The sequence below is a fragment of the Sylvia atricapilla genome, chromosome 1 (assembly GCF_009819655.1).
Source record: "Sylvia atricapilla isolate bSylAtr1 chromosome 1, bSylAtr1.pri, whole genome shotgun sequence".
In the NCBI taxonomy this organism is placed as follows: Eukaryota; Metazoa; Chordata; class Aves; order Passeriformes; family Sylviidae; genus Sylvia; species Sylvia atricapilla.
The window spans coordinates 146,595,672-146,667,760 of record NC_089140.1 but is presented as its reverse complement, the minus strand read 5'-3'; positions in this window follow the sequence as shown (position 1 = coordinate 146,667,760).

The window sequence follows — 72,089 nt, the reverse complement described above, 5'->3', positions numbered from 1 at the left end:
AAAGCTTAAAAAAAAGTCTTACTCATGGCTTGCTTTCCAAGCTTACCCAGAAGTAGACTAGTGAATAGTTAGAAATAAAGTATGTTAAGGATAGGCGTGATGAAGAGGTGAGCAAAAGCTTCTTAAAATAAGGATTTCCAAAAAGAATAAGAATCAATTATGAAATATCACAGAGATTTCTGATTATGTTTTAAAATTAGCTTATCCATGTATTAAACATTGAGTAGACAAGAAATGTCAGTCTTCCTCAGATGAGTTTTATACACACCAGGCTTTACAGTTTGACCTGTAAGTCCTTGAAAATTTACCCAAATCTGGCCTTGCTATGGCCCAGGTTGTAGAAGATGCTCAAAAGGAATGCAAGTCTCAGTTTATCTTAGAGAATCACTCTGGAAATTGCTGGCAGAGGTCAGGTATCCATGAATCACTGAACAGAGCAGAGTTCTTGGTACATATTCCAAATAATGCATCACAATCTTCAGTAAAGGTCTAACAAAGCCCAGTAAGTCTGAAATATTATACTTTCATTGAGCTGTCTGGGCTACTCTCCTGTGTTTTCTCTTGAATGTTCTTCTGTGGCAGGACAAATAGATAAAACCATGAAAGTTAAAATTTTGCTGTATCAGCAGAACTTTCACGGAGAGGGTATAAATCCAAAGCTAACAGCATATTTAATTTTTCAGCCTCCTTAATTTAACATTCATCATATTATTAACCATTTAGTTCACAAGTCATTCCCTATCTGCACAAGATTTGCTTTCCCAGAGACAAATCTTTTATTTCTAAAAGTTAAGATCTTGTTTGTGGTTAAAAAAAACTAGTAACTGTCTAAAAAAGAAAAAAAAATCTGGTTTATAATGAATCACCTATGATACTATGAAAACAAAAGGAGGAAGAAAAAAACCCAAGTATAAGCTTTCACATATCATTTTTATGAAGAAGAAAAAAAAATCAAAATTCACACCACAGAGTTAAAAGGCTGCCAGCTCATTTAAACCTGCAATATCTTAGATCAGCTCTGCACTGGAATCACAGTAGAGTTGCAGGCTGCTATTTGCTCCATCTTTAAATGTTATTTAAAGCTGCCTATGACTGGAGCTCCAACTCTCAGAGATTTAAAAGAAGGAGCATGAAACAGCTGTTCATTCTTCCATTTCCAAGAAACACATTTCAGATGATCCATGCTTTCATTTAAAGTTGAAAGGCCCAGAATAAATATGCCTTGTAGGCTAACCAAAAGTTAATTTGCTATCAGTTGCCAAGGCAGCCACTTGCCAATGCTCCTAGTTTTAGCAAAATGCTGGGCAGAAACTGTAGCAAAAGTAAGGGGGAAGTAGGATTCATGAATAGAATTACCTCAGAGAAAAGCATCTTTTCTAAACAGACTTTGCTTCTAATCCATCAATAAGGAACTGAGTTCTAAAAACACCTTGGAATTACATTTATATGCAATTGTGTGGAACAAATCTAATTATATTCACAATTATAACATTTATTTATAGCAGAGACAAACTGCTAAAATGCATAATGTAAACCATAGCAAAAAGAGTGAGAAATAAATTCAAAGACTACAGGAAAAACAGGAAAGAACATTTTATCTGAAGTTAAGATGCAAGGAAGGAAGAAAACAGAATCTCAAAATATTGTTTAGAAGGAGGTTCTTTTTGGGAGTTGGCTTTTTTTTTTTTTTTTTTTTTTTTTTTTTTTTTTTTTTTTTTCTTTTTTCCCCCCAAGGTTTGTGAATTATTTTGTTTAGTGAAAACAAAACTTTTCTAGATATTTGTATGGAAGAATTATACCACAAAGCTGGATAAACAGGCCACTAGAAATCCAGCAAGATCTGTCCAGTCTCTGTTCAGGAGCACATGGCCAGGAGGCATCACAGAAAGGAGCCAACACAGGCTTTGCCATGCTGGAAGGACAAATGCTGCTTCATCTCAGAATTTCAACCTAAGGGCTGATCTAAACTAGTGCTGCTGACTTCGTACTTAAGAGATGGAAAGAATTAGCTCCAAAGGCACCTTGCTTACTTCAGGCATCTGTTACAGGAGACAATTTTATTTTTAAAATATTTCTGTAATCTCATTAAGGAATTTGCCCACAGAATTTGCTCACACTGAAAGCTTACATTGTAAGCATCTGTGATAAATCAATTAAAATCTTATCCTTTGTATGCAGAGAGGAGCAAATCTATTGAGAAATGAAGTTTCAGAACATGAGGCAGTATACCTGGCTGATCTCAACTTAAGGTCATTTGGTGGAGTCCTTCCAGAGACATGTTTAACAATTTCTATTTTCCTAAATTTATTTACCACTAGTATCTTTTACAGCAATATATCTGTAGTATTTTGGAAGATTCTTAGGCTGGTCACAGGGGAGAAACAATTAATTTATTCTATAACATGGAAAATCTTGTTTTATGAGTAGCCCCTATAACCTGTCTAACCCTCCTAAACACTTGTGCACTGAGGGGCATGAGGGGAATTCTTGCTTGCCACAGCAAATAATCTTTTCATATAATGAAGGCCAATATATGCCTCAATGAAAATCCCAAAACACAGGGAATTATCTCTGACAAAAGCTCCTAATCCAGGAGTTCTTTCATCTATTGCAGAAAGCCACTTAAACCTGACAGGGTGCCTGCAGCACACCAGCTAAACGTGGTTTACAATTAGGTGTTGATTTCCACAGCGGTTTCCTGGGCACTGAGTCCATAAACTCATCATCTTAAGTGCTACCTAAGACAACCTCGAAGTCCCAAAGTAACCCCACATGCTGTGGCTGCTGGCAGTCCCTGAATGGGAGGAGAAATCCACGTGTGTGCTGAACTCCAGATCACTTCCAAAGCACAACTTAGGAGCAGATGTTCCCCATTAGCAACATTATGAAATCCTCAGCAGCCAAATGAGTGGCACCTTTGCCTAAACTTGCTGAGATAACAAATCCACACTGAGTAAGCAAAGCCTCTTGTTCTGCAAAGCTTGCTAAATTACCATAACACCTGAAGTGATGTCACCTCTCCAAAACCAAGTTTATCCAACAGTATAGATCAGGACCAGAGACACCTGCACTAGTGTAGTGTGATATATTGGGGTAGTGTAATATTGTGTAGTTTAGATATTTTAATTTTTGCCTACACTGGCTATTCACTACTTGCAAAACTTTCCTATTTCCCCCATCCTCGGGGTCACACAGAACATTTCATTTCTGACAAAGCACAGAAAAGGCATCCAGAGTGTACTTTACAGTTTTTCTTTTGTGATGTACGTTTTCAGGAATAAATATGCACTTTGCAATGGTGCTGAGAAAACACTTGAACCACTGAGAGAAATAAGGTAGACCTAGGTGATTATTCAGTGTAAATAAAGGTAGAACATCCTGAATCTTTAAAAGTCTTTTTCAGACTAATAAACTATTTGCAGTAGAATAGTTAGTAAAGAAAAAGAGATGGGATATTGTATGGGTGACTGAACTGTGGCTCATGAGCATTTGGTGTGTAGCTGGACCAGGATGAGATGTCATGACCTGATGGCAACAAAAGCATGAAGTTCTCTAGGTAAAAAGGAGGAGCCCAGAAATGCTGTTGAAGGCAAAAACCCTGGCAGGTGATGGTATATTCAGCTTCACAGGAACACAGCTAGATTAACTTCTTCCTCCAAGACAGTGTCATTCTCCCTTTAGTGGAATGAAGTGTGTCATGGATTTTACAGAGATCATAGTATGTGACTGATTCTGGCAGTATGGCCACCAATAACACAAAACACTGACTCCCAATGTGTGCTTGAAGTGAACCTGAAATAAGAATATATCTCGTACAGTTCTCCAGATGGTTTAAGTCCATGAAGTTGAATTTATAAAATAAAACTGAATAGAAAGCACCAAAATAGTAATTTGGAAGCAAACCCAAGATGGATATTGAGCATATTTTACACAGATTCTACTTCATTTCAAATGTTACAGCTTCTAAATACCTATAATTGGTCAATTACGAAAGAGAGAAAAAATGATAGTTTATGTGTAAGCATTACAGAACAATGATAGACCATTAATTGAAGTGCTAATTACCTTTCATAAGTGTTTTATGAGCAGATAGCTTCAAATATACTGCTATGAGCAACACTCAGGGCATTATTTCCATCAAAGCTTTTAGGCTGAATTGCACCATTGTTTTTAGCTGCTCTATTTCCCTTCAAACAGCATGCACATTTAGACGCTTGTTTCCATGGAGCAATCTTTCATTTTTATCTTGCATTTACTTCTTCACTATGCAGAAACTCGTTCTTGCCTCTGCTACTCATATTTTTTGGAAGTTTACTCTGTAGTGTAAAGTGAAGTTTAGATGTAGAACTTTAGCTGGATGAAAAGAAGATACCCTGGCTGAGAATTTCACAAAAACATAAAAAACCCGGAAAGAGTGAATTTACCCTCAGAAGTGTTTGCCAGGATTTCAATGAGATTCCAGGATTCATCCAATGAAGGCACCTGGGAAGGTAATTACAATTCTTCATGAGAATTAAGATAGGAGACTCAAGACTCTGAAATAAATGTCTTCCTTGAAAATGAAAGAACGTATGAATATTATTAATACTATTTACAAAACAAGTTAATAATAAAAAGAGAATTTATTTGAAATCTTAGAGATTAATTTTTTACTCCGTATACTTCTTTATTTATAGAAATGAACGCTACATGTTTATTGCAAATGAATTTACACTTTCCACTGGTCCATTATCTCTTCCCTTGTCTCTGTTGCCACACATTGCACTCTTTGAAACTGGGAGTTATGGCAAGTGGTGATTTTCACCTCCTATCACTTTTTTTGGTGGTCTTTGTCCCAAGGCCTTTGGTTTGAATGCAGTTTTGGCTCATATGAAATCAGCTTCTTGGAAATATAAAGATGGACAGATCCTTTGGACCCCTTATTTTGCATATGAGGTTTTCTGTGCGTATACATGCAAATGAGTGTGTTTATGTGCATATGTTTGGTAGTGTGACTCTATTATGAAGTTCTATCATTGTCTGGATTTGCATTTTAATTATTCTCAACAATTACTCTGTATTTGGAGCAATCATATAAAATTAATGTTTATGTCTTAATGTGCTGACATCAGACAGTACAAATTTGGTGACTTGGGAAGCTTTGTGTCTTAAGGACTGTTCCAAGAAATTTAGCAATTTTACAGAGGAATAGTTGTCATAAGTTGGTTGTTGATAAATATCCAAGGACACACACATGACAAAGACTTATTTTGATGGATAGAAAGTGGTAGAAGAACTAGAAGGGGTAACATCTGACTGAGGAAATAGCTGGGGAATTGATTCCTTCTCATCACAGTGTTTATTCAAGTGGAAGTTGCACGCACATCTCCTAGTAAAAGAGCATCATTCTTGTTGGAGGTAATAAGTGGCTTATTTTAAGAATGCTCATCAGAAAGAAAATCCTGGGGAAGGCCCTGATATGGCCTGTCATGGCACCAGGAACAGCAGTGCTGTGGTGTTTACCCAAAAACATCTGGAAGAGAACAGTGAGAGAAAGATACTGTCATTATTTGCTTAGAAAGGTGAGTTCTCAGTGCAGGTAAGAGACACACACCATACACACCCCATAAGTTATAAATGTGTTTTATAGGCCAAGTGTTGAAGATCCCAGCACCCACCAATAAAATAAGTTACCAAGAAAGGACCTGAGGTTGGCCTAGCAACCAACAGGTTTCATCTGCTTTGAACCTAATGTATTGATAAAGCAAGACAGACTGAGAGAGTTGTAAAGATTTGCAACAGAACAATTTACAACAGAAGTGCAAAAGAAATTAATTGAAAAGAAAACTGAAATTAGTATTGAAAATTACAAAATCCAAGGGATGATAGGGTCTCTTACCTAAATTGCAGATTTGACTATAGAAATAAGAAGAAATCCGAGCAGAGGTTTTCCTCTTTTAGTTGGAATTATGAGAAATAAAATCCCAATATGTTGGTTGTTTTTCCAGACTGGTATCCCCTGCCTTTTTTTTGTTTTTTTGGTTTTTTTTCCTCAACACTGTAGCATTTTTCTGATAGAAATTATTCTGTATTTATGATGTAGGCTCTCACTTCCTGGCCAGGGAATTTAAGGTAAATCTAGGAATGGATCAAATAAATTCTGGTATATTGAATGATTTCCTAATAGGAGTGGGGGAAAGGAAGGGAGAATCAAGCAGCAAAATCAGATTTTTATCTTTGAAAAATGAATTATCCATTTAGAACATTTCGAATGATCAACCAGTCCCACAAGATGTTGTATACACAGAGGTTATGCTTGGGTGCTACTTAAGTGCAGCACAGATAACTGTGCATGTTCCAGTGGGTTTAACATTTATTCCCTTGGCCTTTATTAAGCTGCCTAAAGAAGCAGAAAATCCTTTCATTGACATCAGTGAGCTCTGACAATACCCCAAGGCTGTCTGTGCTGTAAACTGGTTTGCACAGGTTGATTCCTGAGTCTGTCTAAGGTTGCCAGTAAGCAAGGAGTGTATTTTGTGTAGTCAGACTGCAGAAGAAAGGATCCCTGCAGTCAAAAAGACATCTGGACAGACTCATGAAGGTCAGTTATCCAGAAACTGTTGAATAAAATACAACTGAAGTGCTAAACAATCTTCTGCCACCATGAGCCTGGAGTTCACAGATATCCCCGGAAGAGTAATATTTGTATAGGGTCAGATTCCAGATTATAGCTCCACTCTCCCCAAGGGAAAAAAATAATGGCCAAAGGCTCTGATGAGCTGGTGCTCACACAGCAGGAGGGGAAAGAAAAAGAGAGAAAAAAAAGCACAATGAGTCAAGTACCTCATTGGTATCAAGAGGCAGACAGAGCCAGCATGTAACATATCACAGTTCTGTTTTCACATATTGTTTTGCTAATTATTAATCAAATTAAAATAACAGATTCTATGAGTTTTAATATAGTGCCCCTCCCTCATTCCTCCTCTCATGGTGCAGTTTTGCTTGTGTCTCTCCAGTCTCCTATTGAAATAATTGGGAAAAGCTGATCCTGCTCTATGAAATTAAAACACAGGAAAATGTTAGAGAAAAGTATTACAGCCAAATAATTCTGTGCTGTGTCAGGTTCCACAGGAGAGAGAAATATGCAAAAGTGGGAGAGAAAAGAATTCAAGACTAAGGCAGAAGACAATTATAGATTCAGAGGCTAAAAAGCCTTACAGTAATCATCCAGTCTGACCCATGTAATACAGGTGATAAAATTTTACCCTATGGTTAACTCCCAAAGCAAACTCAAGGGCTTGGAGTTGACCTTCCAAAGATAGCTGGACTACCTTTTAGAGGTATAATCTGTCCTGAAAAGATTGGATGGAGGGAGAACTGCCCTCACCTCTGTGGTGGTGTATGGAGGGGCTTGACAGCTGACCTGTAAGCCAAACTGAGTTAGCAGAAGAAACAGCAATAGATGAATTCTGAGTGTATCCATAGCAAGGAAGAAGACAAGACCGTTAGTGTGAAAACTGATTTTAAAAGAATACATGAAGGACTTCTGTAGTTAACTATGTGCATAAGTAAATGTGTATACCCGTACACATGCCTTATTACCATTTTACAAAACTTTTGGCAAATATATAGACGCTAATTGCTTTGCACCAATGAATATAATAAGATATTGTGATGTAGTCAATGAGTGACTTAAGATCACACTTTGTTAAGAGTATATAAACTGGAGAACAAGCAGAGTAAAGGAAGGATGTTTTCTGTTATTTTTTTATTCTGTTCGTGTGTGTGTGTGTGTGACAGCCAACCCCACGGTGACAGTGGTGTGTGCTCCTGCCACCAGCTTTGTCCATAACCATGAGTGGGGACTGTGGTGGCTGCGTCCACTTTACTCTGGGTTTTGGGGGACAGATAGTTCCATGGTAGCCAAGATCTGTCTGGAATGATGACACAAACAATTTGCTGGTGTGCAAATACTTTATGACAATCACTTTACAGTGGACAGCCCAGGACCCACTGACTCTCCTGCAGGGCACTGAGCTGCACACCAGGACCTCCTCGTAAGAGGTGACACCTCTATGGATTTCTCCTCAAGGCTGAGAGATTCCTTGCTACACCTGGACGCCTCTCAAGGAAAGACGTCAGAAAGCAAGGAGGGTCCTTTTGGATCTCAGTGGGACGGTCTCCCTGACAACATCATCAGATCCATCTTGTATGCAATAAAGTACCTTGATGTCAAACCTTGTTAAACCAATGTGGCATTTACCATTGAATTTGTTAACTCACTGGTTTGTATCAGTAAAGTGAATTGTTGCTTCTCTCTTATGAGTGAAGGGCATGATACCCTCTTTGACAACCTCATAATTAAAGAAAGGGAAGGCACAAAAACAGAACAAGGAATAGAAATAGCCCTGCAGTGCAGGAGCACTGAGGAATCTGCACCCGAACTGGATTAGTATGATCTGAAAAAAGTGCTTTGAAACCCAGTTCCTCTCAGTGAAAGGATAACAGGCGATGGGAAAATTGAAATACAGTAAGTTACATAAGAAAACATATTTTTACTGTGAGGATGGTGGAACACTAGAGCTGTTCAGCCAACAGAGGTTGTGGAACCTTACATTCTTTTTATATTCAAAGCCAGACTGTATATTGTCACAAACAACCTGTTTTAATTGTCACTGCTTTGAACAGGGGATTAGACCGGAGAATATCCTGAAGTCCCTTCTCATTTTAAAAAATTTATGATTCTTTGAATTAAAGTAATGGTCTATAAATGTATCTGATTATTGTTTATTTAACATAAAAGCAAAGAGATGGAGAAAAATAATGAATCACACCTAGACACACTAACTTACCCAGTCATGAGACACCAGGATCTCAGATCACAGGTTGAAACAATTTACTGGCTGGTTTTTTGGGGTTTTTTTGACAAAGTTTTGATAGTACATGTGTGACTTTTGTGAGAAGACAAGAGGAACTGCCCCCAACATAAGAGAGAATCAGTTTCAATCAGCTCTGACAGACCTGCTGCAGACCATCACCAGCTGAATTAATCTTTCCTGAATCTGTTTTGACCATGACAGTATTTTGTATGACCATGACAGATGGGTGATTTCTCTGTCCTTATATTAACCCATATGAGTTTTGGTCTTGTTTTTTCACCCTGTCCTGATGAGGAGTGGGAGTGAGGGAACAATTCGGTGGATGCCTGGCAGCCAGCTGAGGTTAACTCCATGACATGGATTATTGAGGGGAACCTCCCAAGCAACAAGAGGGTTCAACCAGAGGCCCGTGGGTCTTAATGCCCACAAGATTTGTGTTCCCTTAGCAACAAGAATGTACCTCTTAATTTGGAACAACTTCCTGAACATGTTGGTTTGATGGATTTCCTGGTTGTCTTGTTTGAGCTGTAGTTTATGCACTGCAGTCAAGCACAACAATGGAAGGAGTATTGAACAAATGCAGCAAAATGGTTTTTCGGAGCTCTTCAAAATATTTGCAAGTAAAGAAGGTGTAAGATCTAATTAACCTGTTTTGGGGGTGCTCACCAGGGCACAATGTATTTTTTTCTAATCTATATTGGTATCAACACATAGGTAGCCCAATGAAGAGCTACGAAGATATATTATAACTAGCTCTGGAACATGGAAACTAGGTTTTCTTGTCCAAAACTCTAATCAATCACATGGATTCTAGGCTGACTCAGTTCAGTGAAAGAGGCTGCAACACCTTCTTGTGGGATTTCTTGGTAAGAGGTCTGTTCTTGTTGCCTCAGTGACTGTTTGCAATCACCCACACAGGCATCATATTGCCACATGCCTAGTCTGTACACATACTACCCACCTTCATCTTTAATGTTTTTTAAGGAGGAAACCACATAAATATGTTGTATTCTCCCACTCAAGATCACTTGCTTTTTCTGGGGCTTGAAGAACAACGCAGCCAGCAACCGCTTCTGTCCCTGTAGTGCAAAGAGAACAGCAGAGATTTAGTATTGTGTGTTCCTCCTGCATTAATTTTATTAATTTCTTTTCCTTTCTTGATGGACAGCTGGTACTGAAAGACATTTCTTTATGTAGGGTTTTTTTTTTTTTTTTCTTTGAAGGGTGAGTGACCTTGTTTCTTTGCTTCAGGAAAATTGCATTTCATTGTGTATGGTTCTTCAGAACAAAGGTTTTGTTATTCATCAAAACAGAAGACTAGTCTCCTACTAAAGTCTAAGCCATTAAGTTCTTCTGGTTTTGACCTTCAGGTTGAATCTCCCTTTTTTCATCATTCACTTTATAAATCTTATGCTTTTACCTACACTAGGAGAAGGTTATTTCAAGGCTAGCATTTCTTACCCTGGTGGTCAGAGTTGGACTCAATAGATTGTTTATAATTCTGTTCTACTTTCTAAAGAAGTGGTTCAGTCACTATGCTGTGAAAAAATCCACACAGGGAATTTTTTTATTATTATTCTGCTTATTCTCTGGATCTAGCTCTGTAGTTTTCAAATTTTGATTTGTGAAATTCCATGCTTGAGAGCCTTATAACCTGTAAGAGGTTGCAACCACATTTAACAGCTCATTCATCAGCTGTAAAAATAATTTTTCCTCTGCCAAAATATATTTTTCTGGGACACATACCCACTGTCTAGACATTGTGTTGTTCTTCAACTTGGGCCCTGAAAATGACATTTTAAATAAGAGAGAGGATATTGGACTGATTAAAAGCTATGCAACATCAGACTTTGATGCCTCACCTAAAGAGCTGCAGCTTTTAAAAACTTCAGTTGCAGCTCTAGAACAACCTCACCCTTTGTGAGTCTGATTTCCTCTGCTTTCCAAGATGGTCTCAGAACTGAACTGGCATGATTGCCTTCTTTGCTTACATCTCAGGGAGAGCCTGTAAAATGAAAGTGATTTCACAAGATAAGATTACATCCTGTGCCTTTCAAATTGGATGAACAGTCTTAATTTGGTAATTTTACCAGAAAATAATTTCATTTCTAAGAAGAAGGAAAAAAAAGCTTTTAAGACAAATCAGAGGCCAAAAGAAAAAATTACTTTTCTTCACACAGAAAAAAAAAAAAAGTTCTTTATACTTGAGTTCATATTTTTTGAAATAAGACAGAGAGAAAGGAGGATTCACTTTTACATGACGTCATGTTGGCTGTGTTTTACATCAGAGCATCTTCAGGGACAGCTTCACTTACTAATGAGGATTAAATAGCATAAGGGATGTCTGTGCAAAGCATTTATTTTACTCTACCCATGTATAGGCATGAAAAATTACTACTACCCTTCTCTTTCATTATTTGACCTGCTAGGCCTTGCAGAGTTCCCAAACTTAAGTGTTTATTGTTGCTTGTTAGCACCATGTTTGAACACCTAAGAGAGTTAATGGCTTCTGTCTCCAAAGCTGGAATTAATCAGAATAGAGACATTAACTGGGGATGGGGACCAGAGCACAGCAGCTTGTCTCAGCATGGTATTGAGAGTCTGCACAAGAGCAGAGCCGGGAGTCAGACCTTCAGGCAGCTCTGGCAGGTATGTGGAAAGAAATAAGGCTTCTTAATTCGTGACAATATAAGGTGTTCTCAGTTTGGGTTCTCTATGTGTCTGTTGCACATGGACTGTGTCTCAGGTCTAAAAAAGATATTCTGGATTTAAATTACTATCAATTAAGTTGCCAAGTGCATGGTGAAGATTTTATATAGGATTTTTTAAGAGACTTTAATCACTAAATGCATTAGGATATAATGGATTTACAATTCATTCAACGAAGTTGGAGGAGAGGGCATCTTTCCTAAAAAGCCTGAGAATGAAATTAAAGGTTGATTATTCAAGAATAACATCTACAAAGAAAATCATGGGAACTAGATCAATTGTAGTAAAGTATCTCTGAAATGTTCATTAAGCCAACAGAAATTTCACTCTTTTGTTTATTTGTTTCCACTTCTTAATTGACATATTTCCAAGGACAGGCAGGAGCCTTTTAAAGAATATATTCCAAATAAGTTATACCACTTTAGCAACTTTTTTATTCCATTTGCTCAAATCAGTTAAAATTCAACAGTATTCCTCAGAATGTCTAAATGTAGGTATATGAGTGTTTTATAAGATATTATAGAGTACAGTGTATGGACAAAAAAGGAGACATTTGCTGGACTGAATAATGGCTATTCTTTTTTTTCTGAGGTGTTTCTCACAGCCATGAAAGTGTCTGAGGTTTCTTATTGTCTTTTCCATTTTTTTGTTTATCAGGATTTCACCAATTCCAGTTTCAGTTTGATTTTTTTCTCAGAACTCATGTGGTCTCACTCTTGCACTGGTGTGTCCAAAAGAGTTATGATCAATAGGGCTTTTTTGGGTTTGGTTTTTTTGGGGGGGTTGTTTGGTTGTTTTTGTTTTGTTTTGTTTTGTTTTTCATTGGAAAAAAACACATGGACTACTTTTTCATTTAGATGGACTCAAATGGGAATGGAATTCACATTAGTCTAATTTAATTTTAATCAGAAGCAGAACTTCTACTGAATTGGAAATCTTACTACTTCAACTACTTGCCCCTAATAGCTTCAGAATGGGAAAATGCTGGAATTGCTCTTTTAATCAGAAATGACAGCAATATTAATGGACCTACTCAAGGAAATACCAAAGATCTGCAAAGCTGGTGTTTTGTTTTGTTTTCTCATTGACAATAAATGCATATAAAACTACCATTTATTTCTTTTTCCAAAAGATCTAAAACTGGTTAGTGTGACTACAGAATTGGGCCCAGCATTTGTAGTCTCCACTGGATGCCTGAAATTTTACATCCATTTACTTCAAAATATTGATACACAGATGGAATTTTAAATAAGTGGTGTGAAAGATGATAAAATAACACAACTTGTCTTTCCCATGGAAATTTTAGCTATTTTGTGGCTTTGTTTTCATTAATTAGTTTGGCTAAGGGTTTGGAAGGAAAATCTAGAATACCTACAAGTACCTTTTCTTGCTCTGGTTTCTTTATTTGAAACTATTTTATATGAGTTGAAGATTTTGCCCCAGCTTTGTTATTACAAAAACAAGTTTTCAGTGGCAAGTGGCCTGCAAAGGTAATTTTTACTGTAATTGAAGATCATTGTTTGCTTTCAGGAATCAGTGCATATGACTTTGTATTTTTCAAACACTGAATATAATGGGGACGTGATCACAGTAAAGATAATGACATTTAAGTGGTGAAAAGTCTTTTTTCTCAATACAATGAATTTTATTTTCTTAATCAATTAGTAAATTATCTATCTGCCTATCTATATATATAGGTGGTCCAAACATATGTATGTGCGTAAACACTGGAAATTTGTCCAGGTAAAATGTGTTATTTGCAAAAATGAGACAGGAAGTGTTATCCTTGTCAATTAAGGTAAAGTAACTATCTTTCTCATAATGTTACCAAAAAATAGTTTCATCACTTACATTCAAAGTCCATTCCATTTTTGTTTTGGGTTTGGATCCATTTTTTTTCATTAAAAAAAATCCTGAACAAATGAAAACAATTATGCTGCTCAGGGAATAGTTTCTGAACCTCACTATTTTTAGTCTGAACTGAACCTCTCTATATTTGCTCCTGTAATTGTTTGTGTTGCTATTATTGTTATAATTTTCTTTAGCTTTTTTCTCAGGACTGATTTTCTTTCTCTAAAATTCTTTCAGGTTAGATGATCTGGGCATACTTTGATGGAAAGTCAGAATTTTTGATGAAAAGTCAGATGACCAACAAAAACACTATTCCTGAAAAAACCCAAAGTTTCCTTGAAAAAGAAAAGCCCAACCTGATCTCTGCTGAAAAATTCAAAATAGAGCTAATAGGTCTGGAAAAGCTGATCATCTCTTTATCTCTTGGATGACCATAGCAATTAATAGTCATCTACAAGTTCTCAGAGGCCATGTAATTTCTTCCCTGAATATCATGAGACTTGGTTCAGTCCTCTCTGATGCCTGTATTTTCTATATTTATAACCCTGAATATACTGCTGACCCCTAAGGGTGTGAAAGGGTCCTTTTCCCCATCTGCTGTAGTGACTCCTCTACCACTTGTAGCCTAACTGAAATTTCAGACAGAAAACAAATCTGGGGAACCTGAGAATGCACAAATGATGAAAGCAGAGAAAAGCTTTGTATAGATGCTGTGATGACTAAGTTTTGCACAGCTCTTATCTTTGTTTATAAGACACAAGGAACTAGATCTAAGTAACATCCAACCTGGCCTAGGGCAAGATGTCCCTGTACATGGCAGGGAGTGTGAACTAGAGGATTTTCAAGGTCCATTCCAACCCAAGACATTTAATGATCCTCTGAACATCTGGGCACCAATTCAGGTTGAATAAAGCAATGAAAAGTTGATTTAAGATTTCCACAATACCATCAGATCAAACCTGATACCTAGAGCATTTCTGAAGGCACTTTGTTAGATGATTTTATAAATTATCTGACAGCCTTCTCAAAATGAAAATACTATAAATTTGAAAAAGTTCTTTTGTGTTATGGTTGAGATTTTGTTTGTTTGTTTTAATCTTATATGTTCCTCTTCTTCCCAGCAGCACGCTTTTAGACTTCTCAAAATCAGCTTGTTTGGCAGCAATACAATAAAGGGAACACCTGAGCCCATTCCAAGAAAATCAGTGTTAACACAGAAACTAAGAGAAGAACCATTCAGAACAAATAAAACTAGGGGTTTTACTTTCTTTTTTTTTATTATTTTTCTCTTCACTCCAGAGTTACCTGTCTTTTTGGTTCAGACTAATAGCTTGTCTTACACACACACCCCTCTTGCATGGGGTAAAGGCAAGTGATGATATTTGAAGAACGGCAAGGGAAAAAATGAGCATGTAAGAGGTAAATATAAGTCTGACTCAGAGGTAAATATCAGACTCCATTTGCCTTCAAAAGCCCAGACAAAAATCTAATATGAGGGCTTTTCTAATGCTATCTTTTTGTATGCATGAGTTTCTACTTTCACCTCTCAAAAAAATTTATATTGTAGCTGTGCATTTTCCCATAAAGTTCATGAGTGCCATGCATTTCAAACCCACAAGTTGGCTGCTTTGAGAATTTTAGCTTGTATGTCTCCTTTTGATCTGAGCAGGTGTCTGTAGAAACAACCCCCAGCTTTGCAGCTCAATTGCCTTAAATAAAGCTGATAAATCCATAAAGAGGGCAGACTCTTGCTAAGTACTTATTTACCAACCTCTCTGCTGATTGAATTAACAGCAAGCCCAAGATGTCATAAACAACAGTAAGTTAGTCTACATAGCAATACAGTTTTGCAATAAGGAGAGCAGTGACATAATAAAATAGCAAAATAACATTTTACTTGCTCAGAATGCAGAGGAGTGACTTCCATATTTCTCTTAATATGAAATAAAATTTAAGAAAAAAAAAAGAAATACACTTTTAAATATTTCAGGAATGTTCAAAGATATTAGGAAATTAATAAATTCCCCTGAGCATCTGGTTTTATAGAGCTCAATCATCTACAAGTACAACATATGTAAGATGTAAAGCAAGAATTAAGCTTTATGATGTAGCATACCATTTCCCAAATGTTCCTTAAATATAACCATTAAAAATTTTCTCAGACATAACCACCAAACCCCCAGTAATCACATGGTTAGTGTTTCACATGTTCCATGAACCTGCTTTCATTAATGCTGATCTTTCAGGAAGAACCAACATTTTTTTTCTTTTACCCTTCATTATACCTGTTGGACAACATCTCCTTGAGAAAAGACTTTTGTCTTTGAAAAATGTAGCCATTAATTTTAATTTTGGGGGTGGAAGCAGCACCTACATTGAGTTTTACTTAAAAACAAGTGATTATTTGTCTCTAAATTACCTCCTATCTGACTTCTCTGAAATGTGTTAAAGATTTAAATTCCTGCTTTCCCCTATCCTCTTCCTATTTCCTGCCATTACAATGATAAACAAGGAGTGTTTAACCAGTACAGTAGAATAATATTTAGGAATGCATATTCTCCAGGCTTTGCAATAATTATGTGATTAGCTGGCTTATGTACAAACAACAGGATTTGTGTCTGTGCATGTGCTGGTATGTGGGAGGTAACTGCCCCAATCTTTGACTGAATATTATTCTGGTAATTTTGAGAACTCTTATGTATATAAACTGTAAACATTTAACTGAAACAAATTCACCTGGTAAGCTGAGAGAAATGTACTTTAGAAATAGCTTCAAAATGCTTTTTCTACATCAGATTTTTGTCATGTGTATCTCATCCAACCATGGAGAGCAACCATCACCCACTACAAAATAAGTATTGGGTTTTGTTTCTGCATTTAGCTTTCTCCAAGACTTTGGCATTCAGTTTCATGTCTGACATGTTATAGTTCCTGACATGGTCAGTACTTATTTCTGGAGTCAGATGATTACTTTCCATTTCTATGTCTTTATATTAAGATGATGACCAAAAATATCTTCTTGAAATTGTATTAATCTTTGCACTAATGATATAATTTCATTACTATCTTCTCCCCATAGGAGACAGCAATTCTTTAAAGGCAGCTTCAGTTTCCTGAATTAGAATGGCCTGAATTGCTCTTTGGTTATTTAATGTAACCATCCCTAAAGTTTGTAATTATTTGGCAAATGGAATTTTGTTTCTGAAGCTGTAGCTGCTCTGGGAAAGACATCAAGTTGGGAAACAGGAATAACTTCCCCCTTAAATATTTTCCTCCAGATGAGTAGATCTGAGTCACATAATCCCTTTTAAAATTAAATACAGCATCATTTATGTATTCTGGTTCCTCTCATCAATAAAGTGGCTATTTTTGTCCTAAGTAGCTTTACCAGTAGTTTATGATATAAAAGGAAGATTATTATTTTTTTGAAGAGATACAAAAGAAATTTAATAAAAGAAAACAAAAGTGCCTAAGGACATTTTTTTCAATTCCTTCTATTGCAAAGTAGTTTTATATCAGCTGCTGGTTCTGAAACCCAGTTCATATTTTGGGAGGTTAAAAATCAAACTGGTTGGCAATGCTATATATAACTGGAATTAATTTTCTCTCACATAGCCAAAAATAGTACAAATACCAAGATACTTAGCAGTGACCATAAAAATACTTTTTTTTTTTTTCCATAGGTTCATCTTCTTTATTCTCACATGATTCCCTAAGTAGAAATTCTCACTATTAAAAGACCAGGGAGTTATGGATTTTAGGTATTTTATATAGAACTGTTGGTAAGTCTATGATGACTTCTTTTTCCTTCCATAATCTCTTTTTTTTTTTTCCCCATCATAGATGAAAGTTACCCCACATCCTTTGCAAGAGAGTGTGAGTGTGAAGTAAATTGTTTTATATTGCAATACTGTATTTCAGAGAACTGGTTAGAGCCACAGCTGCTGCACAGTCAGTGCAATTGATCCTCAAAAACTTCCAGGAGAGATGCCACACAGGAAACTGAAGAAAAATAAAGTAAGTCATGGTAATAAGTGATGGATTATTTTCTTTTGAGTTATCACTACCTAGAGTGGGGCAGATAAAAAGTGCAGTAGGGAGGAGAGCTGGAGCAGGATATATTGTCCACAGCAGCCTACAGGAGGTGACAGAGATTGGTTCTGCACAACGTCCGGGAACTTAAGAAGAGATGGGAAGGTCTTGTCTTAAAAATGTCAAGGAATAGCACAACACTGGGATCAGCACTCACCTACCAAGTAAACAGCATCAGGACCCAAACTCCTTGGCTGTGACGTGCAAGAACTGCTCAGTCTTGCCCGCTGCAGCTTTGCTTTCTTTGTTGTAGGAGGTGAGTAAATAGAATGTCCTGAAGCTGCTGGTGGTTAATTGAAGCTCTGTATGGGAGTCAGCAAGAGAAACCACCTTCCCACACTGTGGAGATCTCCTTTCCCTTTGGAACCGAGCTGAGTGGGTTTGGATGCACTCCTCTGCTAACAGGCATGATAGGCATGTTCCATTGGGGAGGAGTCCACATTTAGACAGCTCTGGCACCAGGAACTCCTGAAGAGTATGAAATTCCCTTCTGGAAGAAAGAGAAAAGAGGAAAGAGGAAAGAGGAAAGAGGAAAGAGGAAAGAGGAAAGAGGAAAGAGGAAAGAGGAAAGAGGAAAGAGGAAAGAGGAAAGAGGAAAGAGGAGAGAGGAGAGGAGAGGAGAGGAGAGGAGAGGAGAGGAGAGGAGAGGAGAGGAGAGGAGAGGAGAGGAGAGGAGAGGAGAGGAGAGGAGAGGAGAGGAGAGGAGAGGAGAGGAGAGGAGAGGAGAGGGTTGAATATCATGCAGGAAGAGAAGAAGACAGGAAGAAAAGTAAAGTTTTGCACTGGAAGTGATAAAAATTACTTTACAAGAGCAGGGTGATCCCTTACAAATGTGTCTATGAAATCCTTGCAACCTCATAGTCAACTAAAACGAATCAGTGCTATCAGTGTCCCAAATAAAAACAATTAATTTGAAGTCGAAGTTAGTACGATCACAATTAGACTACTTTTTCCTCTGTAATAGCGTGGGTTTTTTTTCTTATTTGGAGAATAAAGAATATAAATAATTTTGTCAATTCAGCTTAGTGTTTGACCATCAAATACTCCATGCATATACCCACAGCTGGCAGGAACCTTAAGAAATGTGCAACATACTCATCCCAGCTAGGTGCCCTTTTGTCTTTTTCAAAGATTCCCAAAGAGAACAAAATATTACTGTAGGTTATCATGGGAAGTTTGAACCTATCTAGTGCAAGTTAATACATGTGCCAGCGCAAACTGTTCCACCACCATCGGCTGATACATTGTGCAACTCTGCAACATAACCTTTTTAAACTGAGAAGCTGTTAGGCTTCTAGCTGTTAGCCTTAGGTTTTGAGCTGCTGGCACAATAAAGAGATGGATTCTCTCATTTCTGATTAATAGACAGGGATTATGTACACATGTGTTAGCCAAAAGGCATATGTAAAGAACATAAAGACTTATGTAGATGTGTCTACTCTTTAATTTAGTTTTGTCATTACACAACAAATTTGTGCAGTAGAGAAGACATCATTGTATCTTGTTCTTGGTTGATGGCCCCTGCCTTTTGTTAATTGTCTCATACTAAATTGTCACCTATTGCCTCAGCATTATTGAATAGAGTTATTCATGTAATGTTAATAAAAAGGCATTTATAGGCCCTGGGATTGGTCTGAAAATGGTACACAAAGAACAAAACAAATGAACAGAAGCCAACATCTTCAGGAAATTAATCACAAAGAATAATTGAGTCAGTTGCTGTCAAATGGATTTAAGTAAAAGCCAGGAGGAAAGGCTAATCTAATGCTTAAGAGAGTGATCTGTGATTTTATTTCTACCTCCGCCAAAGGTGTCCTGTCTGCCCTCCTTTGACCACAAACAATTTAATTTCTCTGTCTTCAGACTGTAAAATGGGGATGATGTTCTGTCTTTTCTGATTTTCAGTTTCCTTGATGTTATATCTTGCTTTAATCTGTTTTTGCTTGAGGTTTTTAGGTGCAATGTAAGCAAGCACACCTGCCCATGTGATGTACATTGGTGAGACAGGTCTGCTGTGTTTGGAGCACAGTTTGGTTGTGTTCTCTGCCCTGCCCATCAGACATGGACTTACAAGGAAGTACTGGACACAGTGGCCAAATTCCAGTGTCATTACAAAAGGAGGAGAGAAACGATCCCATTCTGGCTTGTGCATTACTGAGAAATTTGTACAAAAAGAGAAGTGTTCTTTCAAAATAAGATTTTCAAGGTCTTCTAACTGTGTAACTTCTGTGAATTACAGTATTTTCCCTATAATATTTAAAATATAAATTGAAAATTCTTTTTTTTAATTTATATTTTAAAGAGTAATATTCTTTATTATGTATTTTAAATGTAGGTAAATTAAGGGTCTTTGCAAATCCTATAATATGGTCAAGGAGAATGTTCATCTCCTGAAGACATTTCTCTGCTGTTTTTACTCATTTAATTTTATTAATAAATTTGTGTTCTTTAAATTTATTTCCTTTCAAGATACTTTTAAAAAATCTCCCAAGGGGAAGGGAAGGGGAAGGGGAAGGGGAAGGGGAAGGGGAAGGGGGAGGGGGAGGGGGAGGGGGAGGGGGAGGGGAAGGGAAGGGAAGGGAAGGGAAGGGAAGGGAAGGGAAGGGAAGGGAAGGGAAGGGAAGGGAAGGGAAGGAAGGGAAGGGAAGGGAAGGGAAGGGAAGGGAAGGGAAGGGAAGGGAAGGGAAGGGAAGGGAAGGGAAGGGAAGGGAAGGGAAGGGAAGGGAAGGGAAGGAAGGGAAGGGAAGGGAAGGGAAGGGAAGGGAAGGGAAGGGAAGGGAAGGGAAGGGAAGGGAAGGGAAGGGAAGGGAAGGGAAGGGAAGGGAAGGGAAGGGAAGGGAAGGGAAGGGAAGGGAAGGGAAGGGAAGGGAAGGGAAGGGAAGGGAATTCCTCCAGGCTCATAGTAATTCAGGTACTTGTAGTTTTCAATTGAAATGGAAGACATTTAATGTTTCTACTTTAAAAATGCCTGGTTCAAGCAAGAAAAGTACTCCAAGTGGTTTTATATGTCAGAAGCCATTAAGTTTCAAAGTCAAGACTTCCATGAGACTGCAATTTCTAGCAAGTTTATTTGTTTGGTCAAAACTTGAACCCCATACATTTACATACAGCTTCTATTTCTTTACATTGTGTTTCAGTATATCATATTTAAGATATATAACTATGCATATGAGAGGCATAATATTCTGAGGCATTTCTTTGCTATTATTTTTCTTTTGGTGTTTCTCCTGATGTATGACAAATCCACAGATATATCCCAATTTAACACACAGCTTGATCTTCCTCTGAAATAAAATGGGAGTACGGGAAAGGCCAGTTCTTACTGAGCTCTGTAAAGGCTGCTTTTCATCTACCTTACTTTTCATTTACTGTGGTGGGTTGACCTTGATTGGACACCATGTACCTACCAAGCCACTTTATTACCCTCTTCCTCAGCAAAAACCATCTCATGGGTCAAGACAAAGGCAGTTTAATGAAGCAAAAGCAAACACCATGCATAGAAGGAAATAAAAATAAATTATTTGTTCTCTACTTCCCATTAGCAAGTAAAGTCCAGCCACTTTCTGGGAAGCAGGGCTTCAGTACTCATTGTGATTTCTTCAGAAGACAAACACAGTTGTGAATTCCACCCTCTGCCTCCTTTCTCGTAGGTTTTATTGCTCAGCAGACACCATATGATATGGGATATCCTTTGGGTCAGATGTCCTGGCTGTCTCTCTGCCCAAGATCTTTCCCACCCCCAGCCAAAAGCGTGAAGGGAGAAATTTTGGAGAGACAAAGCTGGTGCTGTGCCAGCTCTGCTCAGCAGGAGCCAAAACACTGGTGTGACATCAACATCTTTGTAGCCACCAATGCCCAGCACAGCAATGTGGGGAAAGTTAACTCCATCTCAGCCAGGCCCAAGATATTTTTCGTAGTTATTCTAAACCAGAGAGTAAACGGGGCTATGAGTCAGATCATGTGCTCTGTTTGAAAACACTGCACTACAAGAAGTTCTGAAAATAAACAAGTTTATTCCCTGGTTGAGATACTCTAACATACATCTTTAATTAAAAGGCAATTAAGATAATTTTTTAGACTGTTTTCTTAAGGAAACCAGACCTGTTCTCTTTTTCCATCAGTTTCTATCAGATTCTGATCTCCTAGTCCAGTTTCTGTCAAATGCAACCAGAGAAAACAGCCTCTAAGGTCCTGTATTCCTATATACCTTGTGAAAATAAACTGGTGTGGAGAGGAGACTCAAGTTCACACTTTTCCTGAGGAAAGACTTAGCATGTACTTCATTCAGCTTTGTTCCACTCTATATGGAACCCATTTGAAAGAAAGAAAGAAAATAAAAATTCCCATTTTGAGAAAAAGCCTATTGAACACAGAGTAAACCCAAAATGAAAAGAAACCAGGTCTTGCAAAACTTCAGAGCTAATTATTAAAACATCTGTCTTTCAGAGGCAACTTTGCCCAAAAAATACAGGGTGACATATTTTATCCAGTGAATGCACCCAGGAGACTCAACATTCATTAGGAATTAGTACAAACCATTAGTGGAACTCACTAACGTCTCCAAAGGACACACGCTACTGAATATTGTAAAATTTCCTTGTACATTATCCTTGCAAATAGCAAAGCTAGAAAATATTGCAGTAAATTTATCTGCTATTCTGGTGCCAAAAGCCTTTCTCATTCAGCAAAAGACAGCTTAAGACAAACATTGTTTTCTGGGCCATCTAGAAACTGAAGAGGACAGTGGAGATCAGAGGTGTTTAAGAGCAATTCTAATTAATTAGGAGACTATTAATCACATCTTCAAACCAAAAGGAAAATCTACTCTTATTTGATCTCCTAATTTCACTTCATCTTTGAATTAGAAATCCTGAGGGACAAAGAGTCCCAAGAGTAATCTGTGGAAAACCTCATGCATGACTACTGTGATCAAGCAGGATTCACTTGGCACCCTGAGGAAACAGAGCAGTTTAAAAAATAGGAGATATTTAGTTACATTCTTTCACCTCTGCACTCACTTGCCATGTGGAAGATCCTGTTGTTCCACACAGATGCATCAGACCTTCAGCTCCTCAGTTCTTGTATTGAACACTGCTTGTGTGGGTACCCACAGGGGTGGCCAAGTGCAATTAGCTGTCCCATGTTGTGACTGGTTTTTACCAACTCCTACTTTCTGTAGTCACCTCTCCTCACATATCCACATGGACCTACACACGTGTTGTCCCAGCTTATGGGAATGCCATCTATGTGGACTGTATAAAAGTGGTCTTTCCAAAAGAATGACTCATGGACCCTCATCACCAAGAAGACCAGGGTGAAGAAGGGCCAGCGGGAATATCACATGAGTCCTTATGGTGGGGATATTTTTCTACTTAATCTCTCACTTGCTCTCACTCTCTCTCTTCATCCCTCTTCCCCCCCCCCACCCCATTTCTTTCTATCTGTCTACCTCATATTTGCTGTTAAATAGAATTTGTACTATTGACTTCAGCATATTGTGTAATTTGTACTTTAATTTGGGCACAGGCATCTCTTATAACCAGATCATAATGCTTGACTTTTGTCTATCGTTCCATTTGTTTGAAGTAAAAGTTGTTTCATGGGATAACTTTTAAAGGGACCTGACACTTCTAGATTATTTTCGCATGCTTAAAGGGCATAATTTTAATTTTCTACTATATGGTATTTGGTTAATTTTATACTCCTTTTCTTAAAATCCTTTGCTTCCTTCTTTGTTTAAAATTCCAACCAAAGCATACTCTACTTTTACCCCTTTGGAAGTCATGAATTTATTTTTTCTTAACGTACCCACATTATTTCTGGAGAAAATCATATGATAGTGTTACAGCATAGATAGATAAGGACAACTGCCTAGATTTGTTCAAAGCATTTGACATTGTCCCACATGGCATTCTTGTCTCTAAGGTTGTGAGACAGATGGAGCACTCAGTGGATTAGGAATTGTGGATGGTTTCACTCAAAGGTGCTGTCAACATGTCAATGTCCAAGTGGAGACTAGTGACAGGTGGTGTTCCTTGGGAATTTGTGTTGGGACTGGTGATGTTTGACATTTTTGCTGGTGATATGGATCGAGTGTACCCTCAGCAAGTTTGCTGGCAACACTAAATTGTGTTGTGCAGTCAACACTCTGGAGGGAAGGGTTCACTCTGTGAACCTCATGGAGAGCTCAACAAAGCCAAGAGCTGCATCCAGTTCTGAAGATATGGAACTGGAGCAAGTCCAGAGAAGATTCATGAAGATGATCAGAGAACTTGAGCATTTCCCACACAGTACCAGGCTGAAAGAGTTTAGGTTGTTCAGCCTGAAAAAGAGATGGTTCTGGAGAGACGTTATAGCACTTTCTAGTACCTGAAGGGGCTACAGAACAGCTGGAGAGGGACATTGGGCAAGGTATATGTAGTGGTGGAACAAGGGTAAAAGTCCTTAAGCTCAAAGATGGGATTAGAATAGATATTAGGCAGAAATTTCTTACTATGAGGGTATTGAAGCACTGAAACAGGTTCTTGCCTCATCCCTGGAGTGTTCAATGCTGGATGTGGCTTTGACCAACCTGGTCTAGTGGAATGGGTCCCTGCCCATGGCAGGAGGGCTGGAACAAGATGACCTTTAAAGTCTTTTTCAACTCAAATCATTCTATGATCCTTTGATATAGGCTTGGACTCATCCTACAGGGTTCTGGACTGCAATAAGCCACCTCTTTGCCTGACAGTAGGAGTGTCCAGTTTTCTCTCCCTTTTGGCTCAAGTCTTTTGGCTTGAGTCAAAGCCCAAGAATGATTTCTCATTCCTGATATGAAGACATGGGTATGATCTACAGGTTAGGAAAGCCTCTGTCTCTATATTCTTGTCACCTGCGTGTCAGGTGTGATTGTATTGCCCTTCCTGTTTTATGAAACCTTTGTTTTCTGATGTCTCACTCATAATAATCCTCATTGCTGGCAAGATTCCTTTTTTATTTTTTTCCCCAACTCTCTTTTATTTACTGGTTCTTAGGGTTTTTTTTGTGAAAATAGGTTTTCTTCTTAGCAATCACTGGAAAAAAATTATACCTTTAGTGTGCTGTGGTTTTTGATGCTTGCATTTCACAGAAATATAGTCAAGTATTCATGACCCATATAGTAGAGTAACAGTTATGCTGATGTATCTTATTATCATGCAAAATAAAACCATGTGGTTGTTGAAGTTAGTGCACTCAAAGTGAGATATCAAGAGGGAATCATGTAAAAATGGGACATTTATTGCTCTTCTTTCAGCTGCTGTTGTGCAGAAACAAAGCTATCAGAATTGAATTGGTGAAAGAACCTTCCCATATATATCTTCTGAGTAGAGAGACTGAAAAAACTCCTCTAATTGAAACAAAAACAAAAACAAAAATAATCAAAACAACACCAAGAAAATCAAAAAAACCTGATGTGTTGAACAAGATGGAAATGAACTCAAAATGTAGATCCAGTTAATCCCAGAGAACATTAGACACAATCAAGTAGGATGCTATTATAATCAAAAGTGTAAAGAGCAGTACTCAAATCAGGCAATATTAAAACACTCCAATATCCAGAGTCAAAGTGCATTAATAAACCATTACAAAAACGTAGGCAAGAACACTTTCTGTGCTCAGACTGGGCAAGGAGAATTGGAATTTATCAGAAATACTCTTTTCCAGTAAGCAGTGAATGACTTCACCAGGCAGATGTCTTCTAATTTCAGGACTTAGGTTATAGCCAATTCTGCTCTCAAGAGTCATAAAATCACTGAATTTTGCCAGGGGATGTTCAAATCAAAGTCTTCTTGTTTGTAAGATGAAGACAAGCTGGGAAATGCAGATTCATTGCTAAACGAATCCAAACTCCAGTAGTCCTGTGGTTCTGAGAAATTGCCATTAATATCTTTTTCAATGAAAAATATCAGTATGAGCTAGGTTGAAATCACTGAATGCTTCCCTTTGGCTTATTTCTGTTCAATGCATAAAGCTGGAGTTTTTATAGCCTATTAAATGGCAGCAGATGCTGCAGAAACACATGTAGACATAGACAGACACATATACACACAGATTTTAAGAGAAAGACACAGAACTTCCAATTCTTTATCAGTTTTGAATTCTTTTTAAAGGTAATTATATGTCGTATGAATAAAGTTAACATTTAGCAGCAACGAAATGAGAAAAATTGTTTCATTAATCCAGCAATAGCACTGAACTTCTAGAAAATGTTTAGAACATCCAAGTGAGACAAGGCCAATAGGCCAAACCACAAATTGCGAATTTCTGACACATCTGCAGCATGTTTTATAAGGTGGCCTTTGTGCAGTTTGATAACAAATGTCCTCATTATCAGGAAGGGATAAGCAGCAGTTGCCTGGTAAAGGTTGAAATGTTGAGGTTCAGAAGCCTTCTGCTGTAAACCTTTTTTAACCTTTTACATTTCTCTGCATACCTGGAAAGGCTCCTGCCAATGCAGAACATTTTCAAAAGATAAGAACTGTAGCAAAGTCAAGTACTGCTTCACCAATGAGTAAATCACCAGAAAACTGATGCATCTGTAGGACACTTGCTCTAACAGACTGAAGAATAAACCTCTGTCATGGTCAAAGGATTGGTTTGGCTCACCCTTGGAACCAATACAGGCCAACAGCCTAAAGGTATCTATCACCTGACCACTGCTGAAGAGCTGACAACTCAAACCAAAGAAATGTAGGGAAACTTTAATTTGTTTGCCTGATCTCTGAAAAAAGAAAATCTACCTGAATAAAGTATCTCCTTGTGCCTTTTTTTAAATATTTTGTTATTGCATGAACAGAATCCCAGAACAGAATTAATACAAATCCTAAGAGTTTTCATGGGAAATAAACCAAATGTGGATGGGGAGATTGAGAAATCAACTGTTTTGTTTTCTTCACCTGCAAATGTCTGACTGCTGACAGTGCTTCGAATTCAGAGAGAAATTGATAAGTTGAAGCCTCTTCTCATACACCTGGGAGACACCATTTCTGTCTGAAGATCCCTTGGGTACAATTCTTTCTTCATTTTCTGGGATACCTCATGCAAGCTGCCATGGCCAGCCTGCAGGGGTTTAACCCACAGAATATATTAGAATATAATTCTATTCTGGTACTCATATATTCAAATGTTCTCACATTTTAAAGCAAGAGTGACAAGGATTTTTATTTCATCAGACTGTGGTCATGTTAACTTTTAAGAAAAGCATTTTTCATTGTTCTACAATCATTACAGAAACTGTCTGGCATTTGTTTTATGTTCTTTTAAAAATGGTAAGACATATATCTGTAAGTGGTTAGGCTTCATGGAAGAAAACCAGAGTGAAATTATTCGGCCTTTGATAGTCAGGAGAGCTGATAATTTCCTGCAGTACTTTTCCTTTTTTATCTTGCAGCAAGACCCAGGTCTCAAAGAAATCAAAGACATGCATAATCAAAATTTGCTTGGAACAGTCCTGTTTACTCTCACTCATGTTATCAGGGATACAATTTGAAAGCTAAAATTTGAAAGGTCACACAGGTTTGTCCACAAGTGCAGACAAACATGCTTAAATTTAAACATTCATAAGACAATGTTTTGTTTTATAATTAAGCTTGTCATTATTCAGCAAAATATTTAGTTGTACATGTTTTTGTTATGCTGCCATTTTCTTTAAATCAGTTTCTAAGGATCAATTTATGAAAAATATTAGTTGAAGAGTCATTTCTGGCAACTACTGGTAGTAGAATGTCTCCTGTTGACAGTAGGAGATACTGAATACTTTTCTAGAACTGGTGTTTTCAACATCTTTAGAAGCATTTTTAGAAATAATAGTAATAGTAGAGGCTCTTTTAACCTTACATCAGCATTTTGACCCATGATATTTAATATCAGCCACAACAAGACTAAAAGGGAAACATTTCTAATTCAGATAGCTATTTCCAGGAGAATCACTCCATACCAGACATGCCAACTTTTACCACATTTATTAAATCCATTGCTAATGCTGTGAGATTACACAGATTAAACTTCCCTTGGCTGGCAGTTACTGAATAGTCTGCATAGGAACTTTTCCCTATCAGATGAATTTAAATTCCATTAATAGCAATGGCAGCACTGTAGCTAAAATAAAGTAGATTTGTCTGATATTTTGTCTAAAATAGTCAGGGTAATTGATGATGAGAGAGAGAGAAGGAGAGAGGGACAGAGAGAGAACACCCATTATCTCAGTGATTGATATAGGCCTTTTTCTAATTACATCAGCCCTTTCCAGTGGAGACAGGTCATGGTACTTATAGATCTGCAGCTACAGGTTTAAGACTATTTGACAAATAACCATAATTTAAAATACAGTTATTGAAAAGATAAGATGGATGCTGTACAACTTTTTCTGCACATGTAGGACAGCAAAAGAAGAATGGAAACTTTTCCACAGTTGTGAATATGAAAGAATTATCTTTAGAACTCTGTTTCACCAGCATTAAAAAGGGGGAGATTTTAGTATTTAATAGTTGAGAGGACTTCCCCAGAACTATATGAAATGAGCAGATATTATATAAATATGTCATATTTATATGACATATAATTAATATAATTCATTACATTCATTAAATCCATATTTAAAAATAAGAATGTAAAGATGAAATGCATTTAACTCCTCAGTCTTTCCTACAGGACATTGCTAGGCAAGGCTCCTAGGTACATGACTTTATAGCAAGAATTTCCTAAAGTGATTGCAAAACTACAGCAACCAAATATTTCAGCAGTGTCATCATGAGTGATGTAACAAATGAAAATCTAGGCTCTTAAAGGGTGGAGATTGATATGCAAAAATGTTATGCATTTTGTACATTCAGAAACTTTGAATGAAAAGGATCTCTCAAAAATTTGGAAACTAAAGTTCTTAAAAAAATCTCTCTGGTTATAGAATAAAACCAGTTTTCTGTTCTTATAACTATTATATAAATAAAAAACTCAGTCAATTTATATTGTAAATGGATGAACACACTTAAATCTGATTCTAATCTATGAACAGTTCATGAACTGAACACTGGATGATACAAAGGACATGGGCAGCAAGAGTCACATGTCCCACTAATAGTATGTTATTAGCTCTCAGCTGAGGGAGGTTTTCTGTAGGAGAAGGAATACAGGTGACCTCAGCCCTGATAAGTAGCATCTGTGTTAATTAACCAACACAGCCTTGCCCCAATGAGTCACAGCTATATCCAATAAAGATCAGTGTGATAAAAGAGATAGGGTTAGTTAGTGAGAGGTGAATCATGGTGGAGGAACCTTGAGGAAGAGAGAATCATAAAGAAGAAGGGTTGTGTTGGGGGAGTTAGTGCTGTGAGGTCAGTATGGATCTGTAGTTAGAGCCTGCTGTTGGAACCTGCAGTCACAGTCTAGTCAGGTAAAAGCCTGCAGTCAGAGTCTGCAAACTGATACCTGCAATCAGTTTAGCAGGAAATAACCAGCAGGCAGAGTCTGCAGAGGAGCCTACAGCAGGAACTTGCTACAGCCAGGGTCAGTGAATGGTTGGAGTCAGGATGGCTGAGATGTAAAGAGGAATAAACCAGGACCCTTTTCATACTGTGATGAAGAAATCTGTGTCTTGGCTCATTTCTACCCTCTAATAAGAGAGCTGCTGCAGCAGTTTTCCATTATGAGCCTCACTTTTTGAGTTAAGTGTGAAATAATTTGGGAGAGTAATGGACTTTTAATCATTTCCAACCAGGAAAGACTGAAATAGATGGAGCTGTTCAACTTAAGGGAAAGAAGACTGAATATAGACCATGTAAACACTCTCAAAATGTCTGCTGGTACATAAGGAAGAAAAAATACTTGTTTATGTGCCTGTGGTGAACAAAAAAATCTGAGGTTAAATTGAAGAAGGAGTGATTCAGGAATATGCATGAGGGAAGCTTTTAAGAGGAAGTATAAAATGCTGAAACAAACTCCCTGAGGTTAATGTGCAGCTTTCCTTACATATCTCAAAGAACAAGTTAGACGACATCTGTCTGGAATAGCACTCATACTATTCATTCTGCCCTAGGGAACAAGTAGGAATTTGACAAAGTGTTGAGTTCCTTCCTGGGCTTATTTTTATGACTAAAATAAGCAAGCAAAATGCTTCCTAGAATAAGGTTATTTAAGTTTGAAATTCATGAGCTAAAATGCAAATTATAATAGGTATTATTTAAGTTCTTTGACAAAAACTCTCAGAGACTTTGCAGCAATTGCGTTGTGTTGCTTCTATGAACTATGTTTAAAGATGATAAAAACAACAAGCACAGCAGATACAAAATGGTCATGTTCTTGCTGTGAATTTCCAGGAAAAAATCTATATGCTGTCCTTAAATCTGCATGTTTTAGTTTTCAAGAAGAACTATCAATATAAGTATTGTTTAAAGCATAATATTTATTTACTGTTTATTTGTTTAGAGAATAAAACCCCAGTACCTTTTCATTTCTTAATTCCTTTTCCCTTTTGTCTTCAAGTAACATGCGTGTATTTATTATAGCTTGGATAATTTGGTTTTGTTTTATTTTGTCTGTGTGGGTTTTTTTGTTAAGAAATTGAAAAATATAAATGAAGATCCTGAGAACTTTTCCCGAAAGCTAAGAAGTATTCCTCATGGAAGTATTTCTTGGCTCTAATGGTTCTTATTGCTGTATAGAATCAGAATAATTGGATTAGGCAATGGTTTCCTTGGATTGGAAGGGACCTTAAATATCTTCTAGTTGAAACTCTCTTGCTGTGTACAAGGACACCTCCCACCAGAACAAGTTGCTCAGAGCCCCATCCAGTGTGGTCTTGAGCAGTTCCAGGGACGGGATCCAGAGCTTCTCTGGGAAACTTACTCCAACTCTTTCAGAATAAAGAATTTCATCCTAATATCTTAATTAAACCTGCCCTCTTTCAGTTTGAAACCATTGCCCTTGTTCTTGTAGTCTCTCCCCATCTCTCTTCTAAGTTCCTTTAGCTACTGAAAGGCCAGGATTAGGTTACCCCTAAGTCTTCTCTTTCTAGCTGAACAATCCCAACTCTCTCAGCCTTTCCTTATAGAAGAGTTGCTCTCTCCCCCTACTTGTCTTCATGGCCCTCCTCTGGATTCACTCCAGCAGGTCCATATCCTCCATGGGAAGCTCCTGGGGACTCCAGGGCATTCAGATATTTTGCTGTATTGTGTTTCACACAGTGTAAAAGCTCCTATAACAACCCACAGTTTAAAGTCACTTTCTGAAGTAAAAGGAATAAATATGTATTTTCCATGCTATGATTTTAGCTTTCACTGTATCTGAAAGTGAGTGTGGTATAGAATTCAGGGTGAGATTTACTGGCCTGACTTCAGTTTCAAACTAGACCATGAACAGTACTAAGATCAATCCACAGGGCTAAACTTTGTGGATTTTAAAGACAACAGGAGTATCTAACATCCAGGACACTGGGAAAGGCTCAGAGAAGACTATACCCTTCTGGTATCACAGCTGAAGGCCAAAAAACTACTCCAGGATTCTTTACATGAGAATCACACTTTGGTTGCTCACTCCTCACTGAGGCAACTCTGTTACCTTGCATTTTTCTCTGTACCACGACACAGTGCAGTCATGAAAGGTTGGTCAGCTGGGGTTTTTTCTAGCTGCAGTGAACACAGTGGAATTAGTGAAGCTGATTAACCACAACTCAAAGACTGATATTGTACAGCTAATTTTTAAATCACAGCCTGGAAGTGTCTTATATTTTGAAGATCTGGACAGATCCTCAAGCCTCAAGGCTGAAATTGCTCCTTTTTCTAATTATTCCTCATGAACAGGATAGAATTTAAATTCTGTATCTGATCTTAGGTGAATGGTGAGTCTATAACAGCACAGACCTGAAAAAGAAAATATAAATTTGTCCCTACTTAGTGAGACAAGCAAGCAGCCACCTTCCATAGAGAAACTGCCCACAAAACAACCTGCCCAATTTTGCTTTTCGCATATATGCATATAGGAAAATGGTTCTTCCTGCCCATTCCAATTAATCAAATCTAAATGCTCTATTTGAGTCTAGGCTCTATTAGCTATTTTTTAAAACTTCTCAGTCTACACATGGAATGCTTGTTAACATGTTTTACTCTTATTGGTAACTAGGAGCTGTCTAAAGATGTAAATTGTACTGAAAAGGAATCTTTACAATTCATCCTGCACCCTGTTGTCTCCATACTTTTTCTTTTTCCCTCTAAGGAAAAGAAAAATTATAATGGACAAACCAGAAGAAATTTTGGGAGAAACCAAGTAATTAAAGCAGCAGATTTGTGGAATGGAACTCAACTGAAAATAAAAACCTCAAAATTGAAGCGAGAGCCATAACAATTTGAATTTGCCTGCTTCAAATCTTCAAATCATAGGACCTAAGACACACTCTGTCATGCAAAATGGATGGATTTTGAAAAAGCACAGGTTTTCTAGCATGTCCATTAATTTCACTTTTTTGTTGTTGTTGTTGTTGTTGTTATTTTAAACATAGGATTAAAAGTTCAGAAAGAGGATAAATGAAGACTAAGAAGCAATGGTAAGAGGATAGCCTAAAAGTATCATCTTGCTAATGAGAAAGCAGAATTATTTCATTCAGGATCAGGGGCAGGGGGAGAGAGAGTGGGGGGAAGATTAAAAGTCTGTTCTGTTCATGTGTTTGTTTTCCAAAGAAAATTATGTAAACATCATTATTTAAGTATTTAAAGCTTCTCAGGAAGGAAGATCTAAGCAGTATATTTTCAAAAGAAAATGATACATCCTTCCAATCTTTAACTCCGACCTTGATGTATATCTCACCAGGTTGAAATGATTACAAACATTGATACAACTTGGAGCAAATGTATGTTAAAACTAATGGTGCAGAAGTACTCAAACAAAGGCCTTCTTTTTATTGGCCAAAAATGGTCAAACAGTTGCTCTGTGTTTTTGAAATTTGGACTTTTCATTTGGCTCACACAATATTGCTTCTGAGCCATTTCTGTTCTGTCATGACTCAGTGATGTCTTAAACGTGTATCAGAGCTTCCTGAGCAGGATCAGGGATGACTCCCTTCACCAACAAGGAAATATGGACTTTAGTGTGAAATTTTAATGCTTGCAAATATGAGTTATGCTGGTGGCAATTCCTAGCATTTTAGTGCATCATTTTAATCCCTTTAAAAAGCTTTCATATTCTATCTTCCTCTATTAGACATATGCCACACTTCACCCATTTCCAAAGAGGATTATGAATACATAAATCAATCCAAAGAATGCTATCCCAAAAGAGGGAGCTCTGAATTTTTTATTCTACCCCTGTGCACTTTGTCACACTGGTATTCACAGACTGCATTTCACTAAGAGGAAGCAATAAAATTTCTCCCAGTTGCACTTATTTGCAACTCATTCTAGGGAAAAATACCAACCTTGACTCAAGACTGACCTTGAAACAGCCCCAGAAAAACAATAAAAAGGCAAAAAATGAATGTTGGAGTTAAGACAAAGCTAATGCTTTCCAACTGACACAATGCATAACACACAAAATCAAAATTCAAGAATTCAGACCAAGGTTTTGTGTCAGTTGTGACACATCTGTCACTGCATTGAGACATTCAATGAATGGAACCCTTAAGCTGATTTATTTTAACCTGTTTCTGTGCTCTTTATAATACAATAGACATTTAAAAACAAATTCACATCTTAAGCAGTGAATTTCATTGCAGCAATTCAGAGCAATATTCATGAGAGGAGTTCTCAAGGGTTACAACCTACTTCAGTTTTGTCAATGTTTTAATTGTGGAGCTGTGACAACAAAGGGTAGTCCACATATATATATGAACATGTATATACACACAGAAAGAAAAAAATCCACATCAAGTATTACAGCTCAGATCCCTTTTTCTTACTTGATGTCTAAAAAATTTGAATGAACGCAGTGCAAAAAATGGTCCACAGACTTTTAGTTCTGTAACTAAAGTATGTCAATTTAAGATAAATTTTATTTGGTATTTTGGATGGTTAGGTGTGGTTTTGAATTGGGAATCAACAGAAATAAAAAATGAAGCTGGAGAAATTATGATCTAGCCTGGAGTTTATATTAACATGTTAAAAGAAATTGAACTTGGATTTGGGGATCATGCACTTGGCTTGCCCCAAGAGCTACTGCCACCATCACGCAGGGAACTGTATCATTCTTTGATGTAGAAGAACTATTATTTTTCTCTGGCTAGTATGCTTTAAGAAAAGGGAGCAGTATGCAAAGCATTATTTTTCTAACATGTTCCTCAACAGTGAAGAGCTTTGACATTCTCAAAACAATTTATCATTTCTGCCAGTGGACTTGCTTTGAACTGGCCCATAATGTCTCATTATAGACAAGAGATCAATTAGGTTTTGAAATTTATTTCCATTTGGCTTCTTTCAAAAAGAAAGGAGACCTGTTCTTGGTGACTGGGAGGAAATAGAAGTCACACATCCACCTATTCATTCCCAAAATGCTCAGTATTTAAGGACTTTAATAAACAACAATGATGAAGTGCAAAGGACACCTTCTCAGTAGAGGGCTTTAGAGTGAACATGAGGCACAGCTTCCAAAAAGCCTATTTGACTACTTTTGAATAGAGATTTTGATGTTAATTTTATCTCTAAAAGGTACAAATTTTACTCTCTCTACTTGAAATAGGACACTTCAAAGATTACATGACAGAATAAGGAAATCATTGGCAAAGGCGAAAAGAACAAGAAAAGCTGGCTCTCAAATATGGAATATTGGCCTTTATCTAAAAAACATCATATTGGGATTCTCATGCAGTTATTCATCCATACTCATCTATTACTGAGAATACATTTAAATCAAGATAATTTAAATCATTATCAGGATGATTTGGAGAAGAGTGATCTATTCATTTAGATCCACTTGTTTGCTTAACTGGCAAACAAATTGTCCTCTGAAAAGAAATCATTAGACCCATGTTGTACTAAGCTGCTTTGCTTTCTCATTTCAACATTTTAAATAAAACTGAAAACTAGAACCTTACTGCACTGCATCACACAATTTACTTTTCAACTTGATAACTTCTATAAAAATCACTGATTTTTATGCAACTTGTAAATGTTGCAATATTCAAAAGTTTGAAAACCTAGAAAAATCACTCAGTAATTTTCCTTCTTTGTCCCTCAGAATAAATAGGTTTTTCTTTAAAATCCATTGTACAACCAAAGAAAGGATTAGGAATGCAGCCTGGCAAGGCACTACTTGTCCTCATTCCTTTCTTTTAAATTACTTTTGTGTGAAAGACAGAAATGACAACACAGAATAAAGAACTTCTCTTTTATTTACTGAATAGACACAACAATGTAACTTCAAAAGCATCTTTGAAAAGGCTAAAATATTAGTTGACAAGAGGATTTGGATAAAGATTCTGATCTCATTTTTGCAAGAATAAATTTAAATTCAGCACCTTTGGTGTACAGCAAATTATATTACAAAGTGGCCCACAATTCTGCAGCAGTCATCTGTTGTTGAGAGACAAAACAGCCACAGGAATTTCTAAGTAGCCTCTCTAGGGCACATTTTCAACAAAAACTGTTCCAACAGAAGTTGATTTTCAACATTTGAAACAAAACTTCATACTGAGGTGAAAAGCATAAGATAAAATATTAATAAAGAAAAGTGTGTGTTTATGTAGAGTTGCATAAGACTAGTTTATTATGGCTATATGAATGCATGTATATATTTTAATGATTGCTATGACTGCTCAGAATTTTATTAACAGAGTGCTGAAATCAAAATAGATAATGAGTTTCACCATATTATGTCAAATTTGGCTTCTGCCTAGAAAAGTCTATGAAATTTCAAACAAGTGGAACTGAACAAGGTCTAGGAGATATAAATCGTCAAACTGCATGGATCCACTCCCTTCTGGAGTAGCTGGTACCTTTTTCAGTACCTCTGTAAATTCTAGAACCATTCACCTGCCCAGAATCTCCTTTCAATTCTGTAGTTCTGATGATCCCAGCAGTGGAGAAGTTTGCAAGAGCATTCTGTGCTCACAGATCTCCATTTTCCCACTTATCCTTCATCGTTTTAATGAAAGAAACAAACAAACAAACAAAAGACCAAAACCAAAAAACAAACTAAAACAAAAAAAAAAAACCAAACAACAAAAAACCCACCACAACAACAACAAAAAAACCCACCCCAACCTAAAAAAAAAAAAAAAAAAAATCAAATAACCAAACAAAACCCCAAACAATAATACAAAAAACCCATCAAAGAAGGTTAGAAGAACTCTAGTCCCATTCACAAAATTTTAGACATATATAGGGATATGAAACATAAGGATAAAAAACCAAGCCAAACCTTTAAAATACCTCTTGCATGAACAAGAAGAGACAACAGTTTTTTCACCATTGCAAGAGTATTCAACCTGTTCCAAATGCTGGGCACAGCCCGGTTCCAGGTGGAGCATGTTCTCCCTGGAGGACTGCAGCCCAGGGAAAGGCCCACCCTGGGCAAAGAGACAGGGAGGAGCATCCCAGAAAAACTGGAAGGGGCTGACCACAGCCTCACCCTGACTTTTCTAGGTTTTTCTGGGTTCTTTCTAGTTCGTGTCTATTTACGTGAGGGAAGATGAGTCATTTGTGCAGTAATAGAGAGGGGCTGAGTCACAGATGCTCTGCAGTGCTGCTGTTTAAAAGCTGACACAGATGCATGCCTTGCTAAAGGGGGAGAGTTCACTTTCATGGATGCTATTAGTCATCTTTCATGACCCGAATTATGCTTAGAATCATGATGATATAGTGGAATATTCAGATTGCATGAAAGATAAGAGATCTGATTCTCTGCTGAGTTACTCTGCTTTAGGTCTGGTAAGTGTCTTCTAATTATCTCTTGTCTCCATGAAAGGAAAATGAGATCCATACTTATGCATCTTGCTAGATTAGTTTACATTTTCTTACATTAGGTGAAATTGTCTAATGCATATGTAAGAGCTAGAGGGCCACAGTAATACTAACATATTACTGCTAATAAATTCTCTTCTATACTTAAACAAATTAAGCTCTCATCAGCTGGTACATAATAGTTCCATTGTCATTGACTTAAAAATAAAATGACCTGATAGCAAGGAGACACTTTTGCTATTGCCATTATCTGCTTCTGAGAAATGTGAATTACTTGCAGGCAGCAGAGGGTTCCACTTGCAATTAAATTTACACTAGTGGACATTTCACCCACATCCAGAGAGATCGCTGGAGAGGGGAAAAAGACAGATTCTAATTTATCAAAAGCTACTACTTCTTTGTGAAAGAGACAGGTTTAAGCTATTCTTGTCCATTTTCTGAAACCCACAGGAGCTTGAAAATTATCTGATAATCAAACTGAATGATTTATAACTCCCTTTTGGCCCCACATAAGGATTTGCCCCCAACAATTAATCTTCCTGGATATAATTGGAGTTAAAATTAAAACTACATTACTCCTCAATTCATTGGGATGCACTTGGCATAGACTTTTGTAACAGCTTCAGGTAACATAACCATTAACAATGGCAAATGTTTGGCTGGCCAAAAATGAAAATGAGGGAGGGAAAATTAACACAAATAACAACCTTTTATCAAGACATCAATACTTTCCAGCTGCTCACATCTATGGTACCAAATTGCTGCAGTAGCAATTACCTGATATTGGTAAATTAAGCAATTCTTAAGCCCCAGAGGCATAAAACACAATGTAATTCAAGAAAAGTCACTAGAAAAAGTAAATTTCTGGTCCACATTCAAACCTAAGGAAGAATCAATAAAACCCAAAATGGATTAGCAGAGAGACCCAGGCCTGTTCACAAGCCTTAGGGAACCCTTTTGGGTGCAGAAGAAAACAGCTTTTTTTGGCCAATGACTTGACTGCCCATTTGCAGAGGAGAAGCACAAAGTATAGGTCTTTTCATGAAAGCCCTTGTGTATTCTGCAAACAAGATTCACAAACCACCACAGCAGGGTTAACACTTGAAGCAGCACCTTCAAAAGGGAGACTGCTTTTCTTTCCGTGGCACTTTTCTTCCCATGCCAGTTTCTTGTGAGAAAACCCATACCAAAGTTTCATTGATAAATTTTGTTGCCTTGTTGAGTATAATTGTCCTCATTTTCTTCCTCAAGTGGTGTTTCTCAATTAGGATACCACAGACAGAATCTGTTTGCCAAGTGATGGGCATTCAGTGCCATTTTATATGCTATGAAATAAATTTCTGACACCTTGCTTCAGTTCCAGAAGAACACAGGTACCCTAGAGAGCTGTTATCAAAGCTAACACCAAAAGTGGTCTCAGGTAGATGCACTTTTGGTGTACTCTGGCATAAATCAGTCTACAGACTGGGATTAAAGTCACTAATGTTCACGTTTCAGCCATGTCAGTCAGAACACTTATGACAGATTATCCAGCAGAGGCAAATATTAGGTTGATTTCTTGGACAAATGTTACTTCCAAAATAGACAAAAGTGTTGGTATTTACTCTGAAACCTCACTTGCCTCATTTTTTCTCACTAGTGAAATGGAGTTAAACTTCCCCTCTAAGTATTCTGCAGGATAAATTCCTTTACATCAGTGAGCTCCTGGAATATGTGAGAAGAGCAAAGGTTATACTGGTCTAGGTTGAGCTTTCTTCTCTTAGACTGGTTCATAGCTGGTCCATAATGGTTTAGTATAGGAAGGTTGGGCTATTCCATTCAGTATCAGATGGGGTAAGTAAATATCCTGCTACATTTGTGTAGCACAGCACGACATGGGGCAGAAAGAGCAGCTGCAGCTCTGGAAGCTGCAGAGCTCTGCAGGTTCCCTCTGTGAGCATCCAATGCAATCAGAAATGTTCTTTATAGAAAACATAGGAGTGCCTGTCCAGTGTTGTGCTGTACTGTAGACCAGTGCTGAAAGCCCCATCTCTCATCACTCAGAAACAGAGCAGAGCATTCCTTGCAGCACTAGCATTATTACCAGGCTGTAGATAATACACTTTCATGGGGGATTTTAATTCAATTTCTGCTGCTTCCATCGTTTGGCCTTGCAGTTTTGTTAATCTTCCACCCTACCCCAGCCGTCCCCCCCCCCCCCCCCCCCCCGCCTACCCCTTACCCTACACATTTGGAAACCCCCTGAAGTTTCAAGTGTGCCATAATAATTTTTTCTTAGATTATGCATTTTCAGTACAAGACACCATCCAGGAGGAATAGGTTGCTAAGTGAGGGCTCTGTGGAGATTACATCTTTTGCTTCATGCCAAGACAACACAAACTCCCACTGTGTAGTCTGAGCTATGTCTAAGCTCTGAAGATTAGAAATTCCAGGTGTAAGAGTATCATGGATGAAGGACTTCAGCTTGACAATATAATTCCACATCAATTTTTGTCAACCTTCGTGCAGCTCAATTATCACTAGCAAGCACTCTTTTTTTTGAGAAGCATGAGAGGATTTACAGGCCCATAACAACGAGAGTAGGATTCAGTTTGGAAAATAAATGAGGGCACTAATAACAAAAATCCTCCTTGAGACTGGGACTCAGCCTTATGAACACAAAAGACTAATCTTTAAAATACAGAGGTAGCCTTATGAATATTTTTTTATAAGTGACCTCGCTGTGGACAACAGCTCTCCCTCAGCAGGTCTCACAAGTAAGAACAGCTCTCCTATGTTCTCCGAAAGAAGAGACACTAAAAGTTAAATGGCAGAAAAATTGCTCTTTTACCCAGACAAATATGCTGCAGAAAGTTGAAGTGCAGCAGCAGTGGTAGCTCTTGGTTGTTTGCTGTGTATTGTAATAGGTACACTACCAACAAATAGTGGCATTGTCAGGACATTAATAAAAACGTCATAAACATGAATAATATCTCCTCCATCACAGGGCTGAGGCACCCAGACCAAGCCCCTTCCTTTGATTCAAGTGCTGTACATCTGTAATAAAAAGGAGACACATGGAGTTAAAAACCTTACCAAGCCAAGAAGGCAAAATAGACCAATATTCCTACTTCCTTTTAAGAGTGGAGAATAAGAGGGTGGCAAGTTTTAACTGTCAAGCCTGCAAAACAGGCTTGTGCAAACTGTGTCCAGAGCAGCATATATGTTATTTGTTAAAGGTCATACATGAAAATTCATGCAGACTTAGCAATGAAGCTTATTTCTCTTGAAGATATTATGTGGTCCCTTAAAAAACACTAGCGCATTTTGGTTCCCTTAGTTGTATGTGCTGCCAGTTATCATTCAGGGATAAGAATGGAGTGGGTTGGCTTTACTGAGTCTGCTTTCTGGAGAGGGCAGTTCTACAAATGTCCATTGGAGGTCAGAAGACAACCCTTGATCCTCTAACACACCTGAAGAATGGTGATCTTTGTCACATACTGAATAGATTTCAAATTTTAAAAGTTCCTGAGGAAAATAAGATGTACCTTTGCTGAGAAGAGGAAATGAACTGAGGAAGACTCTACCTCAAGGTGCTGCCATTTGGGTGTTTTCTCCTTTTACTGCTCTAACAACAAAGGCTTGTAGTGAAGATTTACCAAATTATGAAGACGTATGACATAAGGGAATGAAAACTGCTCAAATTGTCAACACATTTTGTTTTGCTGCTCAGCGTAAATCTTTTCTTTGCAGATGCAGATGTTATTCATTATGTTGTAGATAAATTCAGAAATGTGGTTTACACTGATTTAGCATTGTACTTAATTGGTTTTAAATCTAATGCACTGCAATAAGCCTTAAGTGCTACTTTGCTGTGAAATTTAAAAGTGAGCAGTGCTGTAATTCTGCTTTGGTAGGATTTCTCTGCAAGCAAATATGCTTCAATTCAACAGCCTCTCACTGGGAATAAAACAACAAAAAATCCACTTAAAATGTAGCTTTCTTAATTGACCTCGGTTTTTAAAACTCACATTTGAGGACTGTGTTATTAGTGAGGTTAGGTCTGAGAGACAGATATGATGGTAAATGTCAAATTATGGCACTTAGCATTGAGCTCCTTATAATGCAAAAAAGCCTCAGACTATCAGCGAGTGACAGCTGGTGAGGCAGAGCTGAGCATGTTCTGGAAGCACAAAGGAAAGCAGCACAAAATGCTGCTGGTGCTTTGCAAACCTGAAAACCATACCTGTAACTCCTGCTGCCTACACCTGGACTGTAAGCATGGGACCACTCTTCTCCTAAATAATAGATAGTCTTTAATTTGACTAGATGGAACCAGATGATCTTTAAGGTCCATTCCAACCCAAGCCATTCTTTGATTCCGATTGAGAGCTGAGATTCTTTTTCAGGTTGGATTTATGTGCTATCTGAATCTTCTGAATCCAACCCACAGAATACATTTTCCATGCACTTGAAATGTCAAGGATATTTATTTTAACTGCTATTTTTCAGAGATAACTGTCCTGAAGATAGGGCATATAGCTACCAAAATCCTAATACAGCAGCCCAAATATTAGTCTTCATCCTTTTTCTTGAAATTCTCTTCATTCATTTCCAGCCCAGATGTTGAGGACTTTGATAAATTGTCTCTCTAAATTAATGTGTCTGCATAATCTACCTTCTAAATGAAAATTAGAACAATTGTTTTCCTTTTAAAGAAACATATTTGCTCTTCTATTTTCAAATTACTTCTTTTAAATATCACTCTTCAAAAATCTTCTGCCAAATTCAAGTAAAATTAATTTTAAAGCAAACATCTATATTTTTGTCACTGTAAGTGACATATATAATATATTTGTTCATAATGCTCTCAGTAACTTTTGAGTGGTAACTATCAAGTGATTCATTTTTCTTGTTTTCAAATTCAGGAATCTGATCCTTATAATAATCTATGTGTATAACTCCCTATTTCATCACCTCATTTTTCCTTTTAAATTATAAAACTTTCCAAAACAAGGCTAGGATATCAAGGGGGAAATACAACCTCATTTATCCATAGTGTTAAAGAAAATACAGGTAAAAGGACATTCTCACTTTGAAGACATTGATAAGAACTTTAGTAAGGATTTAAGTTAAGAACAACACAGATTGGAAATGGAACTTGGCTACTGCTGATGGCACTGGAGCTTTGGCCAACCATGCACATGCCAGACCTGCCCAGAACCTCAAGATGACTGTTCACAGAAGCACTTACAACAGTAAAGATGGTGATTTCTATCAAGCATGCTGGATGCCTTGAAGTGAAATCAGCTGGTATAGGATTTTAGAGACTTTTATTTCACTGCAGAAGCCTGGAATGTGGGAGAGGCAATATGGATGTCCCCAACAATGACGTGTGGATGGCTGTGGAGGCCATCAAGGTTTGCTGGTAAGAACATGCTTTTAGAAAAGACAGATTTGGAGAAGGGGCCTATATGGAATAAGCAGGTTTCCTAAACTCAGGCAGTGTTTTTACAACAGTCACATTTGGGCAGAAGCTGCTTTTTAATTAATGGTGAATCAGGGAATTCCTAGAGTGAATGGATTTATAAAGACAGAGGACACTTCTTTCCTCTTTTCTCTTTCCTGAGACTATCAGGCAACAGCAGCTGATATATTTTACAGCTCTTATATTTAAATTCTAATTCTAATTTTCATCTTTTGATGTTTGGTGTGTTGGGCTTTTGTGAGTTTCTTTGGGGAGTTTTTTTAGATAAATGTAATGATACATCTTAGGAAATAGCAACTTGAAAATGGCTTTTTGTTATAGTGACATGAAGTGGAACAATTACCAATTTAAAAAGTTCCTTGGACTTCTTAGTACCCCTATTTACATGCAATCTTTAGAGTAAGTGAAGAAATATCCTGTGACTTGCAAGAGAAGCTTATCTGTTAGTTTTCAGTAAATTTCCTGGCATTTACAATGCTTCAGGGAAATAAAAAGCTAAAAAATGTCAAGTACAGCCTCCCAGCAGCACACTATTTGCTTAACGTAGTGCCAGCTCTGCAGTACAAACCAGCTTTTTCAGCTTATTTTTTGTCAGTAGCAAACAAAAATACCTGGATAGTCCCAAACACAAGCTGTGCACATCCCAGTCTTTTTCTGTCATCCTCAAATCTGATCTCACTTGCCAGTGTGCTCATCTCCATGTTCTCCAGCCTGTATTACTGTATTGACTCTGCCTCCCTCAATTTTCAACATCATTTCTAGCCACAGTTATCAAAACACATCAAGTAGCAGCAAAGTTCATCACAGTCAGTTACTAGAAACAGGGATTATACAAGGATAACAGGGGAAAACATAGATTATGCAATTCAGTTCATGACAGTGAATTAGTGAGCAAAACCTAATTAAGAGTGCTATTGATCTGTTAGCATGCATTTTGGATAGATTATTGATCAAGTGTTACAAAAATGTATATGTTGGTCAATGGCAAATATTAATAAAAAACTCTGTAATTACTGAAAAATATTTTTTTGTGAACATTATAGACCTTTTTCGAATCTGCATTTTTTATGTGATATCCTAAACACAGGTATAAAAATTTCAAGCTGGGGTTTCTAATTGTTGTTTTTCAAAGTAATCCTGAGGGAATATTGACATTAGTGGTTCATCAATACAAAATCAAGCAGCAAAAGTAAAGGCACCAATCAGGGTGTTTAACAATTTCTCCCATGGGCTTTTTCCATGACAACATCCATGTCTATGCACACATCTTTGTGCCTTCTCTCTCTGCAAACTTTCCTGTGCTATCTTCAAATCAGACAGAAAATATCTGAGAAAAGAGAAAATGTACCCTCAGGACACAATCTCAGAAAAATCCTGTTTCTTTAGTAACAGCAGCCCTATTTTCTTAATTCCCATAGGAAATACTGATTAGTAGTACCTGCTGGGCAGCAAGTTTCAGAGATGGTAACTTGTTAAAAGTAGTTAGAATACTTTACATCTCTGTTCAATAAAGCTCCCAATCTGGCTTTTCTCAGCTTCAACAGATGTGGCTGCATTGGCAAATTCAGCAAAACAGTAGAAACACTATATTTTATTTTTAATCAAGTCTGATTTTTAGGACATCATTATTAAACTGTGTTGGGAAGTGGAATTTTGTATATGATGTGAAAAGCCTTTCAGTCTAACAATGACATGAAGGTAAATGTAATTTGCTGGCTCATGTGATTACAAAAAGACAATATTCCTCAGTGTTTGGTATCATGGAGGGGATTCACATCATGGTGTTCGAGTGCAATTGCTTGTCCCCTTTATTCTCTGTTGTGTCTGCAACAAAAAATGGGACATATGAGACTGATCAGCCACAATCCTGTAGAGTCTACATAGGGAAATCTATACTTGAGCAGGTTCAAAGGTACCTTAGGGTATCCCTCTCTCTCAACACAGCTGGCTCCCGCTAAAATTTGTCTAAAAGGTGCTCCTATGGGAAGCCAGTGTGTGTGTACCCTCAAGTCCCTCAAAATGTCTCATGTTTTGAACATAACCAATGTTTTGCAGACCTATTGCTTCAAAGAAAAACAGTCAAATCTACCAGATCTGTGAATTGCTATACCTAAGATGTAAAGAAATCTAATAGGTACCAAAATACATTTTTATTTATGGAGAATTCACACTAAGGTAGTAATTAGCTTTCCTAATGCCAATAGGATTTTGCTATTAGCTTCAATAGAATCAGGATTTAATGCTCAGACAAAGTTTTTCTCAGCTTCTAGTATGTCTGAAATGCTGTCATCTTCATTTTTTATTCTTCAGGTTAATTTGATCAATGTGTGACAGATATGCTGAGTCATCATCAATTGCATTTAAAGAAATATATTGTTGAATCATTTAAAACGATCAAAGTTTTTAGAAACAGGACACTGCAGCCAAGATTTACATCTCAAGAAAGTGTTTTTTGTGGAGGTGTCCTAATGCTATTCAGATTTTCCGAACATCTTGACATGATTTCAAATGCATATATATACATTTAATGGCATTTTTTGCATAATAATTCCAGCCACAGGAGCTCAAGTTAATATCTAATATATCTATTATTAGTTCTTGATATAGAACAGAAATAGCTTACTAGCATTTTCTTACAAATTAATTAAAATGTGCTACGTTGGTTAATCACATGGGCACTTTGTTATGTCCTTTTTACTTGTTTTTGCAGTATAGTGTTTAGCACCTTCACTGCTATTCCATAAAATCATAGCAAGATGTCTACACATTTCTGCCAACAGGCACCTTAAAGATGGCACAGGCTGAGAGATGAAAAGATATTAGCAGAGAATAATGAAGTTTTTTTTAAACTCAAATCTGATTATTAATGGCTTTGATAAAATAGATGCCATAATACAAATGAGTAAAAGAAAGTGTTTAATTTTTGTAACAAAATACTATAGAGCAAACAATCATTCTCATCTGCAGACGAGTGAAAGGCAGACAGCACTTAAAGAAAAACAGGATTTAGTGTGTAAAAGGAAGAAAAATACTTGGAAAATCTACCTCAGCTTCAACTGCATTTTTCTTCTCTTGAAGAATTTAATGAACCTGAGGCAGTCAGTCAACAGAAACTTGGTACAAAACCTCTCCCTGAGCCTTGGATCAGCCCGTAAATGCTATTGGGGGTAAGCCAAACACACTACTATTAGCAAAACGACAGCTTCACTCAGAACTTTCCAGAAGTGATTGTGCCCTCAGAGTTGTTTCAGTTGCAGACCTGGTCAAGAGTGAGAAAAAAAGCATAACGATACTCAGAGAATAATTTGCTGTTTGTTTATTTTGGTGGTGGGGGGGAACAAAACAAAACAAAACAAAACAGAAAGGCAGAAAAGTTCTGGAGTTTCTGCAACATATAGAATGGAAAAATGCCTATGATGATAAATGACATCACTGTTGTGCCCATCAAACTTTTTTATTTTCTTCTTTCCCTTTTGGATCACATCATATCTTGGAAGTGCAAGACACTCCTTCAATCTCTCAATAACTATTTAGGATTTTAAGCTGTTATATACTCAGCCTGTAGTAGAAGTCCTATAGTAACAGTTAAATCATCCACTAATGGCAGAGTGCAGTTCACACAACATATCCTTTTAGTATTTGAGTAGTTGCAATAAAATCAACAACCTTACTCTCAGAGTAAATTATAACCCAGTGTGAGGGCATACAGTCCATAGCATCTTGGAGAAGTTAATCAATACAATCAAGACTTCTCTCTCAATAGTAGTATCATTTGTTCCATGAAAAAAAATTATGAGATTTGAGCAAGTATAGAATAATTATAGAAGAATTATAGAATGGGTTGGGTTGGAAGGGACCTTAAAGATCTATTTCCAACCTCCTGCCATGACCAGAGGCAATTTCTACCAGATCAGGTTGCTCAAGGACAGTTCCAGCCAGCCTTGAAAAATTCCAGGGATGGGGCACCCACAACTTCTCTGGGCAACCAGTGCCAGTGCCTGACCACCCCCATGGTAAAGAATATAACTATCTTAAATTACCTTTAATAGCAGGCATATTTTTTAACCATCCCCTAAGTCCCTGCTTTCTATCTCAAAAAGTTCCTTGATAAAAAAAAATTTAAAAATTAAAAAAAAATTGTAAGCCTTTGGATTTGTAGCAATATGCAAGTGCATCAGGAATTTAAACCCATTTTTTACAACATACCCAATTTTTTATCTGTCACAATTTTCTTTTTCAAAGGTATAATTACAATGGCTAACATAACACTCTCACTAATTTATACCATAAACAGAGATGATCTGTCACAGAACAATCTTTGCATAACACTTCTTAGACAAAATCCTATGCTATTAAAAAAGTGTGAATTGCATATGCTCACTTGCTTAAAATAGACTGTGTAAAAATTAATGTGTTTTAGCTAGTCGAGGGGAAAGTTACTGTTTATTATTTAAAATGCAATGCTGTTTAGAGGCAGCCTCTACAAAATATATGGGAGGCAAACTGTTGTCAGGTCTGCTAATCAGGAGCTTAACTGTGCTGCCTTAAAAATATATTTGAGAAAATTATTACAGTGTTTTTTATATATATGGACAAGTTTTATATACCTGCATATATATATATATATATGCACATTAGACATGTTCATATAATGCCTCACTGACTTCTTATGGTAACTAGATCACAAACTTATTAATGAGTACATTAAATTTGTTTCCCAGAGAAATCAAGAATGCCCCATCCCTGGAAGTGTCCAAGTCCAGGTCGGATGAGGTTTGTGGTCTAGTGGAAAGTGTCTCAGCCCATGGCAGAGGGTTGGAACAAGGCAATCTTTAAGGTCCCTCCCAACTTCTGGGGTTGGCTTCTTCACCCAAGATTCTAGTGGTTTAGAGTCTTTTGCCCTCTGAAGGCCCTGAGCCAGACACGAGAAAGGAGTCTTCAAGGTCTTGTTTTTTCTTGGTTCCTCTCATTTATTGTTTCTTATCTTGCAATGTTCTCTGTGCCCGGCCGAGGTGTTCTGCTGCTCTGACACAGGATGATGATTTCCCCCCCAGTGGGAGGTCACAGCCTCTTATACAGATAATTATGTGTGTCTGATTTACAGTTATCTGCCAATGCCTATCACCTGTACTAACAGGTCATCTCTACTTTGACCCAATCCCCTTGAACTATTTCGTGCCAACATCACCAGAAGATGGAGGCCAAGGGAGGAGAAGAAAAAGCCAAGGCACTGCCCTAATTCCTCCATCTTGTCCCCCCGCACCTGTATTCTAAAAACTCAGAACTACACAATTTCTCATCCCATGATACACTACTGTTCTCATACCTTTGTGACTTGTAATTCTCTCAGTTTTTTTCCACAGACTGAGATTAAATGCTGTGTCTCCCTGGGCTCTGTGCCAGAGTCTACAACCCCCCTGTACCGATGCAAGACCCCCCTGTACAGATCTCAAACCCTCTTAATCAGGTATCAAACCTCTCTGCCAATGTCTGTGACCTTCCAGGGCATCCAGAGGAATGCCCTGGACTCCAACACCAACTCAAACCATTTTTTTTAACACTGAATTTCATAACACTGAATTTTATAAACACTGAATTTTAAATAACAGAAGTTTTGTCCAGGTTCTACCTTCAGCGACCCCTGTTTTCCAGCTGCAGCACTCCACTCTCATCCTCAGACCTCAGAGACTCTGGCTACTCTGTTTTAACATCTCTCTGACTGCTCTGACTGACAGGAAGGGAGATGGATGTTTGCTGCTCAAGCACAATAAGACTCCTGTCTGTCTGCATGTGAATTCTTGCAGAGACTGGACACAAAGATATAACGACATCACTCTGCCTTCTTTAGGTTACTGTGCTACAAGAGCTTTTCTTTTTATCTGCTGTTAAAAGACCAATTTTTATTCAAATGGAACTGCATGCCAATGCCTCTACTAAAACTCTGCTCAACAAATACCCTGCATCTATCTTTACTCATACCATATCAATTCATTATTGCAGTCCACTGAAAGGATTCCATTAATTTTGTGTTTGTCCAAAGTATTTTGACTTCCATGGGGACACTGCAAAACCAAGGAAATTAATACTTTCAAGGACAGGAACAGCATCTGTAAAGAACAGGTCATCACAGGCTGTTAGACTGAAGAGCAGGTAGGCACCAAACCCTATACTGCAAAATTTTCTTTACTTACAGCACTAAAAGGGAATCAGGTGCCTCAGTAGGAAAGGAGATGCCTAGAAACATTCAAGAGCCACATTCAGTGAAATTCCACTGACATTTGAAGAAAATAGGACTGAGAATTAAAAATAAATAATGAACTATGTCCTCAGAGCACCACACTCACAGACATTTCTCCTTTTTTCTTCCACATGGTTTCTGTTTTGAGCTTCTGCCTTTTGACCAATGAATACTCCTTCTTACATCTAGAAGTCTGATGCATAAATTACTAAGACATTTGATGGGCTAAATGCCCAGATATAAGTGTGGGTGTCCAAAATATCTCTCAGCAGAGAGCCTGGCTTTGCCTTACATGCTTTGCTAGGGGAGGAATGTCTGTGTGATAGGAACTGAACTGCAGAGCACAACAATGGTATTTCCCAAATGTAGCTTTAAATCAAAATAAATTCTTGGAAGATTTGCTTGTATTTAACATCTGAGAAGACTGTGATTGAACTGGGAATGAAGTCTTGCACATTTAAGAATTCATGTGGTGTCATCAAGACTGAAGTCAGAGAGGTCGAGGGGCAGGCATTGTTGTTTATTGAGTTATTTAACTCACACTTTACAGAACACAAAACAGTCTTCCTTTCATCCTGCTGAAAGCTGAAGAGGCTGTTTCAATGTGGAATAGACAGGAACCAAGGTCAGAAAAGCCTCTTTGATATGGCCACATGACAGATCCTGTGTTAGGGCAAGAGTAAAGAAGCACTGTAGAACTCTCTCCCCCAAATTCATTCAGCTACACAGTATGGAGAATGACAGTGTTGGAAACCTTGCCACCAAAAACAAAGACAGTTTGCTCAGGAAAGTACTTGGAAAAGATGAGTGAAGTTCCTAGGGGAGGGGAGAAAACTAATTTAAGGCATCAAAATGTAGGTGACTCAGTTGCTGAAGTACAAGCTTATGATGATTTAGATTGAACTGACTAGAACTTGGGACATGATAATCTCCCTCTTCATTGATAATAAGCTTACAATAAATGTCTGATTTTTAGATGACTGAAGTTTTATAGGCAGCTTCTGTCATAAATCACAAAAGATTGGTTTATGCTGCAGTCAAAAGCTGTGTAAACATTACAAAAGTAGTATACTGCTACACCAAAATTAGATCAAATATAACTACTTAAACTTTTGTTGGACCTTTGGCAGCAATATAAGCTCATATTTCAGCTTTCTGTGCCCAAGCTCCTTATAAATAGAATGGAGATAAACTTTCTCTGTTTTTAAAACCAGCAATTTTACACAGACAATCAGTAGTGAGATCTTAGTCTGCTCCAGTTATATGAGATACTTTAATTTATTGTCAGATTAAACAAAACAAAGCGAGAAATCAATATACATTGCATATGGGATGAGTAAATTTCTCATTACTTCATTGGCCAAGCTTCACGTTATAAAAGGGAGAGTCTTGTAATTTGCTTAATGTTTCTGTAGTAATCAGTTCCCACCTTGCTTGTGTTCAGCCTGATACTGTGTTTTCACTTCACAAATTGCAATCGCTAACATCTAGTTGACTTTATGTTCTTGTCATGGAGAAATCCTCTGTCAGGTTTTAACTTTTTTCGTCAAATTCATCCATCTGTGATGTCTTTTTTCTGTGTCACAGTGTCACTCTTGCCTTTGTATTATGGTGTCCCACATGTTTGTTTAAAATATTCCACCCATGGTAATCAAGATTTTGACTCAATTTACATGCCTTTGTATTTATGTGTAAGGAAAACAAAACCAGTAAGAAAGAAGAGAAAAGAGAGATGAGGCAGTGTGTGACTTCATTATTTAAACAAAACAGAGTTTACTTGCAAAGAATCATGTTCCTTTGTTCTCATTCACACCCAAATAAATTACTGTTTTCTTAGTCTTTCCTAATGACATTGTTTGTGGGAATGGGCAGTCTCTTGCATTTATACATTTGAACAGTGGAAAGACAATGAGACGCAATCTCCAAAAATTCTGGAATTATCAGTTGTCCTAAAACATAATATAGCAAATTTTTACCATCTGTGTTTGGCCATACTGCTATGGTCTTGTTCTCACCCTTCAGCATATTCTTGCATTTGTTTGAAGGGTTAGACTATAGATTTGAATGTGAATTTTCTTTTTATTGCAAAAAATAAATGGTTTTAAGCCCGTGTATTTTGCTGTTTTCAAAAGTATGTGACTTAGAGAAGATTGAGATGTGACCACATGTTCAGTTTTTCTTTAGCCAGAACATCCTCAAAAGGCTGAGGCTGACTTAAAAGAAAAAGATGAACTTTTTATTTATATTTTTTTTCCCACTATAATATAGTTTGGGAAATGCCATGGGTATTTCAGTGGGTATTTTCATACCTTTTCAACAGTGTCACAGAGTTCAGTCTGGTGCAGTGAAGAGCAGAGGTGCTTTATTGCTTAGTTAAGGGATCACTGTGAGGTGTCTGGGGGCAGACACTTCTCTGCTTCTCTCACTTTGTTTTCTGAAGCTCAAAATAAGAGAGACTTTGTATGACATATGTGCTGGCAATCACAGTGTCTCTAACTCTTCCAAATGATGGGTGAGGTACCCCTAGCCATGAAAAACAACAACAACAACAACAAAATATATAAATTATTTAATTGCCAAATTTATAGAGAAATCACTTGGTCTTTTTACAACATACAAAAGTTCACTAAAGAAATTGAATACTTAATGGTTCAGGATTACACATTTTCCAATCTCTGTTGCCCCCCTTTGTAAAGATCTTTGGAGACTATACAAGGCCTTTGCACACAATTAGAAATTGCCAGACTTAGCTATTTCTTAGTAATTACAGATCACATAGCAAGTTCCTCAGAGCAGGGATCAAGTGCTGTGGCCTTTTCTGGGAAAACGCACAGGAAACACTTGACTAGAGAGATAAAAAATGATTACAAATAATCATAAATAATAAATATTAGTAAATACCAATGTTTAGGGGTAGCTATTTATCTTCTGTAAAACCACAGAACTTCTGCCAGCTACAGTAGGATGATGTCAGTTTGCACAACAGAAAGTCAGAATTCTATCACAAAAGACCCATTTCACCCAGTTTTCCTGCTCAACTCATCACCTACACAGGAATACAATATATCAGGGAGAGGAAACTAGTTAGTTTTCTTGGTAGGGATATTCAACGCATTTATAGAATTCTACTCCACTTGGGACAATAACAATGCTTTGCTCCCTGATTCCAATATTACAGAAATAACGTCTTTTATGCCTCAGGTGCAATGTATCCATGTGTCAAAAGCATCCCAAAGTTGCTGCTGTGTGACGAGGAACTCACTGCACAACTCTCTGTACATTCCCCAAGCACCAAAGGTTCTGCAGCTCAAGTTACAGCCTGCGCTTCTCTGATGTTGCAGTAATGATGCACAAAAGTGCAGCTGTTATCAACTCTCCGAGCACTGTCAAAAAATGTTCTTTTTGCCCTTTTGTCTTTTTTGCAGTGTCACTCTCTGGAAGAGAATGCGAAGATTTGAAAGGGATTACAGGCTCTCTTCCTCTGTAGTTTACCTAACAGCGGAAGACTATTACCGATCTAGGGTATGACAAGAAAGCCTTAAACCAACTTAGAGCAAACAAAAAGAGTGCCCTGCACTCTTCAAAGACTGATTTAAACAGTATTTTTTAAAAGTTAAATAGAATTTCACATGGACTGACACATATATTTCCACTTCGCACCCAAGCAATTTGAAACAGACTTGGTGTTAAACCCAGAAACTGGAATTCATAATGGCATTCTGACATGCAGCATTTCTTTGAACACTTTGAAGGATAATGCCATAATAAAGGTAAGATCCTTGTAATTTTGAATACTTTTTGCAAATTTCTTTCATCTGGGATTTACTTCATATGGCCTATCTACATTTTCCAAATGATTGTAAACATTAATCCTGCCAAAAATGGTTATGAGCAAGATCTTTGCTATAAATCAAAATGGTTTCACTGAATAAATTGTTTTATTGACACAATGCTAATTTACATTAGGCAAAAAATTGTTCTTAGGGTAGTGCTGGGAGTTCCCATCTGACATGATCTGGACTCCATGATTTAAATTAGATTGGTCAGCCTGGTTGTAGACATCATGTGAAATTAGCACTGCTGCTTTTCATGGGACTTTGATGATCACTTTCCTATCTCTGAAATCAAATTCACGTGATGAGTTTTCATTTACATGTTCTGCTTTGTGCAAAACAACTCAGGGAAGTTATGGGACTGATGGAGAATGGTCTGAGGTGAGCAGCATGAGTTTAGAGGCCTTGAGAATATGAGCTGAGGGAAATATTGAAGGAATCATTACTGCTTAGTTTAGAATTACTCAGATTGACAGAAGAAATAAACACACATTGAATATAGGAGGAAATATAAAGGATATAATCCTCAATAATATCTCCTCTGATTAGGAGTTCAAACACTGGACATTAGAAAGTTGTTGAAGAGTAGAGATGGTGAGGCACTGGAATACTTTTTTGAAATCATAGTTGGTAGAGATTTTTAAGGGTAGGCCAGAAAAAAATAGCTCAGGAATGATATGATCATATGGAATCTTGTACTTCTTTATGTAATTTTAAAATTTTTACTTTATTTATTTGTGGAAAAACTCCTTCCCCTACTTTTTTACTTTCTTCGGCATTTTTTAAATCTGTCTCCCTTTCCAGAGCTTGTAAGTACAGCTTCCATCTTTTCAGGGACATGTGGGCACCCTCTAGAAACTAGCAAACAGCCAAAGAGGAAATGCAACATTTTTAGCCATCTGATCCACCTTTCCTGAAGTGTCAGGACCCAAACCTTTTCCATGTTTTCTTGTCTTTATTGGCTGTCTAGAGAGGCAAGAGTGTATTTGGCTTCCACACTGACCTGACATGCACTGCATGCTGGAGCAGCACATGTTCTGTGACCCAACCAGTTGTTTTCCATTATTATGGAAATCACTGAGAATGTTTTTTCTTCCTCTCAGTCTAATTTGTTTTAACACAATTGTTGGGTTTGTGCTGGGGATATTTATTCTCCGTATCAAACAGAATAAAAACCAGTGTAGGACACTCACAGTGTGTCATCTCTCCCTTCCTTTGCCATTAAGGAAGGATAAAGAAGAGGGAAGGAAAGAAGGAAGGTGTGGGAAGGGAAGGTGTGGGAAGGGAAGGTGTGGGAAGGGGTGGGAAGGGAAGGGGTGGGAAGGGAAGTGACCAGGAGAAAATTTCTGGAAGAAAACTAACCTGTTATATCAAATTCTCCTCCTGGTGTAAGAGCTACCTTAGAGACACAGACACAATAAATAGAAAAACCCTAACTCATGTTTAAAACAAATCTACTACTTTCAGAATATTCTAAACTATCTTAACAAATCACATTCTTTTAAAGATCTTATAGTTTGAAATTAAGATATACACAGAGGTTTTAAAATTTTTTTAAAAAGAGACTATCAATAAGTTTTGGGCTGAAAATAGTGGATTTCAATAGAAGAACGTAAATTTAAAACTTATGGTGCAATGGTACAAATTATTTACTACATAAAACAGAAATAATAAATATTTCAACACATTTTGACAAAAACATGACAAGTAGAAGACAAAAGATAATTTCTTCATTTGGGAATGTTGTGTCAGAATAATTAATAAAAGTTCATTGCATTGCATATATTTTTCCACAAGTGGAAATTTTCTTGTATATATCTGTGTGTGTGTGTATATATATAAAATTAGTGGAAAAAACATGTAAACTGTTAAGTCAAGCACACAAAATATCAAAATATATCATTGAGGAATTAGAAGTTTGGTCTTGTCTCTTATTGATCCCTTGTCCATCTGGCAGCATCAGCTGGAGAGCCATTATTGACATTAAAAATTGTCATTCATGGTACATTCTTTTGAAGGGCTGCCAGTATGTCCTGCCATCTCTCCCCATCTTATGGAAATACAGTCCCCAATCTCCTTTCAGCTCAAGGAAAAGGCTCATTTCAAAGCAGACAGCAGAAGGACTTTTATGGCCCTCTAAATGCATTCTCACCTGGAGAACTGTGCTGCAACCCACCAATCTTATACACCATTACACTCTACAGGAGTATTGTCATTCTTCAAGTGCTTGTTATTAAATTTTGTTCAGCATAGACATTCTGAGAGCATTGATTTAATTACATTTTTATGTGCAATAATATATCTTTACTGAATCTGAGGGTTGTGGAAGATTTAGTGTTTATAGGGTGGGAATTCAAGAAAGAGAGAAAGATGCATTGCCTGGAAACCTGAATTCAAATGCAAACCTAGAAAAAAATTCTGCGAAGCTCTGCCAAAAGGATTTTGGAAAGCAGACAGAACTCTACCCCAGTCTAGGAAAGCTAGCAAAAGAAACAGGCCAAATACTTAAAAATTCTCTTCTGTCTGTCTTATGGAGAAGAACACATTCCAAATTCTGGGTCAGTCTCTTTTCTGACTGAAAATTAGGCTCCTTAATTTTAATTGCAAACCTTTGCTTTGGTCTCTCGTGACCATGAATTTCATAGACTAGTCAGACATTTCCTTTTATTGGCTCTAATTTTCTTCTTATCCTCTACTCTCTCAGATTCACCATGCCATGTAAAATAACAGCTGCAGATACTATTGACCTGAATCTAATATTTATACACAGCTCCGGGCAATGAACTGTTTAGCACGTAATTTCTCCCAATCCACAAGTGGCAGGTTTGTACATTACAGCTGATCTCACACAGTCCCAAATTCGTTGGGTTGAACCCTGGAGTCTCTGTTCTACATGGACATTAAGGTGGAAGGTATTTTTAAAGCGTTTTGCTCATTTTTCAAGCAGCATTATCACTTGCAAAGCAGCTTTTATACAGTGTTATGATTCACTTTAGATCAAAATAAGGCCATAGCAAAAGCTTGTCATCCATACTTAAGAAACTATGACTTATTTATAAGCCACAGAATAAATAAATGCACTGCAAAAAAATCCAATCCACACAAGAATAGCAGAAATGAGGATCACAGAGGAGTAATGAGACAAGAAGGGCTCTCCTATTTCAGAACCGCAGCCAGCTCCTGCCTTTGCAAATGTAGAACAGTCCTCAGTAAAGGGAAAACTTCACATAACTTTGGAGTCTAGACAAGATACACTACTAGAAAAACACTGTGCTAAAATAGCATCACCTCCCACTGAACTTCATCAAAAGCCTCCATGAGACATAAACATAACAATAAATATGACTATTAAATTAAAGAGTGAAATGCAGAAAGAGAGAGGAGTGAACCCCAACAAGCACAATGAGGTTAAACAAGCTCCAGCCCACCTAAATGTCAGGACAAAACACATACAAGATGAAAAGGCATGTAATGAAGTCATTGCTTGTAGTTTATCAGCCAAGCCACAGATTTCATAAAGGTGGAAGCTAAAAGTATCCCACACCAAAGTAACCTATTGCAGTACAGAGAAGGTGAATAGCAAAGCTGCTTAACAAATCTATTACACTTCAAAGCCAGCAGCTAGCAAGAGGCATCATTTGGCATCCATGAAAGGAAAGATGGGGCTACTGAGCATCAAAAACAGAAGGATCAACAGAAAATGGATTACCGCTAAAGGCATCATGAGATTTCTGTAGAGTCCTCAGGAAAAACTTATAATATCAAATGATTCTCAGTAAATACATGTCCATTATTGGATTTTCCAGTGCTGCTGCCTCTTCTATATTCTTTTTTGTTTTCTCTATTTGTAAGGTGTGATAATTCATTAATTCTACCAAACAGGTGAACTTTATTCCTATAGTTTAAAGAACCTTAATGAAAGTAAAAATTGTTCTATTTAAACCACATTTTTAACAACAGTCAAGGTTAACAATATTCAAAACAATATACAGTGTTATTCAAATAGCCCCTCCTGATAACCACTGCTGCACAGAGGCAGCCCTGCCCTGAAAAGTTTGGTATCTAAAACACAAGGTAAGAAGCAGCTTCCAAGAAAGAGAACACAAGTATTAATTGTCTCATTACCTAGTCTCTAGACAATAGAATTGTAGCTCTTCACAGTTCTGCTGAAGGCATCACAGTAAAAGTAATTTCAGTAATCAAAATATATAAACACTTGAGAAGTGCTTACAGAAAAGTAGAATCATTTGGATTGGAAGGGATATTTAAAGGTCATCTAGTCCAAGGCCCCTGTGATGAGGATGGACTTCTTCAACTCAATATGGCTGAGACCTTGGGTGTTTCCAGAAACAGAGCATCCAACACCTTTCTGGGCAATCTCTTCCATATTTTTACCACCTTCATTGTAAAAAAATTTCTCCCTTACATCTAATCTAAATCAGACCTCTTTTAGTGAGGGCTTTTTTACCATTACCTTTTGTCCAGCCTTTGAACTGCCTTCCTTTATGTGGACACAGATGAAGAACAACCTCACCTCGATCATGAGAAGTACACAACAGGTGTGTGACACTTAATTGAAAATTCATCTCATCAAACTTTAGGCATCTGTCATGCAAACAGAGACATTTGGGAAATAATTCAGACAGAAAATTTGAGATATATCCCAATTACAGCTACATTTCTCTCTAAGGCTTCACTGACTGCACCTGTAGAATCTCTGTTGAGGATGGCAGGAGTTGAGATGCTTGGCTTACATGGAGACACCTGAACTGAAACCTCATTTAGATGTTTGAGTCTCAAGCTGAATCCCACCCCCTGCAGTGGGATTTCCTTGACTGAATATGGGCATCTAGGGTCCTCTTAGAAATGCCCAGATTCCATACATTGCATCAGAAAAACACAAGTGACTGTCCTGAGTTCTGTGCACGTCTGTCATCCCCACACAAATGTTTTGGATACCCACAAGAATATCAAAGGACACAAGAAGCTGATGTTTCAGCAACCAAAACCACTTAGATGAAATGGTAAATGCCCACTTCTAGAATGCAATGTATCCAACCCATTTTAGATGTCTACCTTAAAAGGAGTTGAAAAAGGAAAAAACAGGAAATTCAAACATATATATAACATAAAAATATTATAATATTCACATAATGATTTACATGTCTCAAATTTCCCAGCAAAATGCCAGCTACTATTTTATGCACATTTTAAGCTGTACTGAAAATATTAATTCAGGTTTATTGAAAAAGTTACAATGTTGATATGAATTTTTTATTTTTTCATTTTCAAAACAGACATTTGTCAGCCTGTTTCTTTGGCAAATGATATCTATATCATCAGCCTGTGTGTTATGTGTCTATCATTCCTTTTTCATCTTCACAAGTATCTTTAAAACTTAATTTTCAATTTCAAGCATCTAGAGGGAAAATATCTCACAGATATAAAAAATAAAGAAGTTTCACTAAAGGAGAAGTGATGTAAAATAGCAAACTTTCTGTGGAAATGTTGAGAGGTTTTGTTTAACACTTTAACACTGAGGTTAAATTAAACCACTTCAGACAATCCATACCAGCAAAAAGTACATGGGAAACATCGACTATGCACACTTTATTAGAGATAGGAACTTCATTAGAGACAGCCTTGAAACACGGAGCCACAAGGCTACAGATATCAGAAATATATTTCTACAAAAATTCAGAAGTATAGAAATTGTTTGATAGAGAAGTTAATCTGGAAAACACTAATGTAAGAAGTGTTTGTAATATGGTTACATAAGGAAAAACCTACACAGATAGAAAGGAAGGGGAAAGAATACACAGCAAGAATCACAAAATAGGATTAATAACACCTTCCAATGAACTTCCTGGTAAAGAATGGTGAGGAGAAACTCGTGGCTTAATCATGTTGTAGCAACAATTAGGATTTTTCAATTTACAATGAGGAAATTGTGACTCACATTGAAGTGTAAGACACTGAAGTACAGACGGGACACAAAAATGTTTCTAAATTTGAATTATTATTTGTATTTTGGTGTTTTAGAGTTTTTTTTTTTTTTTTTTTTTTCAAAGCATCAGTAATAATTAATTCTGAGTGCTGTTGACAGAGACTAGAATTATAAACAAACTTTAACATCCAGATTGTCTTTCATCCCCTCTATTTTTAAATCTGAGCTCCTGTTTTTAAGTTTGAGCTAATCAAATGGTCAAGACTACCATAAAAACCCAATAAAAAATAACCACCAAAAATTACAGCAAAAACAACAAAAAGAAAACCCTTCAAAAATCCAACAAAAACAAACCCAAACAACCAAACCCTAATAATTTATTCTATGATAACTGTATTACCTTGGAACAAAGTGCCTTCAGGAGGCAGCTAAGACATCTATCTAAACAATTTACTGTCCAGGTCCCCTCCAGACTAGCTCAGGAAACCAGCTTGGGAATTTATACTGAAAACCAAAATATGATCTGGACAAGAGAAATGTGGATGATAAGGAGAAAAGACTAGTTGTGCATATGGCTCTTTGGTGCACAGCTTTGTAAGTAGGTGCCTAAATTCTTAGTAAGTCCTTTTCTATCATACTTGCATCTTTTATCAGGTGTAGTTCAAGGTTTTTACACTCTAATACACTAATCTGTACTACTTTAAAATTTATTAAGACTAGGAGACATCAATACTATAGTTTTGGGATGGAAAGGGATTATTCTTGGTTCATGAAATGCCAAAATAGGAAAAAATGTTAAATAAAATTCAATACCTTTACATTTCATATATTCATCCTTGTGAAGAAATGAGAAGTAAATTTGTTTCCTTCCTTTCCCAGGAAAATTTTTTTGCTGTTTATGAATGACATTATGGCAACTCAAAAGCCAATAGAAATTCTGCCACCAGTTTCAGCATCATTCAAGTTTCACTAAAAGCTATAACATGTCTAAACTCTCTTACTAAATTTTCTACTATATACAATTTATAGACACACACGTTTCAGGTTTATATATATCAGACAGTTAGCCTTGGAACAGCATCTCCCTGGCTCTATGAAGTGTTTCAGTGCTTTGTCTTTCTGATTTTGGACATAATCCTGTGCTTCCTTTATTCTTTTCCTCTTTAGGGTAGCAAAGAAATAGTGCAAGAAAGTTGTAGCACACCCAGACATAGAGGAGGAGTTTTTCTTCCTGTGATAGGAAAAAACCTCCATTGCTCAATAAGTTCTACCAATTATTTGTCAAATATACAGCAAAATTTGCAAGAGAAAGTCACTATCACTTTAAACCTATTCAGAGAAAATTTGGATTTATTAAGCAATCAGTTTCTGATAGTGCTCAACAGGAAATAACAGCTGGCTGATTTAAAGTCACTGATAGAGCTGTGAGATCTAGTATAAATTAAACAATGTGGAGAATTCTGTCACAAAGTCCTGAAGCAATGAAACCTCTTCTCTCTTTTACTTAATTTCTAATCCTATTTAAAATCTGCCAGTTTCACAAATAGAACCCAGGTGTCTGGAGAAACCAACTGTAGCAACTCAAGTCTCCCTTAATGCTAAAGAAGTCCAAGTCCCTTACAAAACTCCACACCTCTCAGAAACCTCCCTATACCACTTATATTTTACCTGGCATACAAGGAAGCCTGTGTAGGTATTCCCAGGTGCAGGAACCTGCATTTCCTGTTGCTGAACTCCATAAAGCTCCCTCCCATCTGCCCTTTTCTCCAGCCTGTCAGGGTCTCTCTGATGGTCAGCACAATGATCTCTGTGGATCATCTGCTCCAGCTTTGTACTTTCTGCAGATCACTCCACGTGTGTTCTATCCCATCATGTAAGCCACTAATGGAGATATTAAATGGTATTGTCCCCTGTATCAGCATGATTTTCTTATCATACATCCTCGATGACTCCTCTCAGCCACCTCCTTCATACATTTGGAAACGGCTTCCAGAACCAGTCACTCTATTACTTTTCCAGGAACTGAAGTGAGGAGGACCAGGCTGCAGTTCTTTGGATACTATTTTTCCCTTACTGAAGATAGGATTGACATTTTCTTTTTTCTTTTTCTTTTTTTTCCCACCTGACACAGCCTGTCAAATATGGTCAGCAGAGGTATCTCACCAACAACACTGACCTGCCTCAGCACCAATAGCTGTGCCCTTTTACACAGCATGGACTATTGTATGGACAGTTTCCTGACATGGCCTGATCTTCCACTAAGACTCAGCTTTCCTTATTCCAGGCTTTCCTTTTGATGTCAGTGGCTGGGGATTCCTGAGTCAGTTTCATAAGTAAAGAATTGGTTAGAAAACCCAGTGAATTCCTTGTCCTTTGTCATGGAGTATCCTGCCCCATTAGCAGCAAATCCATCTTTTCTCTATTCATCTCACCGGCTCCACCTGGGCTTTGGCTTTCCCAATGCTGCCAATGCCCCTTACATTCCTCCAGGATAACCTGTCTGTCATCCCACCTCTTTTATGGTTCCTTTTTATGTTACATAAATTTTTAGGACTTCCTTCTTCATCCACACAGGACTCCTGCTGCCTTTCTTTACCTTTCTGTAAATCACGATTTTTGTTCTTGAGCTTGGAGGGTGATGCTTAAAAATCAGCCAACTCTGCTGGGACATTTCCTTCATCCATTACTCTTCCCACAGGATTCTTCCAAGAAGATCCCTGCAGATTTTGTAGTGGAAAACCAGACAGCTTCAGAATTGTTGCTTCCCAAGAGATAAAGACTGAAAAACAGTTCAGTTAGACTTTATAAATCCCAACAGTGGCAGTGTTCAAGGCCAGGCTGGGTAAGGCCTTAAGCAACCTGGTCTAGTGGGAGGCGTCCATAATAGAGGGGCTGGGACAAGATGATTTTTAAGATCCTTTCCAACCCTTAAAACTCTATTATTCTATGATTGGGGCTTGCCTTGCTTAGCTGGCTTGTTGGTGGTTTGTTTTCTTCATTTAATACAAATATTGTTTCTTAAACGAACTAATTTTGAGACTGGGGAAAACTAGGTCACAGAGCATCAGAAATCTTATTTTAGCTCTTATGTTTCTATGTGGAGGCTCTAATGAGTATGTTAATATTGATTTCTTCACATTAGAACCTAGTTCTTGTTGCCAGTCAAGTTCTGGCAGAAGAATTGCATTATTATTATTTTTTAATTATGCATTTTAAGTATGGTGATTGCCTTTCTGAGAAGAAAACAACAGCAAGAATAATAAAAAAATTAGGTACTCAAATACCCTAAGGTGATAATGCTTAGCAAGAGACACATATAATTGTTTATGAACTGTGAAAATGTTCCCTGTTCCTAGATCATGATGCTGCAGCAGATATCCTCTTATGGGGTAAGTAGCTGAAATGTTAAAATGATAACCAAATGTGTTATCCACAGAGATGTCCCAAGGCCAAGGACCTGAAAAATACTGCAGTGACTGCAAGAGGAATGGCAGTTTAATAACAATGCATGTGCCATTTTCCAGCTCAAAGGAGATATTTGTTTAAAGAACAAAGTGTCTTGAATCTGCAGGGAAATTAAGCAGGATCAATGTCTCTACAGTAATTCATCTCTTCAGATACAAAGAGATTGTTCTACATGTTAAAGTATACAGAAACTAAAAAAAAAAAAAAAAAAAAAAAAAAAAAAAAAAAAAAAAAAAAAAAAAAAGGAAGTGTTCTTGTGTTCCTGTTTTTCTAGTATTAAAGAAGGAATAAAGATCCTGTCTAATCACATGATTTATGGAAAGGGTATTTTTTTAAACTGTGAGAGTAAAATAACTTAATTAACTCTCTCCCTGATCTAGAGAAGTTTTTGAGTATGTCCTTAACTGTAAAGTACATACTTATGGTTCATTGGCTTTGTAGGGACTGAGCCAAATAGTTAATTGGAGTCAATTTAATTCCATGGTTAAGGTAATTTGTTGATTCTTGACCTATGAGAATGCTGTGATATGAGAGTCAGAGAGGGTAAATTAAATATAATGTTGAGGAAGGAACCTCATTTTGTCAGATAGCCAAGGAATTTTTCCAGATGAACAATCCTAGGTAAACAATGGCAAATTATTTTGATACTTGTGGAAGACAGCAAGGTATTTTAATTTCACAATGGCTAAAGAATATGTAAGGAAACCATAAGGAAGTTGCTGTTGTATTTTCATGATCCATTAACTCATCTCTCCCTTTTTATGCTTATGAAAAGTGACACAAAGAGGTCTTAGGGTCTTAGCAGCCATATGACCAAATTTGAATCAAAATGCAAGGCTTTCTGTCACTTACTGCTCTTTCCTTACTTATTTCTTCACCTGTTTAAAATCCTAAAAATCATCTGACATTTTTAAACCAAGCCAGACCCAAAACAAACAAGCACTCCTCAACACTGCAGCCAACCAGCCCTACACAAAAAAGTTTAGGAGCTCTACATTTGTACAAGGCAAGACAAGACTTTCTGCTAAGAAAATGGTTCTAAAGTGTCACCTAAAACAAAAAGCAATTTAATATTGGGCAGGGTTTCCAACTACACACCCCAGCTAATACTAGCTAGGCTACAATTATAAAGAAGCAATGAAATATGAAAACTACGCTAAGAATGCATTTGAAGGTAAGGCAAGTAGAAGAAGCATTAATACTGAGGGTTATTAGCAAAAACAAAGATGAGCCCTTAAAGCAGAGATTATTTGTAAGAGGATTTCTAAAAATCTAGATTGGTGGTTCAATAAGAAGTGTATGAATAAAGTCTATGTGCTGAGGAACAAGAGCAACTCACAGGTTGAAGAATTCCTCATATCCAATGGCTGCAGAGGAAGGAATGCTATTTTATCTGCCATATTGGCGCACGAACGACAAAACCTCACTCATTTGTTACTGAGCCCAAGCTTTAGGGCAGAGCTTTAAAGGTCTTTCATACAATTGCATACAGGGAAAGTCAGAGGTAACAAAAATCACAAGAAATACTGTTAGCACTGAGCAGACCATAGAGCACAAATTACCAGAATTAGCTGAGGAATTATTTTCAGATTATTTTCAAAAATATTTTCAAATGCAAAACTCTTATCTGCAACAGTTTTCAAAGTTGGATAAAGAGAGGAATCAGCCAAGTGCTTTAGTGAACTATACCCTTCTTTCCTCATTAAAGTTTTCTTTAATGATCTTCACATACCTGGTGTGACTCTTTCTCCATTTCTATGATTCAAATAGGTTATTTTAAAGGAAAAGCCTTTCTCAGACACAGAAGAAACAATCTTATTACAGTAAAATAGACACACAGAAATAAAAGGTTCTGACTCATATGCATCTTCCAAATCTGTGACAAACACTATACTGGCAGTTACATGAAATTATGTAAACAGAAATCCTAATTAACACAGAATGCAGGTTGGGTTTGTGTCTTCGACAATGTCAACATCTTGTTTCTAGATGGTTCCTAGATATTTTATCCATAGTGCAGCCATTAGTAAGGTGTAGGTTGTGACCCTTATTCTCCCTACACCCAAAAACTGTGATAATGTCCTGACATTCTCAATCAGATAATCACACCTCTAAGACCAGCTCCGCTGGAATATAATCTGAATTAACTGACTTTGACTGGCTGTTTGTTTTTGCTTCTGACACACTATTTATGCACAGAATGTTCTTCTGTGGAAAACATTATCCACTGAAAGATGAGAACAGATGGTGTAACTCTACTAAAGCATTTTTATACTGACCATGCCTTACAGTCACCAGAGACTGTTATTGATCGCAATTATGAATGGTTGCACTCAGAATCTATTATCATGGTCAGGAATAGGAAGTTCTAAAATATGTCCTAAAGTTATAATTTAATAACACAGGAAAGGGAAAACTATGAGGCAACCAAAAGTAATAAAAAAACCTACTGACTTCACTAGAAGTTGGAAGAGATTTAAGGGTTAGAGAACCATCTTCTGAAGCACTAGATCTTCCTCCTTCCCATTTTGTTCAAGAGGAAGTTATTTCTTCCTCCTTCCTACCTCCTGCATCCACTTACACTTGTTCCTGGAGCCAAGGTCTGGGTGCCTCACATGAGTACAATTCTAACTCTTCTGTATGTATGGAAATGAATCAATATTTTCTGTCCTGGAAAGCTTAAAAAAAGTCAAAACAGCCATTTTGATTGCATTAGCATGATGCCATCATTCAGGCTGTGACAGGCCTCAGCAAAAAAGGTTTAAGCTTGTTTTTTATTTACCCCATTATTGCAGACACTACTAGTCTGGGGAGTGCGGGGTTGATATTCATCCTGGATTACTTGTATTTGCTTATAGAAAATTTGCACAAATAATTTAACTATAAAGTAACTCTTAATTGTTATGGAAAAGTCTCTCAAGAAGCTATGAATTTCAAGATATACATTTTCTACAGAAAGCAAGAGACAAATTCACTCCTTGTGTACTCGTTTGGTTACGATTATAAAGACCTCATGATATTTAGCTTTCTTCAATTTCCCTTCCTAGCATATGTTTTCAAATCAGATCCAAAGTATAAAACTTGAAGTCTTGCATGACTTCACTTTGAACAAAACCTCTCTTCAGAAACCTGTGCTTCTATCTGAGGTTCTTTTTTTTAAAAAAATATCTGCCATAGTAGGCACTTAAATCTCAGTATCCACAGGAGGTTATTTCAACTGTGCGGTAGAGACTGTGACATGTAAGGACTCTAACTGCCATTTTTAAGACAAAGATTGATGGAAAAAGGAAAGAAATGTCACAATAGGAGTTCATTCTATTGACAGGAACAGCAACAATAGAAATAGCTGAAAGAGAATGCATCAGTTGCCACTGTGGGTTTTTAAAACTATCAACTTTGTCACTTTGTGTGTAACCAGTGTTTCACATGGCTCTGCTACTCCTCAAGAGCTGGGCTGGAACCAATCACCACAAACAGCTCTGAGTACTCTACAAAGTTGGGTGGAAAATGCTGAATAGAAAACTAATGGGAACAAAAGATGACTGAAAGTATACCGTGCAAGTAAACATCTCTGCTCAGTCCTAGCAGGAGTTCTGCTCCACTGTTTTCTTTAGTATCTTACTGGTTTACTGTTGTCATATAAACCTGTAGGCAGCTCAGCCCCACTGTTTTGGTCACAAACCCAAAACACGGCACCATATGAGCTACTGTGAAAAAAATCAACATTATGCCAGCCAAAACAAGTACAATTACTTACATTGTCTGCCTTATTTATTATCCAGTCATCAATAACTCACAGCTATTCACCAATAAAATCACATCTGTTAGATTTTCTCAGGCAGCTCTTATTCCATGCTGTCTTCATCCTCTTGCAAAGCAAAATATTCCCATTCAAACGATTCTGTGTAAAGCCCATTAAAGAAAGATCTTAACGTTTTTTGATTGTTTTCACAACAAAGAAAAACAGAAGACTTTGAGCAAGTGTGAATAAAGATAAGGCTGGGACATTTCAATGGGCACCCCACTGTCATGCCTTGTCCAAGGCCTTATTTTCATCCCCAAAGTAATGAAAATCTGTCTTTTCCTGTCAGGAGCAATCATCTAGGTGTCTCAGGTAACAAATAATGAAATTCATCTTATGCAAGAACTTCTAGAATTCTTAAAATATAACGAAGCAAAACTTGTATTACACTTAGAGAACAGCCTTCCTTTCTTCTTTTTACTAGACAATCTCATGATTCTAAACCAATAAATATAAGGGGTAAAGAAAAGATTTTTATTTTCTGAAACCATATTTTTCTGCAGTCAAACTAACCTACCAGTTTCTTCCACATATTCTCAGTACACAGATTCCTAAAAAATTCAATGTCATCAAGAGTGCAAATCTTTATTTCCTTAGCATTTGTAGGTCTGATAGATTTGCTTATTATATTCCCTAGCAACTTGAAGAACACTGATTGAAACCCAGTCAGTTTCTATCAGTATCAAAAGTAATATTAGCTTTCCAAATATTTATTTCCTTATCTGTGGCTTTTTCTGTTCACCACAAGCTAATTTAGTGCTCCCACCATTCTCTTAGAAGTGAAAACCAGTCCAGAGAGATTTCATTCAGTCTTTATAAGTATAGGACTGTTGATTTTATGTTGAATGCCATTGCTGAATGTTACAAGTGTGTGTCAATTCCTCACGACCTGTACTAGCCATTCCTTAAGTACACAAACACATACAGAAAACATCTCTCCTACGCTTCATGAGTTCCTTGCTAAATCCAAAATACCATTCTCTTCACTTTCAAGAACTGTCTACACTTAACATCACCAATTTTTCCCTGCTGTAAAGATGAGTTTTTCGAGGTTGAAAGCGACCACTGTAACAACTGGGAGTTTTAGTCCTCGAATAACTCAATTGCTACTGAAAGCACTTTCAGAATTTCCCCTCTATGCATTCCAGATCCTAATTCACTTTAGTAATCACTATTTAATAATTTTTTGTTAGTTTGATATTTCTTTTCCAAATGCCTGTTTTACTGTGAACATGAATTACTTGGGCACATTAAATAAATCTCATCAAATTTCATTTCTGCTGTCACTTCTTTTGTATCTGCCCAGTGGTACAAAACACCAGAGAGAACTTGAGCTGGAAAGATGCTTTTTAGCCTGTAGTTGATATTGACATAAGTAGTTCTTTCATATCCTCTCATAAGCAATTCCTTTATATCCCTTCATGTAAACCTAATCTAGCAACACAGTGTGCAGAGTCAAAAATTCTGCTGGATGTGTCAAGGCTCAGCCACCTCTCAACTAAGCCAATAAATAGTTTCAGATGGAAGAAATTATTCAATGCTGCTCCAAGGTCTGCTCTGAGAAACAGTCCCTAGTGACAAATATGAGACTACAGAGCTAACAAGGCCTATCTAGCATAGGGTTTAATTTCAAATGAAATAGCATCTGCTTCTTCCCACAGCCATGAAATGTACCAAAACAGTACCAAGCCTCTAGGAATTTGTCCCATGGTTGAGTCATAGATGTATAATGTCCACAGCTAGTTTGTAAAGCAGTGAGGCAGGAAAGCAGATTTCTGCAGCTGCTTGATTCCAGAACTCTTTTCCTATGGCTCGCTATCAAATTACTCTGGTTTTATAGCTTTGGAAGTATATCCCTTTGGTCCTTATCTCTGTGGGAAGTGATAGCTATTCCTGCATCACAGCTAACATATCTCTGCTGATTGGAGGAGGCTGTGTGTGTAATGAGCATCTCCAGCTCATCTTCAGAGCCCGAGTCTGCCAACATGCATCAGGGCTTTGCTGCAAATAAGGGAAATGGAAAGTGTAAAGGATGAATCCACCATCATGCATATCATCAAGCTTTTTCTGCCAGGAATAGAGGAAACTAGAGGCACAGCTGCTCCAGCCTTCGATTTTTGTGGCATTTGTAGAGGGTCCCTACTTCTTTATTTCAGAAGGAACTCCCCAGTGACCAACAAGCTGCTGAGACTTCACTGGAGACAGGATTTGGAGTTTAATGAGTAGAGATTCAGCAAAGCATGAGCAACTAATGATATAGATTGGAAGCCCTGTATTGTTTAGTGCACTGCCAGGTGTCAACTGAGATGCCAGTTGTAAATTTATATTATCTCAGAGTAAATGATCTGGTATATGAAAAAACTAAAACATCTGACTTCATTAGAAAAGGGTTGATCTCACAGGAGATCATTTTATACCCAATGCAGGATTTTTATTTTTTTTTTTTTTTAACTTGGCTTGCTGGAAGAGAAACAAATCCTGCCAGCTTGGAGTAAAAGTAACAAAAGAGAACAGATGTACAGTAGAATATAGAAGAGATCAACAGAGAGAGCAGGGAAAAATACTGGGAAAAAAACACTGATTGGGAAGTTACCACATCTGGACCTTTAAACATTATAAAATCACAGCCATTCAATCCTCCTTGCCTCCTTAAAACCAAGCAACTAACCAACCAAAAAAAATTGAAAAAAGGAAAAGAATGAGAAAAAAACTATAATTTAAAAAAGCTTCACATCTTGGGGTAGCTATTTAGAGTCTCTGAGTATAACAAAGTGAGCATCAAAGTTCTATCTGGTTTGGCTCTTCAGTAATTCAGAGGTTACTGGCGGGGACTCAACATCTCTGCTCTGTCAATCATTCATGGATACATTCCCTTCTGCATTCTTGATCCCTCTGGACCTCAGCAACCTGCTCTGCAGACATTTCACTGAATTGGATAAAAAGCATAAAATGAATTTTATTTTTTTTACAAACTGGCTTTTCTCTATTTTGCCCTGACTTAAAGGAACAAGGAATGGTAAAAAATCTTTAAACTACACTTTGATTGCACTATTTTCATGTGCACTCATAAAACCTATTATCAGTTTAGTCAGCACCACTTTCACTTCCATTTAAGCCTAGTAACTGCTCAACAAAGCATCTTTCTTGACTTTTTTAGTGTGTAACGTTACTCTGGCAGAAACACTGGCTCCACAGGTGGTCTTTGTCCCATATCTCCCCTGCACTGCAGGTACAGTCAATTACTGAGTACGGAGCTGGCCCCTACGCTTGCACAGAAGAACTCAGAATTTCTTCCTTTGTGTAGAAAATAATTTAATTTTCCTCAGTTATTCTACAGAGAAGAATAATCAACACCTTTCCAAGCTTTCAAATGTACTTGGAGATACGCGGATGAGAGCAGAGGTTCTTCTCACCCTTAAAAGAATTAATTGCAATAGACTCGGAAAACGGCTACAGCAACAACAGTTAGGAACTTCCCAGTTTTCTCTTTTTCTTTAATTTCTTTGGCTGTTGTGACAAGTAGCAGAGGTGTGTTTTAGAGTGTATGTGTTACTGTGATAAACTAATTCAGCCATGTGTAAGGTTTTAGTCCGAGGCACATCAACTGAGACGGCGATGTATAATTGCTTTGCAAATCCCATTACAAGGGGGAAAGATAAAGCAGGTTCTCTGACTAATAGACTTGCAAAAATCATGAAGTCTGATTGAGCTTCATTACAGAATAATGCTGCTCAGAGAGTGAGAAAGTAACAAGGCAACGTAATTGCCCCATGGTACTCTGGGCATGTAGAGCAGAGTAAGAAGGGTCTGCTGTCCAGTGGGAGGTGAAAAGGATTCAGCTGCTCAGACAGCACATTCTCAACCTCCTCTTGGACTTATTGCTGATAGTTCTCATAGATCATTGCAGCATTCAGGCTGGATCATCACCACTTCATTGGGTACCATGGAAAATACTTGAAATTGCATTCCTGGATCTACAGTGAGCATTGCTGTTGGGTTCTTCCACTTTTCAAATCTAGGTCAGCCTCTGGCTACTCTTGCTTTGCTTCTGCTTAAGCTACATTTCCTCTCTTTTTTATCTGTTTTGATTTTATGTTAAAACATCTGACAGGAAATACACTTTTCTATTTTTTGTTATGTCTTGCAGTGAAGATATTAGAAGCTTATTATTTCCTTAATGTGGCAAGAGCTGAATCATCTGATTTGAGTGTGTTATTTTTCTTGGTAATGTTTTGTTAGAGTTTGTGCTAATGTCAAACTTAATCGGGCCCTGTAGTTTTATGCTGTAAAGTGTGATTATCATTGGATTTTCATACGGAAAATTTTAAGTACATCATTTCATATTCAGTTTTAAGCACTTAGTTTCAGTGGAAGATTGAATTTTAATCATTACAGCCTAATCCAGAAAGGCACATTTACAATAGGTAGAAATCCTGTAAGAGCAACTGAAGGAAGGGCATATTTCATAAATCAAAATTTTAATCTCAGGCATCTGCAACAAATTACCCCTGGCCTTACTACATGGCCCTTCTCATGCTGAGCTGTTAAATGGTCTGAATTGTGAATAAAACTGCTGGTTACAAGCCATTTATAAGTCTGTCCTTCAGGGTCAGGACTTCAAAGCTCAGTGTATCCCACACACTACCTTTAAGCCTTCAAATAATCTGTCATCTCCATAAAATAGGTTTTCTACAAACTACAGAGGTAGAAATTAAGTTTTGATATGTGCTTCATAAACAACTTATGTTAGACAGACAGCAATCCCCCTCAACACAGCTGCTGGTTTGGTGAAAAAAGCAGAAAGAGGGAAAAATAGAATTGTGCTTAGTTCATATGTGTGGGATGCAGTAAATGCAAATAAAAGAAAAAGAATGAACAGTTTGGGACATTCATTTCTTCTTACAGTTAAGCCAACCATTAATCAGTAAAATTTTTCCAGGTTTTCTATTTGGATTGAAAAACCCAAATTAAAAGTAGGGTCACCTTGGATATAATGAGTCTTTGTGGAGTCATAATGGAACATGGTGGAAGTTTTAAATTAATGCAAAGATGAATATCTATTAATAGACATTTTGTGTGGTTTCAGTACAAAAACTAAGTGAAATCCCGGTAGTGTCAACCAAGTCTTCCTTCAGGGCTTTAAAATAAGTTATGCTTGCAGAGCAAGGGTTTACAAAGTTCAGAACTGACTGTGCAAGCTGCCACCATCACTTTAAAAAAGCTGTGGGGCAAAATCTGTTACAGCTAAATAACTTTCTTCACTCCAGTCCAGTGAAGATAAGATTTTAAATTGTTATGGCAGAATGGATATAGAAACATAGAGTAATAGAATTGTGGTGGTATGTTTTTGGGTTTACCAGTTTTCTGTATGCAAGTGTTCTCTGTTTTATACTATTTTTATCTAAGTTATAATGGTTTGTCCCATGTGCACCAATGTTGACCCCTTCTTGATTTACCCCGAATGATGGTCAGGCATCAATCACAATTATGGGTCCTGTCCCTCACTTCACAGCCTCGCCCTGATGTCTAGAAGGTTCTAGTGAGGGCAGCAAGTGATTTGACAGGGTCCCTGTTCTCCCCTCCCTTGATTTATTGATTTGTTCTACTGACTCTCATTTATGTTCAGGGTCACACCCTTCACCTTTTGGATTGGTTCCAAGCTGTCCCCTTCCCATTTCCCCACTCCCATACTTAAGGTGCTGTAGAGAGAGGACACCCGCTTTGGCAGGCTGACTTTCTGGGTGTGACGAAGTCCCGTGTGGATTTAATAAAACCCAGATAAAGTTCCTCAGCAGAGTCTCTCCTTTATTTCTCGCCACTGTTCACACTTCTGTGAAGGCAAGAACCCAGAGGATCTGGGACGTATTCCAGAATAGGGAACCGTGTCTTCACTGCAGCTCCAGTGCCAGAGCTAGCCAGGGAGCACGGGCAAATTCCTGAGAGGCACACTGGGCTGCTGCATAGAATGGCTTGTGTTGGAAACGATCCTAAGGATCATCCAGTTCCAGCCACTCTTCAATGGGCAAGGAAAACTTTGCCTAGAACAGGTTGTTCATGTGGGATGTAAGAGTTGGTATCTTACTTGCACATTATGGCTTAAAAACTGTATTAGAGGAAAACCAACCAAATTTAACTTCCCTATTGTACAAATATATACATACAAACACACACATATATATGCATGTTATTGATTAGAAAAAGCAATGCAGCAATCTTCAGTATCTCAGCTGAGTCAGATATTTAAATTTTTTGTAGTAAACTGTTAAATTAAAAATAAAGGGAACTCAGACTCTCCAATTTTGTTCACTCTTCACCCCAACTCCCAGAACCACACAGACAGACAGACAGACAGAATGAACGAATGAATGAATGAAAGGCATGTATGCATGTGCAGTGTGACGCCTCTATGTTTACAATTTTCTTGTGGTTGCAAATGTAATTTTATTAGACAGAGCTTTTGAGGTTCCTTTCTTCAGGAACTTAATGGGCTCTGCTCATGGATTTTTCTCCTCAGAGGAAGCAGTTCCATTCCATGAAAAGTGCCTTCAATCAAAAAAAATAAATTTCTATCATTTCTGCGGACCAAATTTCAACTGTTTCTATTTATTAAAGTTAACACAGTAATAAACTCCCACACCAGCAGTGCTCATTAGCAGTTATTGCTTAACTATTCTTTTTGTCACTACAGCTGTCTAGGTGCCTTACAGGAAGTGAGTCATCCTAGCCGTGAGAAACTTCTATTTCTAACAGGCAAATCCCAGCAAAGGGAAGGAGATGGAGATAAGAGGAAATACCACAATGAATGTAATGCCACCTTCTTGGAAAGAATCAATTTTTTTTTTAGTTGGTTCAAATGCATATTCACTAACTCCAGGATCAGTCAGGTAATGCCTGTTTTTGTGTGGGAGATAAAATCCTTAAGGATGTTTTG